The sequence below is a fragment of the Melanostigma gelatinosum genome, assembly GCF_949748355.1.
Source record: "Melanostigma gelatinosum genome assembly, contig: SUPER_1_unloc_1, whole genome shotgun sequence".
In the NCBI taxonomy this organism is placed as follows: domain Eukaryota; kingdom Metazoa; phylum Chordata; class Actinopteri; order Perciformes; family Zoarcidae; genus Melanostigma; species Melanostigma gelatinosum.
The window spans coordinates 1,013,869-1,085,957 of NW_027635330.1; positions in this window are offsets into that span (position 1 = coordinate 1,013,869).

A 72,089-nucleotide genomic window follows, 5' to 3' on the forward strand; every position below is an offset into this window, starting at 1 on the left:
TCAAGGTCTTAAGGCTTGTTTGACAACATTTGAGAGGGATCTGATTAATCTGTGAGGAGCAGGATGTCAAAGTACGCAGCGTACAACTTCCGGTTGCCACTAGGTGGCGCTATCACTATGATTCTAAATTATCATATAGATGTGTTCCGGGTCAGGATGTTATGACATATGAGAGATTTTGAGCAGATTCGACAATGTACAGCCGAGTTACAACAACTTCCTGTTTCGTGGCGAATGGTGTTTCTTTGACGCCACGCCACGGCCACATAGTTCGATAACTTTTTGATCTTTGAGTAACTTTTCACTGCCAAGGTCTCAAGAGCAGACTAGCCGAATCTGAAGTCAATCGGGTCAAATCTCTGGGAGGAGTTCGTTAAAGTATGACGCCTTGAAACGGTCAAAAAACGTCATAAAAGCAAAAATGGCCGACTTCCTGTTTGGTTTAGACAAAACTGCCAAGAGGATTTTTTGTGCGTCTCATCACGTTCCACATACCTACCAACTTTCATACAGCTGGGTGAATCCTGATGTTGGGGCTACTCAATAGGGGGCGCTAGCGAGCCAATATTTCATACCGCAGCTGGACACCCCAATCAGACTGCAATTTTCGCAAATTCTGGCTTGTGTGCCAAATTTCACAACATTCCCAATATCCCAAGCACCTCCTTTTTGCCATGAAAGCGGAAGAAGAAGAATAATAAGAATTAAAGCTGCGAGCAGCGATGAGCGGGCCCTCGCAATGTGCACGTCGGGGTGCATGCACGTCGGGGTGCCGGCGGGACTCCGGCCTGCGCGGCCGAGAACGTCCGCGACCGTCGGACGGCGCGAGGACTCTGGTTGATGCTGTCATTCAGTTCCGTGACCGTCAGACACTGCATGCAGGTTCAGAGCATGGCCCCAATATACTTTTATTTAAGTCCATATGTGATACATGTTCCTACCAAATTTCATACCTCTAGGTGAAACGTACTGCGAGGGCTGCTTCGTTGAAATTTTGTAGGGGGCGCTATTGAGCCGATTTGCCACTCTGAACCAATAAAATCATATTATACAACTACATTTTGGGCTTTAAATGTGTATGCCAAGTTTGCTGATGTTTCGAGCATTTTTAGCCTCTCAAAATGACCTTCGTTGTTAACGGCGAAGACTGCATCGCCACGGCAACGGCATTCAACGAAACATCAAAAGCTTCATGATCTGGCATTATGAACTTATTGTATTTGTGTGGAACAAATTTGATATTGATTTGATTTACCTACTAAGAGAAACAAGCCAAAGTATAAAGACTATAACTTCCTGTTACCAGTAGGTGGCGCTATGACTATGATTCTAAATTGGCCTGCAGATGTCTTCAGTCCTGGAGTCTAATCAAACACGTGAAATCTGGTAAAGATCTAATGATGTGGAGTCGAGTTACATCAGTTTATTCGTTCATGGCGAAGGATCGAAATTCCGTCGCCACGGCAACAGCTTTTCACGAAACAACAAGCTTTGAGTAACTTTTCATCACAAAGGTCTTTAGACTGTACCGACCAAATTTGAAGTTGATCTGATGAATTCCCTAGGAGGAGTTCGTTAAAGTGCAGCGGCTGGAAATGACAAAAACGACATGAGAAATTCATAAAAAATGCAAAATGGCTGACTTCCGGTTGTGTTTAGAGCATAGCCCCAAGAGACTTTTATTGAAGTCCATATGCGATACATGTTCCTACCACATTTCATACATCTAGGTCAAACGTACTGCGAGGGCTGCTTCGTCGAAATTTTGTAGGGGGCGCTATTGAGCCGATTTGGCACTCTGAACCAATAAAATCTGATTCTGTAACTACATTTCGGCCTTTTAATCTACTTGCCAAGTTTGCTTATGTTTCGAGCAATTTTAGCCTCTCAAAATGACCTTCGTTGTTCACGGCGAAGACTGCATCGCCACGGCAACGGCGTTCGACGAAACATCAAAATCTTCATGATCTGGCATTATGAACTTCTTGTATTTGTGTGGAAGAAATTTGATATTGATTTGATTTACCTACTAAGAGAAACAAGCCAAAGTATAAAGACTTTAACTTCCTGTTACCAGTAGGTGGCGCTATGACTATGATTCAAAATTGGCCTGCAGATGTCTTCAGGCCTGGAGTCTAATCAAGCATGTGCAATCTGGTAAAGATCTGATGATGTGGAGTCGAGATACATCAGTTTATTCGTTCATGGCGAAGGATCGAAATTCGCCGAGCCGCCACGTCGCCGCCCTTCAGTAACTTCTTGCAATCTTCACAACGAAGCATTATCAAGGTCTTAAGGCTTGTTTGACAACATTTGAGAGGGATCTGATTAATCTGTGAGGAGCAGGATGTCAAAGTACGCAGCGTACAACTTCCGGTTGCCACTAGGTGGCGCTATCACTATGATTCTAAATTATCATATAGATGTGTTCCGGGTCAGGATGTTATGACATATGAGAGATTTTGAGCAGATTCGACAATGTACAGCCGAGTTACAACAACTTCCTGTTTCGTGGCGAATGGTGTTTCTTTGACGCCACGCCACGGCCACATAGTTCGATAACTTTTTGATCTTTGAGTAACTTTTCACTGCCAAGGTCTCAAGAGCAGACTAGCCGAATCTGAAGTCAATCGGGTCAAATCTCTGGGAGGAGTTCGTTAAAGTATGACGCCTTGAAACGGTCAAAAAACGTCATAAAAGCAAAAATGGCCGACTTCCTGTTTGGTTTAGACAAAACGGCCAAGAGGATTTTTTGTGCGTCTCATCACGTTCCACATACCGACCAAATTTCATACAGCTGGGTGAATCCTGATGTTGGGGCTACTCAATAGGGGGCGCTAGCGAGCCAATATTTCATACCGCAGCTGGACACCCCAATCAGACTGCAATTTTCGCAAATTCTGGCTTGCGTGCCAAATTTCACAACATTCCCAATATCCCAAGCACCTCCTTTTTGCGACGAAACACTAAAAATAAGAATAATAAGAATTAAAGCTGCGAGCAGCGATGGGCGGGCCCTCGCCATATGCACGTCGGGGTGCCGGCGGGACTCCGGCCTGCGAGGCCGAGAACGTCCGCGACCGTCGGACGGCGCGAGGACTCTGGTTGATGCTGTCATTCAGTTCCGTGACCGTCAGACACTGCATGCAGGTTCAGAGCATGGCCCCAATATACTTTTATTTAAGTCCATATGTGATACATGTTCCTACCAAATTTCATACATCTCGGTGAAACGTACTGCGAGGGCTGCTTCGTTGAAATTTTGTAGGGGGCGCTATTGAGCCGATTTGCCACTCTGAACCAATAAAATCATATTATACAACTACATTTTGGGCTTTAAATGTGTATGCCAAGTTTGCTTATGTTTCGAGCATTTTTAGCCTCTCAAAATGACCTTCGTTGTTAACGGCGAAGACTGCATCGCCACGGCAACGGCGTTCGACGAAACATCAAAAGCTTCATGATCTGGCATTATGAACTATTTGTGTGGAACAAATTTGTTATTGATTTGATTTACCTACTAAGAGAAACAAGCCAAAGTATCAAGACTTTAACTTCCTGGTACCAGTAGGTGGCGCTATGACTATGATTCAAAATTGGCCTGCATATGTCTTCAGGCCTGGAGTCTAATCAAACACGTGAAATCTGGTAAAGATCTGATGATGTGGAGTCGAGTTACATCAGTTTATTCGTTCATGGTGAAGGATCGAAATTCCGTCGCCACGGCAACAGCTTTTCACGAAACAACAAGCTTTGAGTAACTTTTCATCACAAAGGTCTTTAGACTGTACCGACCAAATTTGAAGTTGATCTGATGAATTCCCTAGGAGGAGTTCGTTAAAGTGCAGCGCCTGGAAATGACAAAAACGACATGAGAAATTCATAAAAAATGCAAAATGGCTGACTTCCGGTTGGGTTTAGAGCATAGCCCCAAGAGACTTTTATTGAAGTCCATATGCGATACATGTTCCTACCACATTTCATACATCTAGGTCAAACGTACTGCGAGGGCTGCTTCGTCGAAATTTTGTAGGGGGCGCTATTGAGCCGATTTGCCACTCTGAACCAATAAAATCAGATTCTGTAACTACATTTCGGCCTTGTAATCTACTTGCCAAGTTTGCTTATGTTTCGAGCATTTTTAGCCTCTCAAAATGACCTTCGTTGTTCACGGCGAAGACTGCATCGCCACGGCAAAGGCGTTCGACGAAACATCAAAAGCTTCATGATCTGGCATTATGAACTTCTTGTATTTGTGTGGAACAAATTTGATATTGATTTGATTTACCTACTAAGAGAAACAAGCCAAAGTATAAAGACTTTAACTTCCTGTTACCAGTAGGTGGCGCTATGACTATGATTCGCAATTGGCCTGCAGATGTCTTCAGGCCTGGAGTCTAATCAAGCATGTGAAATCTGGTAAAGATCTGATGATGTGGAGTCGAGATACATCAGTTTATTCGTTCATGGCGAAGGATCGAAATTCGCCGAGCCGCCACGTCGCCGCCCTTCAGTAACTTCTTACAATTTTCACAATGAAGCATTATCAAGGTCTTAAGGCTTGTATGACAACATTTGAGAGGGATCTGATTAATCTGTTAGGAGCAGGATGTCAAAGTACGCAGCGTACAACTTCCGGTTGCCACTAGGTGGCGCTATCAGTTTGATTCAAAATTATCATATAGATGTGTTCCGGGTCAGGATGTTATGACATATGAGAGATTTGGAGCAGATTCGACAATGTACGGCCAAGTTACAACAACTTCCTGTTTCGTGGCGAATGGTGTTTCTTTGACGCCACGCCACGGCCACATAGTTCGATAACTTTTTGATCTTTGAGTAACTTTTCACTGTCAAGGTCTCAAGAGCAGACTCGCCGAATCTGAAGTCAATCGGGTCAAATCTCTGGGAGGAGTTCGTTAAAGTATGACGCCTTGAAACGGTCAAAAAACGTCATAAAAGCAAAAATGGCCGACTTCCTGTTTGGTTTAGAGAAAACGGCCAAGAGGATTTTTGGTGCGTCTCATCACGTTCCACATAACTACCAACTTTCATACAGCTGGGTGAATCCTGATGTCGGGGCTACTCAATAGGGGGCGCTAGCGAGCCAATATTTCATACTGCAGCTGGACACCCCAATCAGACTGCAATTTTCGCAAATTCTGGCTTGCGTGCCAAATTTCACAACATTCCCAATATCCCAAGCACCTCCTTTTTGCGACGAAACACTAAAAATAAGAATAAGAATAAGAATTAAAGCTGCGAGCAGCGATGGGCGGGCCCTCGCAATATGCACGTCGGGGTGCATGCACGTCGGGGTGCCGGCGGGACTCCGGCCTGCGCGGCCGAGTACGTCCGCGACCGTCGGACGGCGCGAGGACTCTGGTTGATGCTGTCATTCAGTTCCGTGACCGTCAGACACTGCATGCAGGTTCAGAGCATGGCCCCAATATACTTTTATTTAAGTCCATATGTGATACATGTTCCTACCAAATTTCATACATCTAGGTGAAACGTACTGCGAGGGCTGCTTCGTTGAAATTTTGTAGGGGGCGCTATTGAGCCGATTTGCCACTCTGAACCAATAAAATCATATTATACAACTACATTTCGGCCTTGTAATCTACTTGCCAAGTTTGCTTATGTTTCGAGCATTTTTAGCCTGTCAAAATGACCTTCGTTGTTAACGGCGAAGACTGCATCGCCACGGCAACGGCGTTCGATGAAACATCAAAAGCTTCATGATCTGGCATTATGAACTTCTTCTATTTGTGTGGAACAAATTTGATATTGATTTGATTTACCTACTAAGAGAAACAAGCCAAAGTATAAAGACTTTAACTTCCTGTTACCAGTAGGTGGCGCTATGACTATGATTCAAAATTGGCCTGCAGATGTCTTCAGGCCTGGAGTCTAATCAAGCATGTGCAATCTGGTAAAGATCTGATGATGTGGAGTCGAGATACATCAGTTTATTCGTTCATGGCGAAGGATCGAAATTCGCCGAGCCGCCACGTCGCCGCCCTTCAGTAACTTCTTGCAATCTTCACAACGAAGCATTATCAAGGTCTTAAGGCTTGTTTGACAACATTTGAGAGGGATCTGATTAATCTGTGAGGAGCAGGATGTCAAAGTACGCAGCGTACAACTTCCGGTTGCCACTAGGTGGCGCTATCACTATGATTCTAAATTATCATATAGATGTGTTCCGGGTCAGGATGTTATGACATATGAGAGATTTTGAGCAGATTCGACAATGTACAGCCGAGTTACAACAACTTCCTGTTTCGTGGCGAATGGTGTTTCTTTGACGCCACGCCACGGCCACATAGTTCGATAACTTTTTGATCTTTGAGTAACTTTTCACTGCCAAGGTCTCAAGAGCAGACTAGCCGAATCTGAAGTCAATCGGGTCAAATCTCTGGGAGGAGTTCGTTAAAGTATGACGCCTTGAAACGGTCAAAAAACGTCATAAAAGCAAAAATGGCCGACTTCCTGTTTGGTTTAGACAAAACGGCCAAGAGGATTTTTTGTGCGTCTCATCACGTTCCACATACCGACCAAATTTCATACAGCTGGGTGAATCCTGATGTTGGGGCTACTCAATAGGGGGCGCTAGCGAGCCAATATTTCATACCGCAGCTGGACACCCCAATCAGACTGCAATTTTCGCAAATTCTGGCTTGCGTGCCAAATTTCACAACATTCCCAATATCCCAAGCACCTCCTTTTTGCGACGAAACACTAAAAATAAGAATAATAAGAATAATAAACATTCGAAATTCAATAGGTCCTCCGCTCCGACTACGTCGGTGCTCGGGCCCTAATAATAAACATTCGAAATTCAATAGGTCCTCCGCTCCGACTACGTCGGTGCTCGGGCCCTAATTAAAGCTGCGAGCAGCGATGAGCGGGCCCTCGCAATATGCACGTCGGGGTGCCGGCGGGACTCCGGCCTGCGCGGCCGAGAACATCTGCGACCGTCGGACGGCGCGAGGACTCTGGCTGATGCTGCCATTTAGTTCTGTGACCGTCAGACACTGCATGCAGGTTTAGAGCATGGCCCCAATATACTTTTATTTAAGTCCATATGTGATACATGTTCCCACCAAATTTCATACATCTAGGTCAAACGTACTGCGAGGGCTGCTTCGTCGAAATTTTGTAGGGGGCGCTATTGAGCCGATTTGCCACTCTGAACCAATAAAATCATATTCCCTAACTACATTTCGGCCTTGTAATCTACTTGCCAAGTTTGCTTATGTTTCGAGCATTTTTAGCCTGTCAAAATGACCTTCGTTGTTAACGGCGAAGACTGCATCGCCACGGCAACGGCATTCGACGAAACATCAAAAACTTCATGATCTGGCATTATGAACTTCTTGTATTTGTGTGGAACAAATTTGATATTGATTTGATTTACCTACTGAGAGAAACAAGCCAAAGTATCAAGACTTTAACTTCCTGTTACCAGTAGGTGGCGCTATGACTATGATTCAAAATTGGCCTGCAGATGTCTTCAGGCCTGGAGTCTAATCAAGCATGTGAAATCTGGGAAAGATCTGATGATGTGGAGTCGAGATACATCAGTTTATTCGTTCATGGCGAAGGATCGAAATTCGCCGAGCCGCCACGTCGCCGCCCTTCAGTAACTTCTTACAATCTTCACAATGAAGCATTATCAAGGTCTTAAGGCTTGTTTGACAAGATTTGAGAGGGATCTGATTAATCTGTGAGGAGCAGGATGTCAAAGTACGCAGCGTACAACTTCCGGTTGCCACTAGGTGGCGCTATCACTATGATTCTAAATTATCATACAGATGTGTTCCGGGTCAGGATGTTATGACATATGAGAGATTTTGAGCAGATTCGACAATGTACGGCCGAGTTACAACAACTTCCTGTTTCGTGGCGAATGGTGTTTCTTTGACGCCACGCCACGGCCACATAGTTCGATAACTTTTTGATCTTTGAGTAACTTTTCACTGCCAAGGTCTCAAGAGCAGACTAGCCGAATCTGAAGTCAATCGGGTCAAATCTCTGGGAGGAGTTCGTTAAAGTATGACGCCTTGAAACGGTCAAAAAACGTCATAAAAGTAAAAATGGCCGACTTCCTGTTTGGTTTAGAGAAAACTTCCAAGAGGATTTTTGGTGCGTCTCATCACGGTCCACATAACTACCAACTTTCATACAGCTGGGTGAAACCTGATGTTGGGGCTACTCAATAGGGGGCGCTAGCGAGCCAATATTTCATACCGCAGCTGGACACCCCAATCAGACTGCAATTTTCGCAAATTCTGGCTTGCGTGCCAAATTTCACAGACTTCCCAATATCCCAAGCACCTCCTTTTTGCCATGAAAGCGGAAGAAGAATAATAATAATTAAAGCTGCGAGCAGCGATGAGCGGGCCCTCGCAATATGCACGTCGGGGTGCCGGCGGGACTCCGGCCTGCGCGGCCGAGAACGTCCGCGACCGTCGGACGCCGCGAGGACTCTGGCCGATGCTGCCATTCAGTACTGTGACCGTCAGACACTGCATGCAGGTTTAGAGCATGGCCCCAATATACTTTTATTTAAGTCCATATGTGATACATGTTCCTACCAAATTTCATACATCTAGGTGAAATGTACTGCGAGGGCTGCTTCGTTGAAATTTTGTAGGGGGCGCTATTGAGCCGATGTGCCACTCTGAACCAATAAAATCATATTCCATAACTACATTTCGGCCTTGTAATCTACTTGCCAAGTGTGCTTATGTTTCGAGCATTTTTAGCCTCTCAAAATGACCTTCGTTGTTAACGGCGAAGAATGCGTCGCCACGGCAACAGCTTTTCACGAAACAACAAGCTTTGAGTAACTTTTCATCACAAAGGTCTTTAGACTGTACCGACCAAATTTGAAGTTGATCTGATTAATTCCCTAGGAGGAGTTTGTTAAAGTGCAGCGCCTGGAAATGACAAAAACGACACTAGAAATACAGAAGAAATGCAAAGTAGCTGACTTCCGGTTGGGTTTAGAGCATAGCCCCAAGAGACTTTTATTGAAGTCCATATGTGATACATGTTCCTACCACATTTCATACATCTAGGTCAAACGTACTGCGAGGGCTGCTTCGTTGAAATTTTGTAGGGGGCGCTATTGAGCCGATTTGCCACTCTGAACCAATAAAATCATATTCCCTAACTACATTTCGGCCTTGTAATCTACTTGCCAAGTTTGCTTATGTTTCGAGCATTTTTAGCCTCTCAAAATGACCTTCGGTGTTCACGGCGAAGACTGCATCGCCACGGCAACGGCGTTCGACGAAACATCAAAAGCTTCATGATCTGGTATTATGAACTTCTTGTATTTGTGTGGAACAAATTTGATATTGATTTGATTTACCTACTAAGAGAAACAAGCCAAAGTATAAAGACTTTAACTTCCTGTTACCAGTAGGTGGCGATATGACTATGATTCAAAATTGGCCTGCAGATGTCGTCAGGCCTGGAGTCTAATCAAACACATGACATCTGGTAAAGATCTGATGATGTGGAGTCGAGTTACATCAGTTTATTCGTTCATGGCGAAGGATCGAAATTCGCCGAGCCGCCACGTCGCCGCCCTTCAGTAACTTCTTACAATCTTCACAACGAAGCATTATCAAGGTCTTAAGGCTTGTTTGACAACATTTGAGAGGGATCTGATTAATCTGTGAGGAGCAGGATGTCAAAGTACGCAGCGTACAACTTCCGGTTGCCACTAGGTGGCGCTATCACTATGATTCTAAATTATCATATAGATGTGTTCCGGGTCAGGATGTTATGACATATGAGAGATTTGGAGCAGATTCGACAATGTACGGCCAAGTTACAACAACTTCCTGTTTCGTGGCGAATGGTGTTTCTTTGACGCCACGCCACGGCCACATAGTTCGATAACTTTTTGATCTTTGAGTAACTTTTCACTGCCAAGGTCTCAAGAGCAGACTCGCCGAATCTGAAGTCAATCGGGTCAAATCTCTGGGAGGAGTTCGTTAAAGTATGACGCCTTGAAACGGTCAAAAAACGTCATAAAAGCAAAAATGGCCGACTTCCTGTTTGGTTTAGAGAAAACGGCCAAGAGGATTTTTTGTGCGTCTCATCACGTTCCACATACCTACCAAATTTCATACAGCTGGGTGAATCCTGATGTTGGGGCTACTCAATAGGGGGCGCTAGCGAGCCAATATTTCATACCGCAGCTGGACACCCCAATCAGACTGCAATTTTCGCAAATTCTGGCTTGCGTGCCAAATTTCACAGACTTCCCAATATCCCAAGCACCTCCTTTTTGCCATCAAACTGGTAAAATAATAATAATAATAATAATAAACATTACGGTTTCAATAGGTCCTCCGCTCCGACTACGTCGGTGCTCGGGCCCTAATTAAAGCTGCGAGCAGCGATGGGCGGGCCCTCGCAATATGCACGTCGGGGTGCATGCACGTCGGGGTGCCGGCGGGACTCCGGCCTGCGCGGCCGAGAACGTCAGCGACCGTCGGACGGCGCGAGGACTCTGGTTGATGCTGTCATTCAGTTCCGTGACCGTCAGACACTGCATGCAGGTTCAGAGCATGGCCCCAATATACTTTTATTTAAGTCCATATGTGATACATGTTCCTACCAAATTTCATACATCTAGGTGAAACGTACTGCGAGGGCTGCTTCGTTGAAATTTTGTAGGGGGCGCTATTGAGCCGATTTGGCACTCTGAACCAATAAAATCTGATTCTGTAACTACATTTCGGCCTTGTAATCTACTTGCCAAGTTTGCTTATGTTTCGAGCATTTTTAGCCTCTCAAAATGACCTTCGTTGTTAACGGCGAAGACTGCATCGCCACGGCAACGGCGTTCGACGAAACATCAAAAGCTTCATGATCTGGCATTATGAACTTCTTGTATTTGTGTGGATGAAATTTGATATTGATTTGATTTACCTACTAAGAGAAACAAGCCAAAGTATAAAGACTTTAACTTCCTGTTACCAGTAGGTGGCGCTATGACTATGATTCAAAATTGGCCTGGATATGTCTTCAGTCCTGGAGTCTAATCAAACACGTGAAATCTGGGAAAGATCTGATGATGTGGAGTCGAGATACATCAGTTTATTCGTTCATGGCGAAGGATCGAAATTCGCCGAGCCGCCACGTCGCCGCCCTTCAGTAACTTCTTACAATCTTCACAACGAAGCATTATCAAGGTCTTAAGGCTTGTATGACAACATTTGAGAGGGATCTGATTAATCTGTTAGGAGCAGGATGTCAAAGTACGCAGCGTACAACTTCCGGTTGCCACTAGGTGGCGCTATCAGTTTGATTCAAAATTATCATACAGATGTGTTCCGGGTCAGGATGTTATGACATATGAGAGACTTTGAGCAGATTCGACAATGTACGGCCGAGTTACAACAACTTCCTGTTTCGTGGCGAATGGTGTTTCTTTGACGCCACGCCACGGCCACATAGTTCGATAACTTTTTGATCTTTGAGTAACTTTTCACTGTCAAGGTCTCAAGAGCAGACTCGCCGAATCTGAAGTCAATCGGGTCAAATCTCTGGGAGGAGTTCGTTAAAGTATGACGCCTTGAAACGGTCAAAAAACGTCATAAAAGCAAAAATGGCCGACTTCCTGTTTGGTTTAGAGAAAACGGCCAAGAGGATTTTTGGTGCGTCTCATCACGTTCCACATAACTACCAACTTTCATACAGCTGGGTGAATCCTGATGTCGGGGCTACTCAATAGGGGGCGCTAGCGAGCCAATATTTCATACCGCAGCTGGACACCCCAATCAGACTGCAATTTTCGCAAATTCTGGCTTGCGTGCCAAATTTTACAGACTTCCCAATATCCCAAGCACCTCCTTTTTGCCATCAAACTGGTAAAATAATAATAAGAATAAGAATAATTAAAGCTGCGAGCAGCGATGGGCGGGCCCTCGCAATATGCACGTCGGGGTGCCGGCGGGTCTCCGGCCTGCGCGGCCGAGAACGTCCGCGACCGTCGGACGGCGCGAGGACTCTGGCTGATGCTGCCATTTAGTTCTGTGACCGTCAGACACTGCATGCAGGTTTAGAGCATGGCCCCAATATACTTTTATTTAAGTCCATATGTGATACATGTTCCCACCGAATTTCATACATCTAGGTCAAACGTACTGCGAGGGCTGCTTCGTCGAAATTTTGTAGGGGGCGCTATTGAGCCGATTTGCCACTCTGAACCAATAAAATCATATTCCCTAACTACATTTCGGCCTTGTAATCTGCTTGCCAAGTTTGCTTATGTTTCGAGCATTTTTAGCCTCTCAAAATGACCTTCATTGTTAACGGCGAAGACTGCATCGCCACGGCAACGGCGTTCGACGAAACATCAAAAGCTTCATGATCTGGCATTATCAACTATTTGTGTGGAAGAAATTTGATATTGATTTGATTTACCTACTAAGAGAAACAAGCCAAAGTATAAAGACTTTAACTTCCTGTTACCAGTAGGTGGCGCTATGACTATGATTCAAAATTGGCCTGCAGATGTCTTCAGGCCTGGAGTCTAATCAAACACGTGAAATCTGGGAAAGATCTGATGATGTGGAGTCGAGATACATCAGTTTATTCGTTCATGGCGAAGGATCGAAATTCGCCGAGCCGCCACGTCGCCGCCCTTCAGTAACTTCTTACAATCTTCACAACGAAGCATTATCAAGGTCTTAAGGCTTGTTTTACAACATTTGAGAGGGATCTGATTAATCTGTGCGGAGCAGGATGTCAAAGTACGCAGCCTACAACTTCCGGTTGCCACTAGGTGGCGCTATCACTATGATTCTAAATTATCATATAGATGTGTTCCGGGTCAGGATGTTATGACATATGAGAGATTTGGAGCAGATTCGACAATGTACGGCCAAGTTACAACAACTTCCTGTTTCGTGGCGAATGGTGTTTCTTTGACGCCACGCCACGGCCACATAGTTCGATAACTTTTTGATCTTTGAGTAACTTTTCACTGCCAAGGTCTCAAGAGCAGACTCGCCGAATCTGAAGTCAATCGGGTCAAATCTCTGGGAGGAGTTCGTTAAAGTATGACGCCTTGAAACGGTCAAAAAACGTCATAAAAGCAAAAATGGCCGACTTCCTGTTTGGTTTAGAGAAAACGGCCAAGAGGATTTTTTGTGCGTCTCATCACGTTCCACATACCTACCAAATTTCATACAGCTGGGTGAATCCTGATGTTGGGGCTACTCAATAGGGGGCGCTAGCGAGCCAATATTTCATACCGCAGCTGGACACCCCAATCAGACTGCAATTTTCGCAAATTCTGGCTTGCGTGCCAAATTTCACAGACTTCCCAATATCCCAAGCACCTCCTTTTTGCCATCAAACTGGTAAAATAATAATAATAATAAACATTACGGTTTCAATAGGTCCTCCGCTCCGACTACGTCGGTGCTCGGGCCCTAATAATAAACATTCGAAATTCAATAGGTCCTCCGCTCCGACTACGTCGGTGCTCGGGCCCTAATAAACATTACGGTTTCAATAGGTCCTCCGCTCCGACTACGTCGGTGCTCGGGCCCTAATTAAAGCTGCGAGCAGCGATGGGCGGGCCCTCGCAATATGCACGTCGGGGTGCCGGCGGGACTCCGGCCTGCGCGGCCGAGAACGTCCGCGACCGTCGGACGGCGCGAGGACTCTGGCTGATGCTGCCATTTAGTTCTGTGACCGTCAGACACTGCATGCAGGTTTAGAGCATGGCCCCAATATACTTTTATTTAAGTCCATATGTGATACATGTTCCTACCACATTTCATACATCTAGGTCAAACGTACTGCGAGGGCTGCTTCGTCGAAATTTTGTAGGGGGCGCTATTGAGCCGATTTGCCACTCTGAACCAATAAAATCATATTCCCTAACTACATTTCGGCCTTGTAATCTACTTGCCAAGTTTGCTTATGTTTCGAGCATGTTTAGCCTGTCAAAATGACCTTCGTTGTTAACGGCGAAGACTGCATCGCCACGGCAACGGCGTTCGACGTAACATCAAAAGCTCCGTGATCTGGCATTATGAACTTCTTGTATGTGTGTGGAAGAAATTTGATATTGATTTGATTGACCTACTAAGAGAAACAAGCCAAAGTATAAAGACTTTAACTTCCTGTTACCAGTAGGTGGCGCTATGACTATGATTCAAAATTGGCCTGCAGATGTCTTCAGGCCTGGAGTCTAATCAAACACGTGAAATCTGGTAAAGATCTGATGATGTGGAGTCGAGTTACATCAGTTTATTCGTTCATGGCGAAGGATCGAAATTCGCCGAGCCGCCACATCGCTGCCCTTCAGTAACTTCTTACAATCTTCACAACGAAGCATTATCAAGGTCTTAAGGCTTGTTTGACAACATTTGAGAGGGATCTGATTAATCTGTGAGGAGCAGGATGTCAAAGTACGCAGCGTACAACTTCCGGTTGCCACTAGGTGGCGCTATCACTATGATTCTAAATTATCATATAGATGTGTTCCGGGTCAGGATGTTATGACATATGAGAGATTTTGAGCAGATTCGACAATGTACGGCCGAGTTACAACAACTTCCTGTTTCGTGGCGAATGGTGTTTCTTTGACGCCACGCCACGGCCACATAGTTCGATAACTTTTTGATCTTTGAGTAACTTTTCACTGCCAAGGTCTCAAGAGCAGACTAGCCGAATCTGAAATCAATCGGGTCAAATCTCTGGGAGGAGTTCGTTAAAGTATGACGCCTTGAAACGGTCAAAAAACGTCATAAAAGCAAAAATGGCCGACTTCCTGTTTGGTTTAGACAAAACGGCCAAGAGGATTTTTTGTGCGTCTCATCACGTTCCACATACCGACCAAATTTCATACAGCTGGGTGAATCCTGATGTTGGGGCTACTCAATAGGGGGCGCTAGCGAGCCAATATTTCATACCGCAGCTGGACACCCCAATCAGACTGCAATTTTCGCAAATTCTGGCTTGCGTGCCAAATTTCACAACATTCCCAATATCCCAAGCACCTCCTTTTTGCGACGAAACACTTAGAATAATAAGAATAATTAAAGCTGCGAGCAGCGATGGGCGGGCCCTCGCAATATGCACGTCGGGGTGCCGGCGGGACTCCGGCCTGCGCGGCCGAGAACGTCCGCGACCGTCGGACGGCGCGAGGACTCTGGCTGATGCTGCCATTTAGTTCTGTGACCGTCAGACACTGCATGCAGGTTTAGAGCATGGCCCCAATATACTTTTATTTAAGTCCATATGTGATACATGTTCCCACCAAATTTCATACATCTAGGTCAAACGTACTGCGAGGGCTGCTTCGTCGAAATTTTGTAGGGGGCGCTATTGAGCCGATTTGCCACTCTGAACCAATAAAATCATATTCCCTAACTACATTTCGGCCTTGTAATCTACTTGCCAAGTTTGCTTATGTTTCGAGCATTTTTAGCCTGTCAAAATGACCTTCGTTGTTAACGGCGAAGACTGCATCGCCACGGCAACGGCGTTCGACGAAACATCAAAAACTTCATGATCTGGCATTATGAACTTCTTGTATTTGTGTGGAACAAATTTGATATTGATTTGATTTACCTACTAAGAGAAACAAGCCAAAGTATAAAGACTTTAACTTCCTGTTACCAGTAGGTGGCGCTATGACTATGATTCAAAATTGGCCTGCAGATGTCGTCAGGCCTGGAGTCTAATCAAACACATGACATCTGGTAAAGATCTGATGATGTGGAGTCGAGTTACATCAGTTTATTCGTTCATGGCGAAGGATCGAAATTCGCCGAGCCGCCACGTCGCCGCCCTTCAGTAACTTCTTACAATCTTCACAACGAAGCATTATCAAGGTCTTAAGGCTTGTTTGACAACATTTGAGAGGGATCTGATTAATCTGTGAGGAGCAGGATGTCAAAGTACGCAGCGTACAACTTCCGGTTGCCACTAGGTGGCGCTATCACTATGATTCTAAATTATCATATAGATGTGTTCCGGGTCAGGATGTTATGACATATGAGAGATTTTGAGCAGATTCGACAATGTACAGCCGAGTTACAACAACTTCCTGTTTCGTGGCAAATGGTGTTTCTTTGACGCCACGCCACGGCCACATAGTTCGATAACTTTTTGATCTTTGAGTAACTTTTCACTGCCAAGGTCTCAAGAGCAGACTAGCCGAATCTGAAGTCAATCGGGTCAAATCTCTGGGAGGAGTTCGTTAAAGTATGACGCCTTGAAACGGTCAAAAAACGTCATAAAAGCAAAAATGGCCGACTTCCTGTTTGGTTTAGAGAAAACGGCCAAGAGGATTTTTGGTGCGTCTCATCACGTTCCACATAACTACCAACTTTCATACAGCTGGGTGAATCCTGATGTCGGGGCTACTCAATAGGGGGCGCTAGCGAGCCAATATTTCATACTGCAGCTGGACACCCCAATCAGACTGCAATTTTCGCAAATTCTGGCTTGCGTGCCAAATTTCACAACATTCCCAATATCCCAAGCACCTCCTTTTTGCGACGAAACACATAAAATAATAATAATAAGAATAAGAATAAGAATAATAAACATTCGAAATTCAATAGGTCCTCCGCTCCGACTACGTCGGTGCTCGGGCCCTAATTAAAGCTGCGAGCAGCGATGGGCGGGCCCTCGCAATATGCACGTCGGGGTGCATGCACGTCGGGGTGGCGGCGGGACTCCGGCCTGCGCGGCCGAGAACGTCCGCGACCGTCGGACGGCGCGAGGACTCTGGTTGATGCTGTCATTCAGTTCCGTGACCGTCAGACACTGCATGCAGGTTCAGAGCATGGCCCCAATATACTTTTATTTAAGTCCATATGTGATACATGTTCCTACCAAATTTCATACATCTAGGTGAAACGTACTGCGAGGGCTGCTTCGTTGAAATTTTGTAGGGGGCGCTATTGAGCCGATTTGCCACTCTGAACCAATAACATCATATTATACAACTACATTTTGGGCTTTAAATGTGTATGCCAAGTTTGCTTATGTTTCGAGCATTTTTAGCCTCTCAAAATGACCTTCGTTGTTAACGGCGAAGACTGCATCGCCACGGCAACGGCGTTCGACGAAACATCAAAAGCTTCATGATCTGGCATTATGAACTATTTGTGTGGAACAAATTTGATATTGATTTGATTTACCTACTAAGAGAAACAAGCCAAAGTATCAAGACTTTAACTTCCTGTTACCAGTAGGTGGCGCTATGACTATGATTCAAAATTGGCCTGCATATGTCTTCAGGCCTGGAGTCTAATCAAACACGTGAAATCTGGTAAAGATCTGATGATGTGGAGTCGAGTTACATCAGTTTATTCGTTTATGGCGAAGGATCGAAATTCCGTCGCCACGGCAACAGCTTTTCACGAAACAACAAGCTTTGAGTAACTTTTCATCACAAAGGTCTTTAGACTGTACCGACCAAATTTGAAGTTGATCTGATGAATTCCCTAGGAGGAGTTCGTTAAAGTGCAGCGCCTGGAAATGACAAAAACGACATGAGAAATTCATAAAAAATGCAAAATGGCTGACTTCCGGTTGGGTTTAGAGCATAGCCCCAAGAGACTTTTATTGAAGTCCATATGCGATACATGTTCCTACCACATTTCATACATCTAGGTCAAACGTACTGCGAGGGCTGCTTCGTTGAAATTTTGTAGGGGGCGCTATTAAGCCGATTTGCCACTCTGAACCAATAAAATCATATTCTATAACTACATTTCGGCCTTGTAATCTACTTGCCAAGTTTGCTTATGTTTCGAGCATTTTTAGCCTCTCAAAATCACCTTCGTTGTTCACGGCGAAGACTGCATCGCCACGGCAACGGCGTTCGACGAAACATCAAAAGCTTCATGATCTGGTATTATGAACTTCTTGTATTTGTGTGGAACAAATTTGATATTGATTTGATTTACCTACTAAGAGAAACAAGCCAAAGTATAAAGACTTTAACTTCCTGTTACCAGTAGGTGGCGCTATGACTATGATTCAAAATTGGCCTGCAGATGTCGTCAGGCCTGGAGTCTAATCAAACACATGACATCTGGTAAAGATCTGATGATGTGGAGTCGAGTTACATCAGTTTATTCGTTCATGGCGAAGGATCGAAATTCGCCGAGCCGCCACGTCGCCGCCCTTCAGTAACTTCTTACAATCTTTACAACGAAGCATTATCAAGGTCTTAAGGCTTGTTTGACAACATTTGAGAGGGATCTGATTAATCTGTGAGGAGCAGGATGTCAAAGTACGCAGCGTACAACTTCCGGTTGCCACTAGGTGGCGCTATCACTATGATTCTAAATTATCATATAGATGTGTTCCGGGTCAGGATGTTATGACATATGAGAGATTTTGAGCAGATTCGACAATGTACGGCCGAGTTACAACAACTTCCTGTTTCGTGGCGAATGGTGTTTCTTTGACGCCACGCCACGGCCACATAGTTCGATAACTTTTTGATCTTTGAGGAGCTTTTCACTGCCAAGGTCTCAAGAGCAGACTAGCCGAATCTGAAGTCAATCGGGTCAAATCTCTGGGAGGAGTTCGTTAAAGTATGACGCCTTGAAACGGTCAAAAAACGTCATAAAAGCAAAAATGGCCGACTTCCTGTTTGGTTTAGAGAAAACGGCCAAGAGGATTTTTGGTGCGTCTCATCACGTTCCACATAACTACCAACTTTCATACAGCTGGGTGAATCCTGATGTTGGGGCTACTCAATAGGGGGCGCTAGCGAGCCAATATTTCATACCGCAGCTGGACACCCCAATCAGACTGCAATTTTCGCAAATTCTGGCTTGCTTGCCAAATTTCACAAACTTCCCAATATCCCAAGCACCTCCTTTTTGCGACGAAACACATAAAATAATAATAATAATAAGAATTAAAGCTGCGAGCAGCGATGAGCGGGCCCTCGCAATATGCATGTCGGGGTGCATGCACGTCGGGGTGCCGGCGGGACTCCGGCCTGCGCGGCCGAGAACGTCCGCGACCGTCGGACGCCGCGAGGACTCTGGTTGATGCTGTCATTCAGTTCCGTGACCGTCAGACACTGCATGCAGGTTCAGAGCATGGCCCCAATATACTTTTATTTAAGTCCATATGTGATACATGTTCCGACCAAATTTCATACATCTAGGTGAAACGTACTGCGAGGGCTGCTTCGTTGAAATTTTGTAGGGGGCGCTATTGAGCCGATTTGCCACTCTGAACCAATAAAATCATATTATACAACTACATTTTGGGCTTTAAATGTGTATGCCAAGTTTGCTTATGTTTCGAGCATTTGTAGCCTCTCAAAATGACCTTCGTTGTTAACGGCGAAGACTGCATCGCCACGGCAACGGCGTTCGACGAAACATCAAAAGCTTCATGATCTGGCATTATGAACTATTTGTGTGGAACAAATTTGATATTGATTTGATTTACCTACTAAGAGAAACAAGCCAAAGTATCAAGACTTTAACTTCCTGTTACCAGTAGGTGGCGCTATGACTATGATTCAAAATTGGCCTGCATATGTCTTCAGGCCTGGAGTCTAATCAAACACGTGAAATCTGGTAAAGATCTGATGATGTGGAGTCGAGTTACATCAGTTTATTCGTTCATGGCGAAGGATCGAAATTCCGTCGCCACGGCAACAGCTTTTCACGAAATAACAAGCTTTGAGTAACTTTTCATCACAAAGGTCTTTAGACTGTACCGACCAAATTTGAAGTTGATCTGATGAATTCCCTAGGAGGAGTTCGTTAAAGTGCAGCGCCTGGAAATGACAAAAACGACATGAGAAATTCATAAAAAATGCAAAATGGCTGACTTCCGGTTGGGTTTAGAGCATAGCCCCAAGAGACTTTTATTGAAGTCCATATGCGATACATGTTCCTACCACATTTCATACATCTAGGTCAAACGTACTGCGAGGGCTGCTTCGTCGAAATTTTGTAGGGGGCGCTATTGAGCCGATTTGCCACTCTGAACCAATAAAATCAGATTCTGTAACTACATTTCGGCCTTGTAATCTACTTGCCAAGTTTGCTTATGTTTCGAGCATTTTTAGCCTCTCAAAATGACCTTCGTTGTTCACGGCGAAGACTGCATCGCCACGGCAACGGCGTTCGACGAAACATCAAAAGCTTCATGATCTGGCATTATGAACTTCTTGTATTTGTGTGGAACAAATTTGATATTGATTTGATTTACCTACTAAGAGAAACAAGCCAAAGTATAAAGACTTTAACTTCCTGTTACCAGTAGGTGGCGCTATGACTATGATTCGAAATTGGCCTGCAGATGTCTTCATGCCTGGAGTCTAATCAAGCATGTGAAATCTGGTAAAGATCTGATGATGTGGAGTCGAGTTACATCAGTTTATTCGTTCATGGCGAAGGATCGGAATTCGCCGAGCCGCCACGTCGCCGCCCTTCAGTAACTTCTTACAATCTTCACAACGAAGCATTATCAAGGTCTTAAGGCGTGTTTGACAACATTTGAGAGGGATCTAATTAATCTGTGAGGAGCAGGATGTCAAAGTACGCAGCGTACAACTTCCGGTTGCCACTAGGTGGCGCTATCACTATGATTCTAAATTATCATATAGATGTGTTCCGGGTCAGGATGTTATGACATATGAGAGATTTGGAGCAGATTCGACAATGTACGGCCGAGTTACAACAACTTCCTGTTTCGTGGCGAATGGTGTTTCTTTGACGCCACGCCACGGCCACATAGTTCGATAACTTTTTGATCTTTGAGTACCTTTTCACTGCCAAGGTCTCAAGAGCAGACTCGCCGAATCTGAAGTCAATCGGGTCAAATCTCTGGGAGGAGTTCGTTAAAGTATGACGCCTTGAAACGGTCAAAAACCGTCATAAAAGTAAAAATGGCCGACTTCCTGTTTGGTTTTGAGAAAACTTCCAAGAGGATTTTTGGTGTGTCTCATCACGTTCCACATAACTACCAACTTTCATACAGCTGGGTGAAACCTGATGTTGGGGCTACTCAATAGGGGGCGCTAGCGAGCCAATATTTCATACCGCAGCTGGACACCCCAATCAGACTGCAATTTTCGCAAATTCTGGCTTGCATGCCAAATTTCACAAACGTCCCAATATCCCAAGCACCTCCTTTTTGCGACGAAACACTAAAAATAATAATAATAATAATAAGAAGAATAATAAACATTCGAAATTCAATAGGTCCTCCGCTCCGACTACGTCGGTGCTCGGGCCCTAATAAACATTACGGTTTCAATAGGTCCTCCGCTCCGACTACGTCGGTGCTCGGGCCCTAATAATAAACATTCGAAATTCAATAGGTCCTCCGCTCCGACTACGTCGGTGCTCGGGCCCTAATAATAAGAATAAACATTACGGTTTCAATAGGTCCTCCGCTCCGACTACGTCGGTGCTCGGGCCCTAATTAAAGCTGCGAGCAGCGATGGGCGGGCCCTCGCAATATGCACGTCGGGGTGCATGCACGTCGGGGTGCCGGCGGGACTCCGGCCTGCGCGGCCGAGAACGTCCGCGACCGTCGGACGCCGCCGAGGACTCTGGTTGATGCTGTCATTCAGTTCCGTGACCGTCAGACACTGCATGCAGGTTCAGAGCATGGCCCCAATATACTTTTATTTAAGTACATATGTGATACATGTTCCTACCAAATTTCATACATCTAGGTGAAACGTACTGCGTGGGCTGCTTCGTTGAAATTTTGTAGGGGGCGCTATTGAGCCGATTTGCCACTCTGAACCAATAAAATCATATTATACAACTACATTTTGGGCTTTAAATGTGTATGCCAAGTTTGCTTATGTTTCGAGCATTTTTAGCCTCTCAAAATGACCTTCGTTGTTAACGGCGAAGACTGCATCGCCACGGCAACGGCGTTCGACGAAACATCAAAAGCTTCATGATCTGGCATTATGAACTATTTGTGTGGAACAAATTTGATATTGATTTGATTTACCTACTAAGAGAAACAAGCCAAAGTATCAAGACTTTAACTTCCTGTTACCAGTAGGTGGCGCTATGACTATGATTCAAAATTGGCCTGCAGATGTCTTCAGGCCTGGAGTCTAATCAAACACGTGAAGTCTGGTAATGATCTGATGATGTGGAGTCGAGTTACATCAGTTTATTCGTTCATGGCGAAGGATCGAAATTCCGTCGCCACGGCAACAGCTTTTCACGAAACAACAAGCTTTGAGTAGCTTTTCATCACAAAGGTCTTTAGACTGTACCGATCTAATTTGAAGTTGATCTGATGAATTCCCTAGGAGGAGTTCGTTAAAGTGCAGCGCCTGGAAATGACAAAAACGACATGAGAAATTCATAAAAAATGCAAAATGGCTGACTTCCGGTTGGGTTTAGAGCATAGCCCCAAGCGACTTTTATTGAAGTCCATATGCGATACATGTTCCTACCACATTTCATACATCTAGGTCAAACGTACTGCGAGGGCTGCTTCGTCGAAATTTTGTAGGGGGCGCTATTGAACGATTTGGCACTCTGAACCAATAAAATCAGATTCTGTAACTACGTTTCGGCCTTGTAATCTACTTGCCAAGTTTGCTTATGTTTCGAGCATTTTTAGCCTCTCAAAATGACCTTCGTTGTTAACGGCGAAGACTGCATCGCCACGGCAACGGCGTTTGACGAAACATCAAAAGCTTCATGATCTGGAATTATGAACTTCTTGTATTTGTGTGGAACAAATTTGATATTGATTTGATTTATCTACTAAGAGAAACAAGCCAAAGTATAAAGACTTTAACTTCCTGTTACCAGTAGGTGGCGCTATGACTATGATTCAAAATTGGCCTGCAGTTGTCTTCAGGCCTGGAGTCTAATCAAGCATGTGAAATCTGGTAAAGATCTGATGATGTGGAGTCGAGATACATCAGTTTATTCGGTCATGGCGAAGGATCGAAATTCGCAGAGCCGCCACATCGCCGCCCTTCAGTAACTTCTTACAATCTTCACAACGAAGCATTATCAAGGTCTTAAGGCTTGTTTGACAATATTTGAGAGGGATCTGATTAATCTGTGAGGAGCAGGATGTCAAAGTACGCAGCGTACAACTTCCGGTTGCCACTAGGTGGCGCTATCACTATGATTCTAAATTATCATATAGATGTGTTCCGGGTCAGGATGTTATGACATATGAGAGATTTGGAGCAGATTCGACAATGTACGGCCGAGTTACAACAACTTCCTGTTTCGTGGCGAATGGTGTTTCTTTGACGCCACGCCACGGCCACATAGTTCGATAACTTTTTGATCTTTGAGTAACTTTTCACTGGCAAGGTCTCAAGAGCAGACTCGCCGAATCTGAAGTCAATCGGGTCAAATCTCTGGGAGGAGTTCGTTAAAGTATGACGCCTTGAAACGGTCAAAAAACGTCATAAAAGCAAAAATGGCCGACTTCCTGTTTGGTTTAGAGAAAACGGCCAAGAGGATTTTTTGTGCGTCTCATCACGTTCCACATACCTACCAACTTTCATACAGCTGGGTGAAACCTGATGTTGGGGCTACTCAATAGGGGGCGCTAGCGAGCCAATATTTCATACCGCAGCTGGGCACCCCAATCAGACTGCAATTTTCGCAAATTCTGGCTTGCTTGCCAAATTTCACAAACTTCCCAATATCCCAAGCACCTCCTTTTTGCGACGAAACACATAAAATAATAAGAATAAGAATAATTAAAGCTGCGAGCAGCGATGAGCGGGCCCTCGCAATATGCAAGTCGGGGTGCATGCACGTCGGGTTGCCGGCGGGACTCCGGCCTGCGCGGCCGAGAACGTCAGCGACCGTCGGACGGCGCGAGGACTCTGGTTGATGCTGTCATTCAGTTCCGTGACCGTCAGACACTGCATGCAGGTTCAGAGCATGGCACCAAGAGACTTTTATTTAAGTCCATATGTGATACATGTTCCTACCAAATTTCATACATCTAGGTGAAACGTACTGCGAGGGCTGCTTCGTTGAAATTTTGTAGGGGGCGCTATTGAGCCGATTTGCCACTCTGAACCAATAAAATCATATTATACAACTACATTTTGGGCTTTAAATGTGTATGCCAAGTTTGCTTATGTTTCGAGCATTTTTAGCCTCTCAAAATGACCTTCGTTGTTAACGGCGAAGACTGCATCGCCACGGCAACGGCGTTCGATGACACATCAAAAGCTTCATCATCTGGCATTATGAACTATTTGTGTGGAACAAATTTGATATTGATTTGATTTACCTACTAAGAGAAACAAGCCAAAGTATCAAGACTTTAACTTCCTGTTACCAGTAGGTGGCGCTATGACTATGATTCAAAATTGGCCTGCATATGTCTTCAGGCCTGGAGTCTAATCAAACACGTGAAATCTGGTAAAGATCTGATGATGTGGAGTCGAGTTACATCAGTTTATTCGTTCATGGCGAAGGATCGAAATTCCGTCGCCACGGCAACAGCTTTTCACGAAACAACAAGCTTTGAGTAACTTTTCATCACAAAGGTCTTTAGACTGTACCGACCAAATTTGAAGTTGATCTGATGAATTCCCTAGGAGGAGTTCGTTAAAGTGCAGCGCCTGGAAATGACAAAAACGACATGAGAAATTCATAAAAAATGCAAAATGGCTGACTTCCGGTTGGGTTTAGAGCATAGCCCCAAGAGACTTTTATTGAAGTCCATATGCGATACATGTTCCTACAACATTTCATACATCTAGGTCAAACGTACTGCGAGGGCTGCTTCGTCGAAATTTTGTAGGGGGCGCTATTGAGCCGATTTGCCACTCTGAACCAATAAAATCATATTCCCTAACTACATTTCGGCCTTGTAATCTACTTGCCAAGTTTGCTTATGTTTCGAGCATGTTTAGCCTGTCAAAATGACCTTCGTTGTTAACGGCGAAGACTGCATCGCCACGGCAACGGCGTTCGACGAAACATCAAAAACTTCATGATCTGGCATTATGAACTTCTTGTATTTGTGTGGAACAAATTTGATATTGATTTGATTTACCTACTGAGAGAAACAAGCCAAAGTATCAAGACTTTAACTTCCTGTTACCAGTAGGTGGCGCTATGACTATGATTCAAAATTGGCCTGCAGATGTCTTCAGGCCTGGAGTCTAATCAAACACGTGAAATCTGGGAAAGATCTGATGATGTGGAGTCGAGATACATCAGTTTATTCGTTCATGGCGAAGGATCGAAATTCGCCGAGCCGCCACGTCGCCGCCCTTCAGTAACTTCTTACAATCTTCACAACGAAGCATTATCAAGGTCCTAAGGCTTGTTTGACAACATTTGAGAGGGATCTGATTAATCTGTGAGGAGCAGGATGTCAAAGTACGCAGCCTACAACTTCCGGTTGCCACTAGGTGGCGCTATCACTATGATTCTAAATTATCATATAGATGTGTTCCGGGTCAGGATGTTATGACATATGAGAGATTTGGAGCAGATTCGACAATGTACGGCCAAGTTACAACAACTTCCTGTTTCGTGGCGAATGGTGTTTCTTTGACGCCACGCCACGGCCACATAGTTCGATAACTTTTTGATCTTTGAGTAACTTTTCACTGCCAAGGTCTCAAGAGCAGACTCGCCGAATCTGAAGTCAATCGGGTCAAATCTCTGGGAGGAGTTCGTTAAAGTATGACGCCTTGAAACGGTCAAAAAACGTCATAAAAGCAAAAATGGCCGACTTCCTGTTTGGTTTAGAGAAAACGGCCAAGAGGATTTTTGGTGCGTCTCATCACGTTCCACATAACTACCAACTTTCATACAGCTGGGTGAATCCTGATGTTGGGGCTACTCAATAGGGGGCGCTAGCGAGCCAATATTTCATACTGCAGCTGGACACCCCAATCAGACTGCAATTTTCGCAAATTCTGGCTTGCGTGCCAAATTTCACAACATTCCCAATATCCCAAGCACCTCCTTTTTGCGACGAAACACATAAAATAATAAGAATAATAATAATTAAAGCTGCGAGCAGCGATGGGCGGGCCCTCGCAATATGCACGTCGGGGTGCGGGCGGGACTCCGGCCTGCGCGGCCGAGAACGTCCGCGAGCGTCGGACGGCGCGAGGACTCTGGCTGATGCTGCCATTCAGTTCTGTGACCGTCAGACACTGCATGCAGGTTTAGAGCATGGCCCCAAGAGACTTTTATTGAAGTCCATATGTGATACATGTTCCTACCAAATTTCATACATCTAGGTGAAACGTACTGCGAGGGCTGCTTCGTTGAAATTTTGTAGGGGGCGCTATTGAGCCGATTTGCCACTCTGAACCAATAAAATCATATTCTGTAACTACATTTCGGCCTTGTAATCTACTTGCCAAGTTTGCTTATGTTTCGAGCATTTTTAGCCTCTCAAAATGACCTTCGTTGTTAACGGCGAAGACTGCATCGCCACGGCAACGGCGTTCGACGAAACATCAAAAGCTTCATGATCTGGCATTATGAACTATTTGTGTGGAACAAATTTGATATTGATTTGATTGACCTACTAAGAGAAACAAGCCAAAGTATCAAGACTTTAACTTCCTGTTACCAGTAGGTGGCGCTATGACTATGATTCAAAATTGGCCTACAGATGTCTTCAGGCCTGGAGTCTAATCAAACACGTGAAATCTGGTAAAGATCTGATGATGTGGAGTCGAGTTACATCAGTTTATTCGTTCATGGCGAAGGATCGAAATTCCGTCGCCACGGCAACAGCTTTTCACGAAACAACAAGCTTTGAGTAACTTTTCATCACAAAGGTCTTTAGACTGTACCGACCAAATTTGAAGTTGATCTGATGAATTCCCTAGGAGGAGTTCGTTAAAGTGCAGCGCCTGGAAATGACAAAAACGACATGAGAAATTCATAAAAAATGCAAAATGGCTGACTTCCGGTTGGGTTTAGAGCATGGCCCCAAGAGACTTTTATTGAAGTTCTTATGCGATACATGTTCCTACCACATTTCATACATCTAGGTCAAACGTACTGCGAGGGCTGCTTCGTTGAAATTTTGTAGGGGGCGCTATTGAGCCGATTTGCCACTCTGAACCAATAAAATCATATTCCATAACTACATTTCGGCCTTGTAATCTACTTGCCAAGTTTGCTTATGTTTCGAGCATTTTTAGCCTCTCAAAATGACCTTCGTTGTTCACGGCGAAGACTGCATCGCCACGGCAACGGCGTTCGACGAAACATCAAAAGCTTCATGATCTGGCATTATGAACTTCTTGTATTTGTGTGGAACAAATTTGATATTGATTTGATTTACCTACTAAGAGAAACAAGCCAAAGTATAAAGACTTTAACGTCCTGTTACCAGTAGGTGGCGCTATGACTATGATTCGAAATTGGCCTGCAGATGTCTTCAGGCCTGGAGTCTAATCAAGCATGTGAAATCTGGTAAAGATCTGATGATGTGGAGTCGAGATACATCAGTTTATTCGTTCATGGCGAAGGATCGAAATTCGCCGAGCCGCCACGTCGCCGCCCTTCAGTAACTTCTTACAATTTTCACAATGAATCATTATCAAGGTCTTAAGGCTTGTATGACAACATTTGAGAGGGATCTGATTAATCTGTTAGGAGCAGGATGTCAAAGTACGCAGCATACAACTTCCGGTTGCCACTAGGTGGCGCTATCAGTTTGATTCAAAATTATCATATAGATGTGTTCCGGGTCAGGATGTTATGACATATGAGAGACTTTGAGCAGATTCGACAATGTACGGCCGAGTTACAACAACTTCCTGTTTCGTGGCGAATGGTGTTTCTTTGACGCCACGCCACGGCCACATAGTTCGATAACTTTTTGATCTTTGAGTAACTTTTCACTGCCAAGGTCTCAAGAGCAGACTAGCCGAATCTGAAGTCAATCGGGTCAAATCTCTGGGAGGAGTTCGTTAAAGTATGACGCCTTGAAACGGTCCAAAAACGTCATAAATGCAAAAATGGCCGACTTCCTGTTTGGTTTAGAGAAAACTTCCAAGAGGATTTTTGGTGCGTCTCATCACGGTCCACATAACTACCAACTTTCATACAGCTGGGTGAAACCTGATGTTGGGGCTACTCAATAGGGGGCGCTAGCGAGCCAATATTTCATACCGCAGCTGGGCACCCCAATCAGACTGCAATTTTCGCAAATTCTGGCTTGCTTGCCAAATTTCACAAACGTCCCAATATCCCAAGCACCTCCTTTTTGCGACGAAACACATAAAATAATAATAATAAGAATAAGAATAATAATAAACATTCGAAATTCAATAGGTCCTCCGCTCCGACTACGTCGGTGCTCGGGCCCTAATAAACATTCGAAATTCAATAGGTCCTCCGCTCCGACTACGTCGGTGCTCGGGCCCTAATTAAAGCTGCGAGCAGCGATGGGCGGGCCCTCGCAATATGCACGTCGGGGTGCATGCATGTCGGGGTGGCGGCGGGACTCCGGCCTGCGCGGCCGAGAACGTCCGCGACCGTCGGACGGCGCGAGGACTCTGGTTGATGCTGTCATTCAGTTCCGTGACCGTCAGACACTGCATGCAGGTTCAGAGCATGGCCCCAATATACTTTTATTTAAGTCCATATGTGATACATGTTCCTACCAAATTTCATACATCTAGGTGAAACGTACTGCGAGGGCTGCTTCGTTGAAATTTTGTAGGGGGCGCTATTGAGCCGATTTGCCACTCTGAACCAATAAAATCATATTATACAACTACATTTTGGGCTTTAAATGTGTATGCCAAGTTTGCTTATGTTTCGAGCATTTTTATCCTCTCAAAATGACCTTCGTTGTTAATGGCGAAGAATGCGTCGCCACGACAACAGCTTTTCACGAAACAACAAGCTTTGAGTAACTTTCATCACAAAGGTCTTTAGACTGTACCGACCAAATTTGAAGTTGATCTGATGAATTCCCTAGGAGGAGTTCGTTAAAGTGCAGCGCCTGGAAATTACAAAAACGACATGAGAAATTCATAAAAAATGCGAAATGGCTGACTTCCGGTTGGGTTTAGAGCATAGCCCCAAGAGACTTTTATTGACGTCCATATGCGATACATGTTCCTACCACATTTCATACATCTAGGTGAAACGTACTGCGAGGGCTGCTTCGTTGAAATTTTGTAGGGGGCGCTATTGAGCCGATTTGCCACTCTGAACCAATACAATCATATTCCATAACTACATTTCGGCCTTGTAATCTACTTGCCAAGTTTGCTTATGTTTCGAGCATTTTTAGCCTCTCAAAATGACCTTCGTTGTTAACGGCGAAGACTGCATCGCCACGGCAACGGCGTTCGACGAAACATCAAAAGCTTCATGATCTGGCATTATGAACTTCTTGTATTGGTGTGGAAGAAATTTGATATTGATTTGATTTACCTACTAAGAGAAACAAGCCAAAGTATAAAGACTTTAACTTCCTGTTACCAGTAGGTGGCGCTATGACTATGATTCAAAATTGGCCTGCAGATGTCTTCAGGCCTGGAGTCTAATCAAACAGGTGAAATCTGGTAAAGATCTGATGATGTGGAGTCGAGTTACATCAGTTTATTCGTTCATGGCGAAGGATCGAAATTCGCCGAGCCGCCACGTCGCCGCCCTTCAGTAACTTCTTACAATCTTCACAATGAAGCATTATCAAGGTCTTAAGGCTTGTTTGACAACATTTGAGAGGGATCTGATTAATCTGTGAGGAGCAGGATGTCAAAGTATGCAGCGTACAACTTCCGGTTGCCACTAGGTGGCGCTATCACTATGATTCTAAATGATCATATAGATGTGTTACGGGTCACGATGTTATGACATATGAGAGATTTGGAGCAGATTCGACAATGTACGACCGAGTTACAACAACTTCCTGTTTCGTGGCGAATGGTGTTTCTTTGACGCCACGCCACGGCCACATAGTTCGATAACTTTTTGATCTTTGAGTAACTTTTCACTGCCAATGTCTCAAGAGCAGACTAGCCGAATCTGAAGTCAATCGGGTCAAATCTCTGGGAGGAGTTCATTAAAGTATGACGCCTTGAAACGGTCAAAAAACGTCATACAAGTAAAAATGGCCGACTTCCTGTTTGGTTTAGAGAAAACTTCCAAGAGGATTTTTTGTGCGTCTCATCACGTTCCACATACCGACCAAATTTCATACAGCTGGGTGAAACCTGATGTTGGGGCTACTCAATAGGGGGCGCTAGCGAGCCAATATTTCATACCGCAGCTGGACACCCCAATCAGACTGCAATTTTCGCAAATTCTGGCTTGCGCGCCAAATTTCACAACATTCCCAATATCCCAAGCACCTCCTTTTTGCGACGAAAGACTAAGAATAAGAATAATAATAAACATTACGGTTTCAATAGGTCCTCCGCTCCGACTACGTCGGTGCTCGGGCCCTAATAATAAACATTCGAAATTCAATAGGTCCTCCGCTCCGACTACGTCGGTGCTCGGGCCCTAATTAAAGCTGCGAGCAGCGATGGGCGGGCCCTCGCCATATGCACGTCGGGGTGCCGGCGGGTCTCCGGCCTGCGCGGCCGAGAACGTCCGCGACCGTCGGACGGCGCGAGGACTCTGGCTGATGCTGCCATTTAGTTCTGTGACCGTCAGACACTGCATGCAGGTTTAGAGCATGGCCCCAATATACTTTTATTTAAGTCCATATGTGATACATGTTCCCACCAAATGTCATACATCTAGGTCAAACGTACTGCGAGGGCTCCTTCGTCGCAATTTTGTAGGGGGCGCTATTGAGCCGATTTGCCACTCTGAACCAATAAAATCATATTATACACCTACATTTTGGGCTTTAAATGTGTATGCCAAGTTTGCTTATGTTTCGAGCATTTTTAGCCTCCCAAAATGACCTTCGTTGTTAACGGCGAAGACTGCATCGCCACGGCAACGGCGTTCGACGAAACATCAAAGCTTCATGATCTGGCATTATGAACTATTTGTGTGGAACAAATTTGATATTGATTTGATTTACCTACTAAGAGAAACAAGCCAAAGTATCAAGACTTTAACTTCCTGTTACCAGTAGGTGGCGCTATGACTATGATTCAAAATTGGCCTGCATATGTCTTCAGGCCTGGAGTCTAATCAAACACGTGAAATCTGGTAAAGATCTGATGATGTGGAGTCGAGTTACATCAGTTTATTCGTTCATGGCGAAGGATCGAAATTCCGTCGCCACGGCAACAGCTTTTCACGAAACAACAAGCTTTGAGTAACTTTTCATCACAAAGGTCTTTAGACTGTACCGACCAAATTTGAAGTTGATCTGATGAATTCCCTAGGAGGAGTTCGTTAAAGTGCAGCGGCTGGAAATGACAAAAACGACATGAGAAATTCATAAAAAATGCAAAATGGCTGACTTCCGGTTGGGTTTAGAGCATAGCCCCAAGAGACTTTTATTGAAGTCCATATGCGATACATGTTCCTACCACATTTCATACATCTAGGTCAAACGTACTGCGAGGGCTGCTTCGTCGAAATTTTGTAGGGGGCGCTATTGAGCCGATTTGGCACTCTGAACCAATAAAATCAGATTCTGTAACTACATTTCGGCCTTGTAATCTACTTGCCAAGTTTGCTTATGTTTCGAGCATTTTTAGCCTCTCAAAATGACCTTCGTTGTTAACGGCGAAGACTGCATCGCCACGGCAACGGCGTTCGACGAAACATCAAAAGCTTCCTGATCTGGCATTATGAACTTCTTGTATTTGTGTGGAACAAATTTGATATTGATTTGATTTACCTACTAAGAGAAACAAGCCAAAGTATAAAGACTTTAACTTCCTGTTACCAGTAGGTGGCGCTATGACTATGATTCAAAATTGGCCTGCAGATGTCTTCAGGCCTGGAGTCTAATCAAGCATGTGAAATCTGGTAAAGATCTGATGATGTGGAGTCGACATACATCAGTTTATTCGTTCATGGCGAAGGATCGAAATTCGCCGAGCCGCCACGTCGCCGCCCTTCAGTAACTTCTTACAATCTTCACAACGAAGCATTATCAAGGTCTTAAGACTTCTCTCACAACATTTGAGAGGGATCTGATTAATCTGTGAGGAGCAGGATGTCAAAGTACGCAGCGTACAACTTCCGGTTGCCACTAGGTGGCGCTATCACTATGATTCTAAATTATCATATAGATGTGTTCCGGGTCAGGATGTTATGACATATGAGAGATTTTGAGCAGATTCGACAATGTACGGCCGAGTTACAACAACTTCCTGTTTCGTGGCGAATGGTGTTTCTTTGACGCCACGCCACGGCCACATAGTTTGATAACTTTTTGATCTTTGAGTAACTTTTCACTGCCAAGGTCTCAAGAGCAGACTAGCCGAATCTGAAGTCAATCGGGTCAAATCTCTGGGAGGAGTTCGTTAAAGTATGACGCCTTGAAACGGTCAAAAAACGTCATAAAAGCAAAAATGGCCGACTTCCTGTTTGGTTTAGAGAAAACGGCCAAGAGGATTTTTTGTGCGTCTCATCACGTTCCACATACCTACCAAATTTCATACAGCTGGGTGAATCCTGATGTTGGGGCTACTCAATAGGGGGCGCTAGCGAGCCAATATTTCATACCGCAGCTGGACACCCCAATCAGACTGCAATTTTCGCAAATTCTGGCTTGCGCGCCAAATTTCACAACATTCCCAATATCCCAAGCACCTCCTTTTTGCCATGAAAGTGGAAGAATAAGAATAAGAAGAATAATTAAAGCTGCGAGCAGCGATGGGCGGGCCCTCGCAATATGCACGTCGGGGTGCCGGCGGGACTCCGGCCTGCGCGGCCGAGAACGTCCGTGACCGTCGGACCGCGCGAGGACTCTGGCTGATGCTGCCATTTAGTTCTGTGACCGTCAGACACTGCATGCAGGTTTAGAGCATGGCCCCAATATACTTTTATTTAAGTCCATATGTGATACATGTTCCCACCAAATTTCATACATCTAGGTCAAACGTACTGCGAGGGCTCCTTCGTCGAAATTTTGTAGGGGGCGCTATTGAGCCGATTTGCCACTCTGAACCAATAAAATCATATTCCCTAACTACATTTCGGCCTTGTAATCTACTTGCCAAGTTTGCTTATGTTTCGAGCATGTTTAGCCTGTCAAAATGACCTTCGTTGTTAACGGCGAAGACTGCATCGCCACGGCAACGGCGTTCGACGAAACATCAAAAGCTTCATGATCTGGCATTATGAACTATTTGTGTGGAACAAATTTGATATTGATTTGATTTACCTACTAAGAGAAACAAGCCAAAGTATCAAGACTTTAACTTCCTGTTACCAGTAGGTGGCGCTATGACTATGATTCAAAATTGGCCTGCATATGTCTTCAGGCCTGGAGTCTAATCAAACAAGTGAAATCTGGTAAAGATCTGATGATGTGGAGTCGAGTTACATCAGTTTATTCGTTTATGGCGAAGGAGCGAAATTCCGTCGCCACGGCAACAGCTTTTCACGAAACAACAAGCTTTGAGTAACTTTTCATCACAAAGGTCTTTAGACTGTACCGACCAAATTTGAAGTTGATCTGATGAATTCCCTAGGAGGAGTTCGTTAAAGTGCAGCGCCTGGAAATGACAAAAACGACATGAGAAATGCATAAAAAATGCAAAATGGCTGACTTCCGGTTGGGTTTAGAGCATAGCCCCAAGAGACTTTTATTGAAGTCCATATGCGATACATGTTCCTACCACATTTCATACATCTAGGTCAAACGTACTGCGAGGGCTGCTTCGTTGAAATTTTGTAGGGGGCGCTATTAAGCCGATTTGCCACTCTGAACCAATAAAATCATATTCTATAACTACATTTCGGCCTTGTAATCTACTTGCAAAGTTTGCTTATGTTTCGAGCATTTTTAGCCTCTCAAAATGACCTTCGTTGTTCACGGCGAAGACTGCATCGCCACGGCAACGGCGTTCGACGAAACATCAAAAGCTTCATGATCTGGTATTATGAACTTCTTGTATTTGTGTGGAACAAATTTGATATTGATTTGATTTACCTACTAAGAGAAACAAGCCAAAGTATAAAGACTTTAACTTCCTGTTACCAGTAGGTGGCGCTATGACTATGATTCAAAATTGGCCTGCAGATGTCGTCAGGCCTGGAGTCTAATCAAACACGTGAAATCTGGTAAAGATCTGATGATGTGGAGTCGAGTTACATCAGTTTATTCGTTCATGGCGAAGGATCGAAATTCGCCGAGCCGCCACGTCGCCGCCCTTCAGTAACTTCTTACAATCTTCACAATGAAGCATTATCAAGGTCTTAAGGCTTGTTTGACAACATTTGAGAGGGATCTGATTAATCTGTGAGGAGCAGGATGTCAAAGTACGCAGCGTACAACTTCCGGTTGCCACTAGGTGGCGCTATCACTATGATTCTAAATTATCATATAGATGTGTTCCGGGTCAGGATCTTATGACATATGAGAGATTTGGAGCAGATTCGACAATGTACGGCCAAGTTACAACAACTTCCTGTTTCGTGGCGAATGGTGTTTCTTTGACGCCACGCCACGGCCACATAGTTCGATAACTTTTTGATCTTTGAGTAACTTTTCACTGTCAAGGTCTCAAGAGCAGACTCGCCGAATCTGAAGTCAATCGGGTCAAATCTCTGGGAGGAGTTCGTTAAAGTATGACGCCTTGAAACGGTCAAAAAACGTCATAAACGCAAAAATGGCCGACTTCCTGTTTGGTTTAGAGAAAACGGCCAAGAGGATTTTTGGTGCGTCTCATCACGTTCCACATAACTACCAACTTTCATACAGCTGGGTGAATCCTGATGTCGGGGCTACTCAATAGGGGGCGCTAGCGAGCCAATATTTCATACTGCAGCTGGACACCCCAATCAGACTGCAATTTTCGCAAATTCTGGCTTGCGTGCCAAATTTCACAACATTCCCAATATCCCAAGCACCTCCTTTTTGCGACGAAACACATAAAATAATAATAATAATAATAATTAAAGCTGCGAGCAGCGATGAGCGGGCCCTCGCAATATGCACGTCGGGGTGCATGCACGTCGGGGTGCCGGCGGGACTCCGGCCTGCGCGGCCGAGAACGTCCGCGACCGTCGGACGGCGCGAGGACTCTGGTTGATGCTGTCATTCAGTTCCGTGACCGTCAGACACTGCATGCAGGTTCAGAGCATGGCCCCAATATACTTTTATTTAAGTCCATATGTGATACATGTTCCTACCCAATTTCATACATCTAGGTGAAACGTACTGCGAGGGCTGCTTCGTTGAAATTTTGTAGGGGGCGCTATTGAGCCGATTTGACACTCTGAACCAATAAAATCATATTATACAACTACATTTTGGGCTTTAAATGTGTATGCCAAGTTTGCTTATGTTTCGAGCATTTTTAGCATCTCAAAATGACCTTCGTTGTTAACGGCGAAGACTGCATCGCCACGGCAACGGCGTTCGACGAAACATCAAAAGCTTCATGATCTGGCATTATGAACTATTTGTGTGGAACAAATTTGATATTGATTTGATTTACCTACTAAGAGAAACAAGCCAAAGTATCAAGACTTTAACTTCCTGTTACCAGTAGGTGGCGCTATGACTATTATTCAAAATTGGCCTGCATATGTCTTCAGGCCTGGAGTCTAATCAAACACGTGAAATCTGGTAAAGATCTGATGATGTGGAGTCGAGTTACATAAGTTTATTCGTTCATGGCGAAGGATCGAAATTCCGTTGCCACGGCAACAGCTTTTCACGAAACAACAAGCTTTGAGTAACTTTTCATCACAAAGGTCTTTAGACTGTACCGACCAAATTTTAAGTTGATCTGATTAATTCCCTAGGAGGAGTTCGTTAAAGTGCAGCGCCTGGAAATGACAAAAACGACACTAGAAATTCATAAAAAATGCAAAATGGCTGACTTCCGGTTGGGTTTAGAGCATAACCCCAAGAGACTTTTATTGAAGTCCATATGTGATACATATTCCTACCACATTTCATACATCTAGGTCAAACGTACTGCGAGGGCTGCTTCGTAGAAATTTTGTAGGGGGCGCTATTGAGCCGATGTGGCACTCTGAACCAATAAAATCAGATTCCGTAACTACATTTCGGCCTTGTAATCTACTTGCCAAGTTTGCTTATGTTTCGAGCATTTTTAGCCTGTCAAAATGACCTTCGTTGTTAACGGCGAAGACTGCATCGCCACGGCAACGGCGTTCGACGAAACATCAAAAGCTTCATGATCTGGCATTATGAACTTCTTGTATTTGTGTGGAAGAAATTTGATATTGATTTGATTTACCTACTAAGAGAAACAAGCCAAAGTATAAAGACTTTAACTTCCTGTTACCAGTAGGTGGCGCTATGACTATGATTCAAAATTGGCCTGGATATGTCTTCAGGCCTGGAGTCTAATCAAACACGTGAAATCTGGCAAAGATCTGATGATGTGGAGTCGAGTTACATCAGTTTATTCGTTCATGGCGAAGGATCGAAATTCGCCGAGCCGCCACGTCGCCGCCCTTCAGTAACTTCTTACAATCTTCACAACGAAGCATTATCAAGGTCTTAAGGCTTGTTTGACAACATTTGAGAGGGATCTGATTAATCTGTGAGGAGCAGGATGTCAGAGTACGCAGCGTACAACTTCCGGTTGCCACTAGGTGGCGCTATCACTATGATTCTAAATGATCATATAGATGTGTTCCGGGTCAGGATGTTATGACATATGAGAGATTTTGAGCAGATTCGACAATGTACGGCCGAGTTACAACAACTTCCTGTTTCGTGGCGAATGGTGTTTCTTTGACGCCACGCCACGGCCACATAGTTCGATAACTTTTTGATCTTTGAGTAACTTTTCACTGCCAAGGTCTCAAGAGCAGACTAGCCGAATCTGAAGTCAATCGGGTCAAATCTCTGGGAGGAGTTCGTTAAAGTATGACGCCTTGAAACGGTCAAAAAACGTCATAAAAGTAAAAATGGCCGACTTCCTGTTTGGTTTAGAGAAAACGTCCAAGAGGATTTTTTGTGCGTCTCATCACGTTCCACATACCTACCAACTTTCATACAGCTGGGTGAAACCTGATGTCGGGGCTACTCAATAGGGGGCGCTAGCGAGCCAATATTTCATACCGCAGCTGGACACCCCAATCAGACTGCAATTTTCGCAAATTCTGGCTTGCGTGCCAAATTTCACAAACTTCCCAATATCCCAAGCACCTCCTTTTTGCGACGAAACACATAAAATAATAAGAATAATAATAATAATAATAAACATAGCGGTTTCAATAGGTCCTCCGCTCCGACTACGTCGGTGCTCGGGCCCTAATAAGAATAATAAACATTCGAAATTCAATAGGTCCTCCGCTCCGACTACGTCGGTGCTCGGGCCCTAATAATAAACATTCGAAATTCAATAGGTCCTCCGCTCCGACTACGTCGGTGCTCGGGCCCTAATAAACATTCGAAATTCAATAGGTCCTCCGCTCCGACTACGTCGGTGCTCGGGCCCTAATTAAAGCTGCGAGCAGCGATGAGCGGGCCCTCGCTATATGCACGTCGGGGTGCATGCACGTCGGGGTGCCGGCGGGACTCCGGCCTGCGCGGCCGAGAACGTCCGCGACCGTCGGACGGCGCGAGGACTCTGGTTGATGCTGCCATTCAGTTCTGTGACCGTCAGACACTGCATGCAGGTTCGGAGCATGGCCCCAATATACTTTTATTTAAGTCCATATGTGATACATGTTCCTACCAAATTTCATACATCTAGGTGAAACGTACTGCGAGGGCTGCTTCGTTGAAATTTTGTAGGGGGCGCTATTGAGCCGATTTGGCACTCTGAACCAATAAAATCTGATTCTGTAACTACATTTCGGCCTTGTAATCTACTTGCCAAGTTTGCTTATGTTTCGAGCATTTTTAGCCTCTCAAAATGACCTTCGTTGTTAACGGCGAAGACTGCATCGCCACGGCAACGGCATTCTACGAAACATCAAAAGCTTCATGATCTGGCATTATGAACTTCTTGTATTTGTGTGGAAGAAATTTGATATTGATTTGATTTACCTACTAAGAGAAACAAGCCAAAGTATAAAGACTTTAACTTCCTGTTACCAGTAGGTGGCGCTATGACTATGATTCAAAATTGGCCTGCAGATGTCTTCAGGCCTGGAGTCTAATCAAACACGTGAAATCTGGCAAAGATCTGATGATGTGGAGTCGAGTTACATCAGTTTATTCGTTCATGGCGAAGGATCGAAATTCGCCGAGCCGCCACGTCGCCGCCCTTCAGTAACTTCTTACAATCTTCACAACGAAGCATTATCAAGGTGTTAAGGCTTGTTTGACAACATTTGAAAGGGATCTGATTAATCTGTGAGGAGCAGGATGTCAAAGTATGCAGCGTACAACTTCCGGTTGCCACTAGGTGGCGCTATCACTATGATTCTAAATTATCATATAGATGTGTTCCGGGTCAGGATGTTATGACATATGAGAGATTTGGAGCAGATTCGACAATGTACGGCCGAGTTACAACAACTTCCTGTTTCGTGGCGAATGGTGTTTCTTTGACGCCACGCCACGGCCACATAGTTCGATAACTTTTTGATCTTTGAGTAACTTTTCACTGCCAAGGTCTCAAGAGCAGACTCGCCGAATCTGAAGTCAATCGGGTCAAATCTCTGGGAGGAGTTCGTTAAAGTATGACGCCTTGAAACGGTCAAAAAACGTAATAAATGCAAAAATGGCCGACTTCCTGTTTGGTTTAGAGAAAACGGCCAAGAGGATTTTTTGTGCGTCTCATCACGTTCCACATACCTACCAACTTTCATACAGCTGGGTGAAACCTGATGTTGGGGCTACTCAATAGGGGGCGCTAGCGAGCCAATATTTCATACCGCAGCTGGGCACCCCAATCAGACTGCAATTTTCGCAAATTCTGGCTTGCTTGCCAAATTTCACAAACTTCCCAATATCCCAAGCACCTCCTTTTTGCCATCAAACTGGTAAAATAATAATAATAATTAAAGCTGCGAGCAGCGATGGGCGGGCCCTCGCAATATGCACGTCGGGGTGCATGCACGTCGGGGTGCCGGCGGGACTCCGGCCTGCGCGGCCGAGAACGTCCGCGACCGTCGGACGGCGTGAGGACTCTGGTTGATGCTGTCATTCAGTTCCGTGACCGTCAGACACTGCATGCAGGTTCAGAGCATGGCCCCAATATACTTTTATTTAAGTCCATATGTGATACATGTTCCTACCAAATTCCATACATCTAGGTGAAACGTACTGCGAGGGCTGCTTCGTTGAAATTTTGTAGGGGGCGCTATTGAGCCGATTTGCCACTCTGAACCAATAAAATCATATTATACAACTACATTTTGGGCTTTAAATGTGTATGCCAAGTTTGCTTATGTTTCGAGCATTTTTAGCCTCTCAAAATGACCTTCGTTGTTAACGGCGAAGACTGCATCGCCACGGCAATGGCGTTCGACGAAACATCAAAAGCTTCATGATCTGGCATTATGAACTATTTGTGTGGAACAAATTTGATATTGATTTGATTTACCTACTAAGAGAAACAAGCCAAAGTATCAAGACTTTAACTTCCTGTTACCAGTAGGTGGCGCTATGACTATGATTCAAAATTGGCCTGCAGATGTCTTCAGGCCTGGAGTCTAATCAAACACGTGAAATCTGGTAAAGATCTGATGATGTGGAGTCGAGTTACATCAGTTTATTCGTTCATGGCGAAGGATCGAAATTCCGTCGCCACGGCAACAGCTTTTCACGAAACAACAAGCTTTGAGTAACTTTTCATCACAAAGGTCTTTAGACTGTACCGACCAAATTTGAAGTTGATCTGATGAATTCCCTAGGAGGAGTTCGTTAAAGTGCAGCGGCTGGAAATGACAAAAACGACATGAGAAATTCATAAAAAATGCAAAATGGCTGACTTCCGGTTGGGTTTAGAGCATAGCCCCAAGAGACTTTTATTGAAGTCCATATGCGATACATGTTCCTACCACATTTCATACATCTAGGTCAAACGTACTGCGAGGGCTGCTTCGTCGAAACTTTGTAGGGGGCGCTATTGAGCCGATTTGGCACTCTGAACCAATAAAATCTGATTCTGTAACTACATTTCGGCCTTTTAATCTACTTGCCAAGTTTGCTTATGTTTCGAGCATTTTTAGCCTCTCAAAATGACCTTCGTTGTTAACGGCGAAGACTGCATCGCCACGGCAACGGCGTTTGACGAAACATCAAAAGCTTCATGATCTGGCATTATGAACTTCTTGTATTTGTGTGGAACAAATTTGATATTGATTTGATTTACCTACTAAGAGAAACAAGCCAAAGTATAAAGACTTTAACTTCCTGTTACCAGTAGGTGGCGCTATGACTATGATTCAAAATTGGCCTGCAGATGTCTTCAGGCCTGGAGTCTAATCAAGCATGTGAAATCTGGTAAAGATCTGATGATGTGGAGTCGAGATACATCAGTTTATTCGTTCATGGCGAAGGATCGAAATTCGCCGAGCCGCCACGTCGCCGCCCTTCAGTAACTTCTTACAATTTTCACAATGAAGCATTATCAAGGTCTTAAGGCTTGTATGACAACATTTGAGAGGGATCTGATTAATCTGTTAGGAGCAGGATGTCAAAGTACGCAGCGTACAACTTCCGGTTGCCACTAGGTGGCGCTATCAGTTTGATTCAAAATTATCATACAGATGTGTTCCGGGTCAGGATGTTATGACATATGAGAGACTTTGAGCAGATTCGACAATGTACGGCCGAGTTACAACAACTTCCTGTTTCGTGGCGAATGGTGTTTCTTTGACGCCACGCCACGGCCACATAGTTCGATAACTTTTTGATCTTTGAGTAACTTTTCACTGTCAAGGTCTCAAGAGCAGACTCGCCGAATCTGAAGTCAATCGGGTCAAATCTCTGGGAGGAGTTCGTTAAAGTATGACGCCTTGAAATGGTCAAAAAACGTCATAAAAGCAAAAATGGCCGACTTCCTGTTTGGTTTAGAGAAAACGGCCAAGAGGATTTTTGGTGCGTCTCATCACGTTCCACATAACTACCAACTTTCATACAGCTGGGTGAATCCTGATGTCGGGGCTACTCAATAGGGGGCGCTAGCGAGCCAATATTTCATACTGCAGCTGGACACCCCAATCAGACTGCAATTTTCGCAAATTCTGGCTTGCGTGCCAAATTTCACAACATTCCCAATATCCCAAGCACCTCCTTTTTGCGACGAAACACATAAAATAATAAGAATAATAATAATAAACATTCGAAATTCAATAGGTCCTCCGCTCCGACTACGTCGGTGCTCGGGCCCTAATAAACATTACGGTTTCAATAGGTCCTCCGCTCCGACTACGTCGGTGCTCGGGCCCTAATAAGAATAAGAATAATAATTAAAGCTGCGAGCAGCGATGGGCGGGCCCTCGCAATATGCACGTCGGGGTGCATGCACGTCGGGGTGGCGGCGGAACTCCGGCCTGCGCGGCCGAGAACGTCCGCGACCGTCGGACGGCGCGAGGACTCTGGTTGATGCTGTCATTCAGTTCCGTGACCGTCAGACACTGCATGCAGGTTCAGAGCATGGCCCCAATATACTTTTATTTAAGTCCATATGTGATACATGTTCCTACCAAATTTCATACATCTAGGTGAAACGTACTGCGAGGGCTGCTTCGTTGAAATTTTGTAGGGGGCGCTATTGAGCCGATTTGCCACTCTGAACCAATAACATCATATTATACAACTACATTTTGGGCTTTAAATGTGTATGCCAAGTTTGTTTATGTTTCGAGCATTTTTAGCCTCTCAAAATGACCTTCGTTGTTAACGGCGAAGACTGCATCGCCACGGCAACGGCGTTCGACGAAACATCAAAAGCTTCATGATCTGGCATTATGAACTATTTGTGTGGAACAAATTTGATATTGATTTGATTTACCTACTAAGAGAAACAAGCCAAAGTATCAAGACTTTAACTTCCTGTTACCAGTAGGTGGCGCTATGACTATGATTCAAAATTGGCCTGCATATGTCTTCAGGCCTGGAGTCTAATCAAACACGTGAAATCTGGTAAAGATCTGATGATGTGGAGTCGAGTTACATCAGTTTATTCATTTATGGCGAAGGATCGAAATTCCGTCGCCACGGCAACAGCTTTTCACGAAACAACAAGCTTTGAGTAACTTTTCATCACAAAGGTCTTTAGACTGTACCGACCAAATTTGAAGTTGATCTGATGAATTCCCTAGGAGGAGTTCGTTAAAGTGCAGCGCCTGGAAATGACAAAAACGACATGAGAAATTCATAAAAAATGCAAAATGGCTGACTTCCGGTTGGGTTTAGAGCATAGCCCCAAGAGACTTTTATTGAAGTCCATATGCGATACATGTTCCTACCACATTTCATACATCTAGGTCAAACGTACTGCGAGGGCTGCTTCGTTGAAATTTTGTAGGGGGCGCTATTGAGCCGATTTGCCACTCTGAACCAATAAAATCATATTCTATAACTACATTTCGGCCTTGTAATCTACTTGCCAAGTTTGCTTATGTTTCGAGCATTTTTAGCCTCTCAAAATGACCTTCGTTGTTCACGGCGAAGACTGCATCGCCACGGCAACGGCGTTCGACGAAACATCAAAAGCTTCATGATCTGGTATTATGAACTTCTTATATTTGTGTGGAACAAATTTGATATTGATTTGATTTACCTACTAAGAGAAACAAGCCAAAGTATAAAGACTTTAACTTCCTGTTACCAGTAGGTGGCGCTATGACTATGATTCGAAATTGGCCTGCAGATATCTTCAGGCCTGGAGTCTAATCAAGCATGTGAAATCTGGTAAAGATCTGATGATGTGGAGTCGAGATACATCAGTTTATTCGTTCATGGCGAAGGATCGAAATTCGCCGAGCCGCCACGTCGCCGCCCTTCAGTAACTTCTTACAATCTTCACAACGAAGCATTATCAAGGTCTTAAGACTTCTCTCACAACATTTGAGAGGGATCTGATTAATCTGTGAGGAGCAGGATGTCAAAGTACGCAGCGTACAACTTCCGGTTGCCACTAGGTGGCGCTATCACTATGATTCAAAATTATCATATAGATGTGTTCCGGGTCAGGATGTTATGACATATGAGAGATTTTGAGCAGATTCGACAATGTACGGCCGAGTTACAACAACTTCCTGTTTCGTGGCGAATGGTGTTTCTTTGACGCCACGCCACGGCCACATAGTTCGATAACTTTTTGATCTTTGAGTAACTTTTCACTGCCAAGGTCTCAAGAGCAGACTAGCCGAATCTGAAGTCAATCGGGTCAAATCTCTGGGAGGAGTTCGTTAAAGTATGACGCCTTGAAACGGTCAAAAAACGTCATAAAAGCAAAAATGGCTGACTTCCTGTTTGGTTTAGACAAAACGGCCAAGAGGATTTTTTGTGCGTCTCATCACGTTCCACATACCGACCAAATTTCATACAGCTGGGTGAATCCTGATGTTGGGGCTACTCAATAGGCGGCGCTAGCGAGCCAATATTTCATACCGTAGCTGGACACCCCAATCAGACTACAATTTTCGCAAATTCTGGCTTGCGTGCCAAATTTCACAGACTTCCCAATATCCCAAGCACCTCCTTTTTGCCATCAAACTGGTAAAATAATAATAATTAAAGCTGCGAGCAGCGATGGGCGGGCCCTCGCTATATGCACGTCGGGGTGCATGCACGTCGGGGTGCCGGCGGGACTCCGGCCTGCGCGGCCGAGAACGTCCGCGACCGTCGGACGGCGCGAGGACTCTGGTTGATGCTGCCATTCAGTTCTGTGACCGTCAGACACTGCATGCAGGTTCAGAGCATGGCCCCAATATACTTTTATTTAAGTCCATATGTGATACATGTTCCTACCAAATTTCATACATCTAGGTGAAACGTACTGCGAGGGCTGCTTCGTTGAAATGTTGTAGGGGGCGCTATTGAGCCGATTTGCCACTCTGAACCAATAAAATCATATTATGCAACTACATTTTGGGCTTTAAATGTGTATGCCAAGTTTGCTTATGTTTCGAGCATTTTTAGCCTCTCAAAATGACCTTCGTTGTTAACGGCGAAGACTGCATCGCCACGGCAACGGCGTTCGACGAAACATCAAAAGCTTCATGATCTGGCATTATGAACTTCTTCTATTTGTGTGGAGCAAATTTGATATTGATTTGATTTACCTACTAAGAGAAACAAGCCAAAGTATAAAGACTTTAACTTCCTGTTACCAGTAGGTGGCGCTATGACTATGATTCAAAATTGGCCTGCAGATGTCTTCAGGCCTGGAGTCTAATCAAGCACGTGAAATCTGGTAAAGATTTGATGATGTGGAGTCGAGATACATCAGTTTATTCGTTCATGGCGAAGGATCGAAATTCGCCGAGCCGCCACGTCGCCGCCCTTCAGTAACTTCTTACAATCATCACAATGAAGCATTATCAAGGTCTTAAGGCTTGTATGACAACATTTGAGAGGGATCTGATTAATCTGTGAGGAGCAGGATGTCAAAGTACGCAGCGTACAACTTCCGGTTGCCACTAGGTGGCGCTATCACTTTGATTCAAAATTATCATATAGATGTGTTCCGGGTCAGGATGGTATGACATCTGAGAGATTTTGAGCAGATTCGACAATGTACGGCCGAGTTACAACAACTTCCTGTTTCGTGGCGAATGGTGTTTCTTTGACGCCACGCCACGGCCACATAGTTCGATAACTTTTTGATCTTTGAGTAACTTTTCACTGCCAAGGTCTCAAGAGCAGACTAGCCGAATCTGAAGTCAATCGGGTCAAATCTCTGGGAGGAGTTCGTTAAAGTATGACGCCTTGAAACGGTCAAAAAACGTCATAAATGCAAAAATGGCCGACTTCCTGTTTGGTTTAGAGAAAACTTCCAAGAGGAGTTTTTGTGCGTCTCATCACGTTCCACATACCGACCAAATTTCATACAGCTGGGTGAATCCTGATGTCGGGGCTACTCAATAGGGGGCGCTAGCGAGCCAATATTTCATACCGCAGCTGAGCACCCCAATCAGACTGCAATTTTCGCAAATTCTGGCTTGCGTGCCAAATTTCACAACATTCCCAATATCCCAAGCACCTCCTTTTTGCGACGAAACACTTAGAATAAGAAGAATAATAATAAACATTCGAAATTCAATAGGTCCTCCGCTCCGACTACGTCGGTGCTCGGGCCCTAATTAAAGCTGCGAGCAGCGATGAGCGGGCCCTCGCAATATGCACGTCGGGGTGCCGGCGGGACTCCGGCCTGCGCGGACGAGAACGTCCGCGAGCGTCGGACGGCGCGAGGACTCTGGCTGATGCTGCCATTCAGTTCTGTGACCGTCAGACACTGCATGCAGGTTTAGAGCATGGCCCCAAGAGACTTTTATTGAAGTCCATATGTGATACATGTTCCTACCAAATTTCATACATCTAGGTGAAACGTACTGCGAGGGCTGCTTCGTTGAAATTTTGTAGGGGGCGCTATTGAGCCGATTTGCCACTCTGAACCAATAAAATCATGTTCCATAACTACATTTCGGCCTTGTAATCTACTTGCCAAGTTTGCTTATGTTTCGAGCATTTTTAGCCTCTCAAAATGACCTTCGTTGTTAACGGCGAAGACTGCATCGCCACGGCAACGGCGTTTGACGAAACATCAAAAGCTTCATGATCTGGCATTATGAACTATTTGTGTGGAACAAATTTGATATTGATTTGATTTACCTACTAAGAGAAACAAGCCAAAGTATCAAGACTTTAACTTCCTGTTACCAGTAGGTGGCGCTATGACTATGATTCAAAATTGGCCTGCAGATGTCTTCAGGCCTGGAGTCTAATCAAACACGTGAAATCTGGTAAAGATCTGATGATGTGGAGTCGAGTTACATCAGTTTATTCGTTCATGGCGAAGGATCGAAATTCCGTCGCCACGGCAACAGCTTTTCAAGAAACAACAAGCTTTGAGTAACTTTTCATCACAAAGGTCTTTAGACTGTACCGACCAAATTTGAAGTTGATCTGATTAATTCCCTAGGAGGAGTTCGTTGAAGTGCAGCGCCTGGAAATGACAAAAACGACATGAGAAATTCATAAAAAATGCAAAATGTCTGACTTCCGGTTGGGTTTAGAGCATGGCCCCAAGAGACTTTTATTGAAGTCCATATGTGATACATGTTCCTACCAAATTTCATACATCTAGGTCAAACGTACTGCGAGGGCTGCTTCGTCGAAATTTTGTAGGGGGCGCTATTGAGCCGATTTGCCACTCTGAACCAATAAAATCATATTCCATAACTACATTTCGGCCTTGTAATCTACTTGGCAAGTTTGCTTATGTTTCGAGCATTTTTAGCCTCTCAAAATGACCTTCGTTGTTAACGGCGAAGACTGCATCGCCACGGCATCAGCGTTCGACGAAACATCAAAAGCTTCATGATCTGGCATTATGAACTTCTTGTATTTGTGTGTAACAAATTTGATATTGATTTGATTTACCTACTAAGAGAAACAAGCCAAAGTATAAAGACTTTAACTTCCTGTTACCAGTAGGTGGCGCTATGACTATGATTCAAAATTGGCCTGCAGATGTCTTCAGGCCTGGAGTCTAATCAAACACGTGAAATCTGGTAAAGATCTGATGATGTGGAGTCGAGATACATCAGTTTATTCGTTCATGGCGAAGGATCGAAATTCGCCGAGCCGCCACGTCGCCGCCCTTCAGTAACTTCTTACAATCTTCACAACGAAGCATTATCAAGGTCTTAAGGCTTGTTTGACAACATTTGAGAGGGATCTGATTCATCTGTGAGGAGCAGGATGTCAAAGTACGCAGCGTACAACTTCCGGTTGCCACTAGGTGGCGCTATCAGTTTGATTCAAAATTATCATATAGATGTGTTCCGGGTCAGGATGTTATGACATATGAGAGATTTTGAGCAGATTCGACAATGTACGGCCGAGTTACAACAACTTCCTGTTTCGTGGCGAATGGTGTTTCTTTGACGCCACGCCACGGCCACATAGTTCGATAACTTTTTGATCTTTGAGTAACTTTTCACTGCCAAGGTCTCAAGAGCAGACTAGCTGAATCTGAAGTCAATCGGGTCAAATCTCTGGGAGGAGTTCGTTAAAGTATGACGCCTTGAAACGGTCAAAAAACGTCATAAAAGCAAAAATGGCCGACTTCCTGTTTGGTTTAGACAAAACGGCCAAGAGGATTTTTTGTGCGTCTCATCAAGTTCCACATACCGACCAAATTTCATACAGCTGGGTGAATCCTGATGTTGGGGCTACTCAATAGGGGGCGCTAGCGAGCCAATATTTCATACCGCAGCTGGACACCCCAATCAGACTGCAATTTTCGCAAATTCTGGCTTGCGTGCCAAATTTCACAACATTCCCAATATGCCAAGCACCTCCTTTTTGCCATGAAAGCGGAAGAAGAAGAATAATAATAATTAAAGCTGCGAGCAGCGATGAGCGGGCCCTCGCAATATGCACGTCGGGGTGCATGCACGTCGGGGTGCCGGCGGGACTCCGGCCTGCGCGGCCGAGAACGTCCGCGACCGTCGGACGCCGCGAGGACTCTGGCCGATGCTGCCATTCAGTTCTGTGACCGTCAGACACTGCATGCAGGTTTAGAGCATGGCCCCAATATACTTTTATTTCAGTCCATATGTGATACATGTTCCTACCAAATTTCATACATCTAGGTGAAACATACTGCGAGGGCTGCTTCGTTGAAATTTTGTAGGGGGCGCTATTGAGCCGATTTGCCACTCTGAACCAATACAATCATATTCCCTAACTACATTTCGGCCTTGTAATCGACTTGCCAAGTTTGCTTATGTTTCGAGCATTTTTAGCCTCTCAAAATGACCTTCGTTGTTAACGGCGAATAATGCGTAGCCACGGCAACAGCTTTTCACGAAACAACAAGCTTTGAGTAACTTTTCATCACAAAGGTCTTTAGACTGTACCGACCAAATTTGAAGTTGATCTGATGAATTCCCTAGGAGGAGTTCGTTAAAGTGCAGCGACTGGAAATGACAAAAACGACATGAGAAATTCATAAAAAATGCAAAATGGCTGACTTCCGGTTGGGTTTAGAGCATAGCCCCAAGAGACTTTTATTGAAGTCCATATGCGATACATGTTCCTACCACATTTCATACATCTAGGTCAAACGTACTGCGAGGGCTGCTTCGTCGAAATTTTGTAGGGGGCGCTATTGAGCCGATTTGCCACTCTGAACCAATAAAATCAGATTATGTAACTACATTTCGGACTTGTAATCTACTTGCCAAGTTTGCTTATGTTTCGAGCATTTTTAGCCTCTCAAAATGACCTTCGTTGTTAACGGCGAAGACTGCATCGCCACGGCAACGGCGTTCGACGAAACATCAAAAGCTTCATGATCTGGCATTATGAACTTCTTGTATTTGTGTGTAAGAAATTTGATATTGATTTGATTTACCTACTAAGAGAAACAAGCCAAAGTATAAAGACTTGAACTTCCTGTTACCAGTAGGTGGCGCTATGACTATGATTCAAAATTGGCCTGCAGATGTCTTCAGGCCTGGAGTCTAATCAAACACGTGAAATCTGGTAAAGATCTGATGATGTGGAGTCGAGTTACATCAGTTTATTCGTTCATGGCGAAGGATCGAAATTCGCCGAGCCGCCACGTCGCCGTCCTTCAGTAACTTCTTACAATCTTCACAATGAAGCATTATCAAGGTCTTAAGGCTTGTTTGACAACATTTGAGAGGGATCTGATTAATCTGTGAGGAGCAGGATGTCAAAGTACGCAGCGTACAACTTCCGGTTGCCACTAGGTGGCGCTATCACTATGATTCTAAATTAGCATATAGATGTGTTCCGGGTCAGGATGTTATGACATATGAGAGATTTTGAGCAGATTCGACAATGTACAGCCGAGTTACAACAACTTCCTGTTTCGTGGCGAATGGTGTTTCTTTGACGCCACGCCACGGCCACATAGTTCAATAACTTTTTGATCTTTGAGTAACTTTTCACTGCCAAGGTCTCAAGAGCAGACTAGCCGAATCTGAAGTCAATCGGGTCAAATCTCTGGGAGGAGTTCGTTAAAGTATGACGCCTTGAAACGGTCAAAAAACGTCATAAAAGCAAAAATGGCCGACTTCCTGTTTGGTTTAGAGAAAACGGCCAAGAGGATTTTTTGTGCGTCTCATCACGTTCCACATAACTACCAACTTTCATACAGCTGGGTGAATCCTGATGTCGGGGCTACTCAATAGGGGGCGCTAGCGAGCCAATATTTCATACTGCAGCTGGACACCCCAATCAGACTGCAATTTTCGCAAATTCTGGCTTGCGTGCCAAATTTCACAACATTCCCAATATCCCAAGCACCTCCTTTTTGCGACGAAACACATAAAATAATAATAATAAGAATAAGAATAATAATAAACATTCGAAATTCAATAGGTCCTCCGCTCCGACTACGTCGGTGCTCGGGCCCTAATAAGAATAAACATTACGGTTTCAATAGGTCCTCCGCTCCGACTACGTCGGTGCTCGGGCCCTAATTAAAGCTGCGAGCAGCGATGAGCGGGCCCTCGCAATATGCACGTCGGGGTGCCGGCGGGACTCCGGCCTGCGCGGCCGAGAACGTCAGCGACCGTCGGACGGCGCGAGGACTCTGGTTGATGCTGTCATTCAGTTCCGTGACCATCAGACACTGCATGCAGGTTCAGAGCATGGCACCAAGATACTTTTATTTAAGTCCATATGTGATACATGTTCCTACCAAATTTCATACATCTAGGTGAAACGTACTGCGAGGGCTGCTTCGTTGAAATTTTGTAGGGGGCGCTATTGAGCCGATTTGCCACTCTGAACCAATAAAATCATATTCCATAACTACATTTCGGCCTTGTAATCTACTTGCCAAGTTTGGTTATGTTTCGAGCATTTTTAGCCTCTCAAAATGACCTTCGTTGTTAACGGCGAAGGATGCGTCGCCACGGCAACAGATTTTCACGAAACAACAAGCTTTGAGTAACTTTCATCACAAAGGTCTTTAGACTGTACCGACCAAATTTGAAGTTGATCTGATGAATTCCCTAGGAGGAGTTCGTTAAAGTGCAGCGCCTGGAAATGACAAAAACGACATGAGAAATTCATAAAAAATGCAAAATGGCTGACTTCCGGTTGGGTTTAGAGCATAGCCCCAAGAGACTTTTATTGAAGTCCATATGCGATACATGTTCCTACCACATTTCATACATCTAGGTCAAACGTACTGCGAGGGCTGCTTCGTTGAAATTTTGTAGGGGGCGCTATTGAGCCGATTTGCCACTCTGAACCAATAAAATCATATTCTATAACTACATTTCGGCCTTGTAATCTACTTGCCAAGTTTGCTTATGTTTCGAGCATTTTTAGCCTCTCAAAATGACCTTCGTTGTTCACGGCGAAGACTGCATCGCCACGGCAACGGCGTTCGACGAAACATCAAAAGCTTCATGATCTGGTATTATGAACTTCTTATATTTGTGTGGAACAAATTTGATATTGATTTGATTTACCTACTAAGAGAAACAAGCCAAAGTATAAAGACTTTAACTTCCTGTTACCAGTAGGTGGCGCTATGACTATGATTCGAAATTGGCCTGCAGATATCTTCAGGCCTGGAGTCTAATCAAGCATGTGAAATCTGGTAAAGATCTGATGATGTGGAGTCGAGATACATCAGTTTATTCGTTCATGGCGAAGGATCGAAATTCGCCGAGCCGCCACGTCGCCGCCCTTCAGTAACTTCTTACAATCTTCACAACGAAGCATTATCAAGGTCTTAAGACTTCTCTCACAACATTTGAGAGGGATCTGATTAATCTGTGAGGAGCAGGATGTCAAAGTACGCAGCGTACAACTTCCGGTTGCCACTAGGTGGCGCTATCACTATGATTCTAAATTATCATATAGATGTGTTCCGGGTCAGGATGTTATGACATATGAGAGATTTTGAGCAGATTCGACAATGTACGGCCGAGTTACAACAACTTCCTGTTTCGTGGCGAATGGTGTTTCTTTGACGCCACGCCACGGCCACATAGTTCGATAACTTTTTGATCTTTGAGTAACTTTTCACTGCCAAGGTCTCAAGAGCAGACTAGCCGAATCTGAAGTCATTCGGGTCAAATGTCTGGGAGGAGTTCGTTAAAGTATGACGCCTTGAAACGGTCAAAAAACGTCATAAAAGCAAAAATGGCTGACTTCCTGTTTGGTTTAGACAAAACGGCCAAGAGGATTTTTTGTGCGTCTCATCACGTTCCACATACCGACCAAATTTCATACAGCTGGGTGAATCCTGATGTTGGGGCTACTCAATAGGCGGCGCTAGCGAGCCAATATTTCATACCGTAGCTGGACACCCCAATCAGACTACAATTTTCGCAAATTCTGGCTTGCGTGCCAAATTTCACAGACTTCCCAATATCCCAAGCACCTCCTTTTTGCCATCAAACTGGTAAAATAATAATAATTAAAGCTGCGAGCAGCGATGAGCGGGCCCTCGCAATATGCACGTCGGGGTGCCGGCGGGACTCCGGCCTGCGCGGACGAGAACGTCCGCGAGCGTCGGACGGCGCGAGGACTCTGGCTGATGCTGCCATTCAGTTCTGTGACCGTCAGACACTGCATGCAGGTTTAGAGCATGGCCCCAAGAGACTTTTATTGAAGTCCATATGTGATACATGTTCCTACCAAATTTCATACATCTAGGTGAAACGTACTGCGAGGGCTGCTTCGTTGAAATTTTGTAGGGGGCGCTATTGAGCCGATTTGCCACTCTGAACCAATAAAATCATGTTCCATAACTACATTTCGGCCTTGTAATCTACTTGCCAAGTTTGCTTATGTTTCGAGCATTTTTAGCCTCTCAAAATGACCTTCGTTGTTAACGGCGAAGACTGCATCGCCACGGCAACGGCGTTTGACGAAACATCAAAAGCTTCATGATCTGGCATTATGAACTATTTGTGTGGAACAAATTTGATATTGATTTGATTTACCTACTAAGAGAAACAAGCCAAAGTATCAAGACTTTAACTTCCTGTTACCAGTAGGTGGCGCTATGACTATGATTCAAAATTGGCCTGCAGATGTCTTCAGGCCTGGAGTCTAATCAAACACGTGAAATCTGGTAAAGATCTGATGATGTGGAGTCGAGTTACATCAGTTTATTCGTTCATGGCGAAGGATCGAAATTCCGTCGCCACGGCAACAGCTTTTCAAGAAACAACAAGCTTTGAGTAACTTTTCATCACAAAGGTCTTTAGACTGTACCGACCAAATTTGAAGTTGATCTGATTAATTCCCTAGGAGGAGTTCGTTGAAGTGCAGCGCCTGGAAATGACAAAAACGACATGAGAAATTCATAAAAAATGCAAAATGTCTGACTTCCGGTTGGGTTTAGAGCATGGCCCCAAGAGACTTTTATTGAAGTCCATATGTGATACATGTTCCTACCAAATTTCATACATCTAGGTCAAACGTACTGCGAGGGCTGCTTCGTCGAAATTTTGTAGGGGGCGCTATTGAGCCGATTTGCCACTCTGAACCAATAAAATCATATTCCATAACTACATTTCGGCCTTGTAATCTACTTGGCAAGTTTGCTTATGTTTCGAGCATTTTTAGCCTCTCAAAATGACCTTCGTTGTTAACGGCGAAGACTGCATCGCCACGGCATCAGCGTTCGACGAAACATCAAAAGCTTCATGATCTGGCATTATGAACTTCTTGTATTTGTGTGTAACAAATTTGATATTGATTTGATTTACCTACTAAGAGAAACAAGCCAAAGTATAAAGACTTTAACTTCCTGTTACCAGTAGGTGGCGCTATGACTATGATTCAAAATTGGCCTGCAGATGTCTTCAGGCCTGGAGTCTAATCAAACACGTGAAATCTGGTAAAGATCTGATGATGTGGAGTCGAGATACATCAGTTTATTCGTTCATGGCGAAGGATCGAAATTCGCCGAGCCGCCACGTCGCCGCCCTTCAGTAACTTCTTACAATCTTCACAACGAAGCATTATCAAGGTCTTAAGGCTTGTTTGACAACATTTGAGAGGGATCTGATTCATCTGTGAGGAGCAGGATGTCAAAGTACGCAGCGTACAACTTCCGGTTGCCACTAGGTGGCGCTATCAGTTTGATTCAAAATTATCATATAGATGTGTTCCGGGTCAGGATGTTATGACATATGAGAGATTTTGAGCAGATTCGACAATGTACGGCCGAGTTACAACAACTTCCTGTTTCGTGGCGAATGGTGTTTCTTTGACGCCACGCCACGGCCACATAGTTCGATAACTTTTTGATCTTTGAGTAACTTTTCACTGCCAAGGTCTCAAGAGCAGACTAGCTGAATCTGAAGTCAATCGGGTCAAATCTCTGGGAGGAGTTCGTTAAAGTATGACGCCTTGAAACGGTCAAAAAACGTCATAAAAGCAAAAATGGCCGACTTCCTGTTTGGTTTAGACAAAACGGCCAAGAGGATTTTTTGTGCGTCTCATCAAGTTCCACATACCGACCAAATTTCATACAGCTGGGTGAATCCTGATGTTGGGGCTACTCAATAGGGGGCGCTAGCGAGCCAATATTTCATACCGCAGCTGGACACCCCAATCAGACTGCAATTTTCGCAAATTCTGGCTTGCGTGCCAAATTTCACAACATTCCCAATATGCCAAGCACCTCCTTTTTGCCATGAAAGCGGAAGAAGAAGAATAATAATTAAAGCTGCGAGCAGCGATGGGCGGGCCCTCGCAATATGCACGTCGGGGTGCCGGCGGGACTCCGGCCTGCGCGGCCGAGAACGTCCGCGACCATCGGACGGCGCGAGGACTCTGGCTGATGCTGCCATTTAGTTCTGTGACCGTCAGACACTGCATGCAGGTTTAGAGCATGGCCCCAATATACTTTTATTTAAGTCCATATGTGATACATGTTCCCACCAAATTTCATACATCTAGGTCAAACGTACTGCGAGGGCTGCTTCGTCGAAATTTTGTAGGGGGCGCTATTGAGCCGATTTGCCACTCTGAACCAATAAAATCATATTCCATGACTCCATTTCAGCCTTGTAATCTACTTGCCAAGTTTGCTTATGTTTCGAGCATTTTTAGCCTCTCAAAATGACCTTCGTTGTTAACGGCGAAGAATGGGTCGCCACGGCAACAGCTTTTCACGAAACAACAAGCTTTGAGTAACTTTTCATCACAAAGGTCTTTAGACTGTACCGACCAAATTTGAAGTTGATCTGATTAATTCCCTAGGAGGAGTTCGTTAAAGTGCAGCGCCTGGAAATGACAAAAACGACACTAGAAATTCATAAGAAATGCAAAATGGCTGACTTCCGGTTGGGTTTAGAGCATAACTCCAAGAGACTTTTATTGAAGTCCATATGCGATACATGTTCCTACCACATTTCATACATCTAGGTCAAACGTACTGCGAGGGCTGCTTCGTCGAAATTTTGTAGGGGGCGCTATTGAGCCGATTTGCCACTCTGAACCAATAAAATCATATTCTGTAACTACATTTCGGCCTTGTAATCTACTTGCCAAGTTTGCTTATGTTTCGAGCATTTTTAGCCTCTCAAAATGACCTTAGTTGTTAACGGCGAAGACTGCATCGCCACGGCAACGGCGTTCGACGAAACGTCAAAAGCTTCATGATCTGGCATTATGAACTTCTTGTATTTCTGTGGAACAAATTTGATATTGATTTGATTTACCTACTAAGAGAAACAAGCCAAAGTATAACGACTTTAACTTCCTGTTACCAGTAGGTGGCGCTATGACTATGATTCAAAATTGGCCTGCAGATGTCTTCAGGCCTGTAGTCTAATCAAACACGTGAAATCTGGTAAACATCTGATGATGTGGAGTCGAGTTACATCAATTTCTTCGTTCATGGCGAAGGATCGAAATTCGCCGAGCCGCCACGTCGCCGCCCTTCAGTAACTTCTTACAATCTTCACAATGAAGCATTATCAAGGTCTTAAGGCTTGTTTGACAACATTTGAGAGGGATCTGATTAATCTGTGAGGAGCAGGATGTCAAAGTACGCAGCGTACAACTTCCGGTTGCCACTAGGTGGCGCTATCACTATGATTCTAAATTATCATACAGATGTGTTCCGGGTCAGGATGTTATGACATATGAGAGATTTGGAGCAGATTCGACAATGTACGGCCGAGTTACAACAACTTCCTGTTTCGTGGCGAATGGTGTTTCTTTGACGCCACGCCACGGCCACATAGTTCGATAACTTTTTGATCTTTGAGTAACTTTTCACTGCCAAGGTCTCAAGAGCAGACTAGCCGAATCTGAAGTCAATCGGGTCAAATCTCTGGGAGGAGTTCGTTAAAGTATGACGCCTTGAAACGGTCAAAAAACGTCATAAAAGCAAAAATGGCCGACTTCCTGTTTGGTTTAGAGAAAACGGCCAAGAGGATTTTTTGTGCGTCTCATCACGTTCCACATACCTACCAACTTTCATACAGCTGGGTGAAACCTGATGTTGGGGCTACTCAATAGGGGGCGCTAGCGAGCCAATATTTCATACCGCAGCTGGGCACCCCAATCAGACTGCAATTTTCGCAAATTCTGGCTTGCTTGCCAAATTTCACAAACTTCCCAATATCCCAAGCACCTCCTTTTTGCGACGAAACACATAAAATAATAATAAGAATAATAATAATAATAATTAAAGCTGCGAGCAGCGATGGGCGGGCCCTCGCAATATGCACGTCGGGGTGCCGGCGGGAATCCGGCCTGCGCGGCCGAGAATGTCCGCGACCGTCGGACGGCGCGAGGACTCTGGTTGATGCTGTCATTCAGTTCCGTGACCGTCAGACACTGCATGCAGGTTCAGAGCATGGCCCCAATATACTTTTATGTAAGTCCATATGTGATACATGTTCCTACCAAATTTCATACATCTAGGTGAAACGTACTGCGAGGGATGCTTCGTTGAAATTTTGTAGGGGGCGCTATTGAGCCGATTTGCCACTCTGAACCAATAAAATCATATTATACAACTACATTTTGGGCTTTAAATGTGTACGCCAAGTTTGCTTATGTTTCGAGCATTTTTAGCCTCTCAAAATGACCTTCGTTGTTAACGGCGAAGACTGCATCGCCACGGCAACGGCGTTCGACGAAACATCAAAAGCTTCATGATCTGGCATTATGAACTATTTGTGTGGAACAAATTTGATATTGATTTGATTTACCTACTAAGAGAAACAAGCCAAAGTATCAAGACTTTAACTTCCTGTTACCAGTAGGTGGCGCTATGACTATGATTCAAAATTGGCCTGCATATGTCTTCAGGCCTGGAGTCTAATCAAACACGTGAAATCTGGTAAAGATCTGATGATGTGGAGTCGAGTTACATCAGTTTATTCATTTATGGCGAAGGATCGAAATTCCGTCGCCACGGCAACAGCTTTTCACGAAACAACAAGCTTTGAGTAACTTTTCATCACAAAGGTCTTTAGACTGTACCGACCAAATTTGAAGTTGATCTGATGAATTCCCTAGGAGGAGTTCGTTAAAGTGCAGCGCCTGGAAATGACAAAAACGACATGAGAAATTCATAAAAAATGCAAAATGGCTGACTTCCGGTTGGGTTTAGAGCATAGCCCCAAGAGACTTTTATTGAAGTCCATATGCGATACATGTTCCTACCACATTTCATACATCTAGGTCAAACGTACTGCGAGGGCTGCTTCGTTGAAATTTTGTAGGGGGCGCTATTGAGCCGATTTGCCACTCTGAACCAATAAAATCATATTCTATAACTACATTTCGGCCTTGTAATCTACTTGCCAAGTTTGCTTATGTTTCGAGCATTTTTAGCCTCTCAAAATGACCTTCGTTGTTCACGGCGAAGACTGCATCGCCACGGCAACGGCGTTCGACGAAACATCAAAAGCTTCATGATCTGGTATTATGAACTTCTTATATTTGTGTGGAACAAATTTGATATTGATTTGATTTACCTACTAAGAGAAACAAGCCAAAGTATAAAGACTTTAACTTCCTGTTACCAGTAGGTGGCGCTATGACTATGATTCGAAATTGGCCTGCAGATGTCTTCAGGCCTGGAGTCTAATCAAGCATGTGAAATCTGGTAAAGATCTGATGATGTGGAGTCGAGATACATCAGTTTATTCGTTCATGGCGAAGGATCGAAATTCGCCGAGCCGCCACGTCGCCGCCCTTCAGTAACTTCTTACAATCTTCACAACGAAGCATTATCAAGGTCTTAAGACTTCTCTCACAACATTTGAGAGGGATCTGATTAATCTGTGAGGAGCAGGATGTCAAAGTACGCAGCGTATAACTTCCGGTTGCCACTAGGTGGCGCTATCACTATGATTCTAAATTATCAAATAGATGTGTTCCGGGTCAGGATGTTATGACATATGAGAGATTTTGAGCAGATTCGACAATGTACGGCCGAGTTACAACAACTTCCTGTTTCGTGGCGAATGGTGTTTCTTTGACGCCACGCCACGGCCACATAGTTTGATAACTTTTTGATCTTTGAGTAACTTTTCACTGTCAAGGTCTCAAGAGCAGACTAGCCGAATCTGAAGTCAATCGGGTCAAATCTCTGGGAGGAGTTCGTTAAAGTATGACGCCTTGAAACGGTCAAAAAACGTCATAAAAGCAAAAATGGCCGACTTCCTGTTTGGTTTAGAGAAAACGGCCAAGAGGATTTTTTGTGCGTCTCATCACGTTCCACACACCTACCAACTTTCATACAGCTGGGTGAAACCTGATGTTGGGGCTACTCAATAGGGGGCGCTAGCGAGCCAATATTTCATACCGCAGCTGGGCACCCCAATCAGACTGCAATTTTCGCAAATTCTGGCTTGCTTGCCAAATTTCACAAACTTCCCAATATCCCAAGCACCTCCTTTTTGCGACGAAACACATAAAATAATAATAATAATAAACATAGCGGTTTCAATAGGTCCTCCGCTCCGACTACGTCGGTGCTCGGGCCCTAATAATTAAAGCTGCGAGCAGCGATGGGCGGGCCCTCGCAATATGCACGTCGGGGTGCCGGCGGGACTCCGGCCTGCGCGGCCGAGAACGTCCGCGACCGTCGGACGGCGCGAGGACTCTGGCTGATGCTGCCATTTAGTTCTGTGACCGTCAGACACTGCATGCAGGTTTAGAGCATGGCCCCAATATACTTTTATTTAAGTCAATATGTGATACATGTTCCTACCAAATTTCATACATCTAGGTGAAACGTACTGCGAGGGCTGCTTCGTTGAAATTTTGTAGGGGGCGCTATTGAGCCGATTTGCCACTCTGAACCAATAAAATCATATTCCATGACTCCATTTCAGCCTTGTAATCTACTTGCCAAGTTTGCTTATGTTTCGAGCATTTTTAGCCTCTCAAAATGACCTTCGTTGTTAACGGCGAAGAATGGGTCGCCACGGCAACAGCTTTTCACGAAACAACAAGCTTTGAGTAACTTTTCATCACAAAGGTCTTTAGACTGTACCGACCAAATTTGAAGTTGATCTGATTAATTCCCTAGGAGGAGTTCGTTAAAGTGCAGCGCCTGGAAATGACAAAAACGACACTAGAAATTCATAAGAAATGCAAAATGGCTGACTTCCGGTTGGGTTTAGAGCATAACTCCAAGAGACTTTTATTGAAGTCCATATGTGATACATGTTCCTACCACATTTTAATACATCTAGGTCAAACGTACTGCGAGGGCTGCTTCGTCGAAATTTTGTAGGGGGCGCTATTGAGCCGATTTGCCACTCTGAACCAATAAAATCATATTCTGTAACTACATTTCGGCCTTGTAATCTACTTGCCAAGTTTGCTTATGTTTCGAGCATTTTTAGCCTCTCAAAATGACCTTCGTTGTTAACTTCGAAGACTTCATCGCCACGGCAACGGCGTTCGACGAAACATCAAAAGCTTCATGATCTGGCATTATGAACTTCTTCTATTTGTGTGGAACAAATTTGATATTGATTTGATTTACCTACTAAGAGAAACAAGCCAAAGTATAAAGACTTTAACTTCCTGTTACCAGTAGGTGGCGCTATGACTATGATTCAACATTGGCCTGCAGTTGTCTTCAGGCCTGGAGTCTAATCAAGCATGTGAAATCTGGTAAAGATCTGATGATGTGGAGTCGAGATACATCAGTTTATTCGTTCATGGTGAAGGATCGAAATTCGCCGAGCCGCCACGTCGCCGCCCTTCAGTAACTTCTTACAATCTTCACAATGAAGCATTATCAAGGTCTTAAGGCTTGTATGACAACATTTGAGAGGGATCTGATTCATCTGTGAGGAGCAGGATGTCAAAGTACGCAGCGTACAACTTCCGGTTGCCACTAGGTGGCGCTATCACTATGATTCTAAATTATCATATAGATGTGTTCCGGGTCAGGATGTTATGACATATGAGAGATTTCGAGCAGATTCGACAATGTACGGCCGAGTTACAACAACTTCCTGTTTTGTGGCGAATGGTGTTTCTTTGACGCCACGCCACGGCCACATAGTTCGATAACTTTTTGATCTTTGAGTAACTTTTCACTGCCAAGGTCTCCAGAGCAGACTCGCCGAATCTGAAGTCAATCGGGTCAAATCTCTGGGAGGAGTTCGTTAAAGTATGACGCCTTGAAACGGTCAAAAAACGTCATAAAAGCAAAAATGGCCGACTTCCTGTTTGGGTTAGAGAAAACGGCCAAGAGGATTTTTTGTGCGTCTCATCACGTTCCACATACCTACCAACTTTCATACAGCTGGGTGAATCCTGATGTTGGGGCTACTCAATAGGGGGCGCTAGCGAGCCAATATTTCATACTGCAGCTGGACACCCCAATCAGACTGCAATTTTCGCAAATTCTGGCTTGCGTGCCAAATTTCACAACATTCCCAATATCCCAAGCACCTCCTTTTTGCCATGAAAGCGGAAGAAGAAGAAGAATAATAAACATTCGAAATTCAATAGGTCCTCCGCTCCGACTACGTCGGTGCTCGGGCCCTAATAAACATTACGGTTTCAATAGGTCCTCCGCTCCGACTACGTCGGTGCTCGGGCCCTAATAATTAAAGCTGCGAGCAGCGATGGGCGGGCCCTCGCAATATGCACGTCGGGGTGCATGCACGTCGGGGTGGCGGCGGGACTCCGGCCTGCGCGGCCGAGAACGTCCGCGACCGTCGGACGGCGCGAGGACTCTGGTTGATGCTGTCATTCAGTTCCGTGACCGTCAGACACTGCATGCAGGTTCAGAGCATGGCCCCAATATACTTTTATTTAAGTCCATATGTGATACATGTTCCTACCAAATTTCATACATCTAGGTGAAACGTACTGCGAGGGCTGCTTCGTTGAAATTTTGTAGGGGGCGCTATTGAGCCGATTTGCCACTCTGAACCAATAACATCATATTATACAACTACATTTTGGGCTTTAAATGTGTATGCCAAGTTTGCTTATGTTTCGAGCATTTTTAGCCTCTCAAAATGACCTTCGTTGTTAACGGCGAAGACTGCATCGCCACGGCAACGGCGTTCGACGAAACATCAAAAGCGTCATGATCTGGCATTATGAACTATTTGTGTGGAACAAATTTGATATTGATTTGATTTACCTACTAAGAGAAACAAGCCAAAGTATCAAGACTTTAACTTCCTGTTACCAGTAGGTGGCGCTATGACTATGATTCAAAATTGGCCTGCATATGTCTTCAGGCCTGGAGTCTAATCAAACACGTGAAATCTGGTAAAGATCTGATGATGTGGAGTCGAGTTACATCAGTTTATTCATTTATGGCGAAGGATCGAAATTCCGTCGCCACGGCAACAGCTTTTCACGAAACAACAAGCTTTGAGTAACTTTTCATCACAAAGGTCTTTAGACTGTACCGACCAAATTTGAAGTTGATCTGATGAATTCCCTAGGAGGAGTTCGTTAAAGTGCAGCGCCTGGAAATGACAAAAACGACATGAGAAATTCATAAAAAATGCAAAATGGCTGACTTCCGGTTGGGTTTAGAGCATAGCCCCAAGAGACTTTTATTGAAGTCCATATGCGATACATGTTCCTACCACATTTCATACATCTAGGTCAAACGTACTGCGAGGGCTGCTTCGTTGAAATTTTGTAGGGGGCGCTATTGAGCCGATTTGCCACTCTGAACCAATAAAATCATATTCTATAACTACATTTCGGCCTTGTAATCTACTTGCCAAGTTTGCTTATGTTTCGAGCATTTTTAGCCTCTCAAAATGACCTTCGTTGTTCACGGCGAAGACTGCATCGCCACGGCAACGGCGTTCGACGAAACATCAAAAGCTTCATGATCTGGTATTATGAACTTCTTATATTTGTGTGGAACAAATTTGATATTGATTTGATTTACCTACTAAGAGAAACAAGCCAAAGTATAAAGACTTTAACTTCCTGTTACCAGTAGGTGGCGCTATGACTATGATTCGAAATTGGCCTGCAGATGTCTTCAGGCCTGGAGTCTAATCAAGCATGTGAAATCTGGTAAAGATCTGATGATGTGGAGTCGAGATACATCAGTTTATTCGTTCATGGCGAAGGATCGAAATTCGCCGAGCCGCCACGTCGCCGCCCTTCAGTAACTTCTTACAATCTTCACAACGAAGCATTATCAAGGTCTTAAGACTTCTCTCACAACATTTGAGAGGGATCTGATTAATCTGTGAGGAGCAGGATGTCAAAGTACGCAGCGTACAACTTCCGGTTGCCACTAGGTGGCGCTATCACTATGATTCTAAATTATCATATAGATGTGTTCCGGGTCAGGATGTTATGACATATGAGAGATTTTGAGCAGATTCGACAATGTACGGCCGAGTTACAACAACTTCCTCTTTCGTGGCGAATGGTGTTTCTTTGACGCCACGCCACGGCCACATCGTTCGATAACTTTTTGATCTTTGAGTAACTTTTCACTGCCAAGGTCTCAAGAGCAGACTAGCCGAATCTGAAGTCAATCGGGTCAAATCTCTGGGAGGAGTTCGTTAAAGTATGACGCCTTGAAACGGTCAAAAAACGTCATAAAAGCAAAAATGGCCGACTTCCTGTTTGGTTTAGACAAAACGGCCAAGAGGATTTTTTGTGCGTCTCATCACGTTCCACATACCGACCAAATTTCATACAGCTGGGTGAATCCTGATGTTGGGGCTACTCAATAGGGGGCGCTAGCGAGCCAATATTTCATACCGTAGCTGGACACCCCAATCAGACTGCAATTTTCGCAAATTCTGGCTTGCATGAAAAATTTCACAGACTTCCCAATATCCCAAGCACCTCCTTTTTGCGACGAAACACTAAAAATAAGAATAATTAAAGCTGCGAGCAGCGATGGGCGGGCCCTCGCAATATGCACGTCGGGGTGCCGGCGGGACTCCGGCCTGCGCGGCCGAGAACGTCCGCGACCGTCGGACAGCGCGAGGACTCTGGCTGATGCTGCCATTTAGTTCTGTGACCGTCAGACACTGCATGCAGGTTTAGAGCATGGCCCCAATATACTTTTATTTAAGTCCATATGTGATACATGTTCCCACCAAATTTCATACATCTAGGTCAAACGTACTGCGAGGGCTGCTTCGTCGAAATTTTGTAGGGGGCGCTATTGAGCCGATTTGCCACTCTGAACCAATAAAATCATATTCCCTAACTACATTTCGGCCTTGTAATCTACTTGCCAAGTTTGCTTATGTTTCGAGCATTTTTAGCCTGTCAAAATGACCTTCGTTGTTAACGGCGAAGACTGCATCGCCACGGCAACGGCGTTCGACGAAACATCAAAAACTTCATGATCTGGCATTATGAACTTCTTGTATTTGTGTGGAACAAATTTGATATTGATTTGATTTACCTACTGAGAGAAACAAGCCAAAGTATCAAGACTTTAACTTCCTCTTACCAGTAGGTGGCGCTATGACTATGATTCAAAATTGGCCTGCAGATGTCTTCAGGCCTGGAGTCTAATCAAGCATGTGAAATCTGGTAAAGATCTGATGATGTGGAGTCGAGATACATCAGTTTATTCGTTCATGGCGAAGGATCGAAATTCGCCGAGCCGCCACGTCGCCGTCCTTCAGTAACTTCTTACAATCTTCACAATGAAGCATTATCAAGGTCTTAAGGCTTGTTTGACAACATTTGAGAGGGATCTGATTAATCTGTGAGGAGCAGGATGTCAAAGTACGCAGCGTACAACTTCCGGTTGCCACTAGGTGGCGCTATCAGTTTGATTCAAAATTATCATACAGATGTGTTCCGGGTCAGGATGTTATGACATATGAGAGATTTTGAGCAGATTCGACAATGTACGGCCGAGTTACAACAACTTCCTGTTTCGTGGCGAATGGTGTTTCTTTGACGCCACGCCACGGCCACATAGTTCGATAACTTTTTGATCTTTGAGTAACTTTTCACTGCCAAGGTCTCAAGAGCAGACTAGCCGAATCTGAAGTCAATCGGGTCAAATCTCTGGGAGGAGTTCTTTAAAGTATGACGCCTTGAAACGGTAAAAAAACGTCATAAAAGCGAAAATGGCCGACTTCCTGTTTGGTTTAGAGAAAACGGCCAAGAGGATTTTTTGTGCGTCTCATCACGTTCCACATACCTACCAACTTTCATACAGCTGGGTGAAACCTGATGTTGGGGCTACTCAATAGGGGGCGCTAGCGAGCCAATATTTCATACCGCAGCTGGGCACCCCAATCAGACTGCAATTTTCGCAAATTCTGGCTTGCGTGCCAAATTTCACAACATTCCCAATATCCCAAGCACCTCCTTTTTGCGACGAAACACTAAAAATAATAATAATAATAATAATAATAATAAACATTCGAAATTCAATAGGTCCTCCGCTCCGACTACGTCGGTGCTCGGGCCCTAATTAAAGCTGCGAGCAGCGATGGGCGGGCCCTCGCAATATGCACGTCGGGGTGCCGGCGGGACTCCGGCCTGCGCGGCCGAGAACGTCCGCGACCGTCGGACGGCGCGAGGACTCTGGCTGATGCTGCCATTTAGTTCTGTGACCGTCAGACACTGCATGCAGGTTTAGAGCATGGCCCCAATATACTTTTATTTAAGTCCATATGTGATACATGTTCCCACCAAATTTCATACAGCTAGGTCAAACGTACTGCGAGGGCTCCTTCGTCGAAATTCTGTAGGGGGCGCTATTGAGCCGATTTGCCACTCTGAACCAATAAAATCATATTCCCTAACTACATTTCGGCCTTGTAATCTACTTGCCAAGTTTGCTTATGTTTCGAGCATGTTTAGCCTGTCAAAATGACCTTCGTTGTTAACGGCGAAGACTGCATCGCCACGGCAACGGCGTTCGACGAAACATCAAAAACTTCATGATCTGGCATTATGAACTTCTTGTATTTGTGGGGAACAAATTTGATATTGATTTGATTTACCTACTGAGAGAAACAAGCCAAAGTATCAAGACTTTAACTTCCTGTTACCAGTAGGTGGCGCTATGACTATGATTCAAAATTGGCCTGCAGATGTCTTCAGGCCTGGAGTCTAATCAAGCATGTGAAATCTGGTAAAGATCTGATGATGTGGAGTCGAGATACATCAGTTTATTCGTTCATGGCGAAGGATCGAAATTCGCCGAGCCGCCACGTCGCCGCCCTTCAGTAACTTCTTACAATCTTCACAATGAAGCATTATCAAGGTCTTAAGGCTTGTTTGACAACATTTGAGAGGGATCTGATTAATCTGTGAGGAGCAGGATGTCAAAGTACGCAGCGTACAACTTCCGGTTGCCACTAGGTGGCGCTATCACTATGATTCTAAATTAGCATATAGATGTGTTCCGGGTCAGGATGTTATGACATATGAGAGATTTGGAGCAGATTCGACAATGTACGGCCGAGTTACAACAACTTCCTGTTTCGTGGCGAATGGTGTTTCTTTGACGCCACGCCACGGCCACATAGTTCGATAACTTTTTGATCTTTGAGTAACTTTTCACTGCCAAGGTCTCAAGAGCAGACTAGCCGAATCTGAAGTCAATCGGGTCAAATCTCTGGGAGGAGTTCGTTAAAGTATGACGCCTTGAAACGGTCAAAAAACGTCATAAAAGTAAAAATGGCCGACTTCCTGTTTGGTTTAGAGAAAACGGCCAAGAGGATTTTTTGTGCGTCTCATCACGTTCCACATACCTACCAACTTTCATACAGCTGGGTGAATCCTGATGTTGGGGCTACTCAATAGGGGGCGCTAGCGAGCCAATATTTCATACCGCAGCTGGACACCCCAATCAGACTGCAATTTTCGCAAATTCTGGCTTGCGTGCCAAATTTCACAGACTTCCCAATATCCCAAGCACCTCCTTTTTGCGACGAAAGACTAAGAATAATAAGAAGAAGAATAAACATTACAGTTTCAATAGGTCCTCCGCTCCGACTACGTCGGTGCTCGGGCCCTAATAATAAGAAGAAGAATAAACATTCGAAATTCAATAGGTCCTCCGCTCCGACTACGTCGGTGCTCGGGCCCTAATAAGAATAAACATTACGGTTTCAATAGGTCCTCCGCTCCGACTACGTCGGTGCTCGGGCCCTAATTAAAGCTGCGAGCAGCGATGGGCGGGCCCTTGCAATATGCACGTCGGGGTGCCGGCGGGACTCCGGCCTGCGCGGCCGAGAACGTCCGCGACCGTCGGACGGCGCGAGGACTCTGGCTGATGCTGCCATTTAGTTCTGTGACCGTCAGACACTGCATGCAGCTTTAGAGCATAGCCCCAAGAGACTTTTATTGAAGTCCATATGTGATACATGTTCCTACCACATTTCATACATCTAGGTCAAACGTACTGCGAGGGCTGCTTCGTCGAAATTTTGTAGGGGGCGCTATTGAGCCGATTTGCCATTCTGAACCAATAAAATCATATTCCCTAACTACATTTCGGCCTTGTAATCTACTTGCCAAGTTTGCTTATGTTTCGAGCATTTTTAGCCTGTCAAAATGACCTTCGTTGTTAACGGCGAAGACTGCATCGCCACGGCAACGGCATTCGACGAAACATCAAAAGCTTCATGATCTGGCATTATGAACTTCTTGTATTTGTGTGGAACAAATTTGATATTGATTTGATTTACCTACTAAGAGAAACAAGCCAAAGTATAAAGACTTTAACTTCCTGTTACCAGTAGGTGGCGCTATGACTATGATTCAAAATTGGCCTGCAGATGTCTTCAGGCCTGGAGTCTAATCAAACACGTGAAATCTGGTAAGGATCTGATGATGTGGAGTCGAGTTACATCAGTTCATTCGTTCATGGCGAAGGATCGAAATTTGCCGAGCCGCCACGTCGCCGCCCTTCAGTAACTTCTTACAATCTTCACAATGAAGCATTATCAAGGTCTTAAGGCTTGTTTGACAAGATTTGAGAGGGATCTGATTAATCTGTGAGGAGCAGGATGTCAAAGTACGCAGCGTACAACTTCCGGTTGCCACTAGGTGGCGCTATCACTATGATTCTAAATTATCATATAGATGTGTTCCGGGTCAGGATGTTATGACATATGAGAGATTTGGAGCAGATTCGACAATGTACGGCCGAGTTACAACAACTTCCTGTTTCGTGGCGAATGGTGTTTCTTTGACGCCACGCCGCGGCCACATCGTTCGATAACTTTTTGATCTTTGAGTAACTTTTCACTGCCAAGGTCTCAAGAGCAGACTAGCCGAATCTGAAGTCAATCGGGTCAAATCTCTGGGAGGAGTTCGTTAAAGTATGACGCCTTGAAACGGTCAAAAAACGTCATAAAAGTAAAAATGGCCGACTTCCTGTTTGGTTTAAAGAAAACGTCCAAGAGGATTTTTTGTGCGTCTCATCACGTTCCACATACCTACCAACTTTCATACAGCTGGGTGAAACCTGATGTTGGGGCTACTCAATAGGGGGCGCTAGCGAGCCAATATTTCATACTGCAGCTGGACACCCCAATCAGACTGCAATTTTCGCAAATTCTGGCTTGCGTGCCAAATTTCACAGACTTCCCAATATCCCAAGCACCTCCTTTTTGCGACGAAAGACTAAGAATAATAATAAGAATTAAAGCTGCGAGCAGCGATGAGCGGGCCCTCGCAATATGCACGTCGGGGTGCCGGCGGGACTCCGGCCTGCGCGGCCGAGAACATCTGCGACCGTCGGACGGCGCGAGGACTCTGGCTGATGCTGCCATTTAGTTCTGTGACCGTCAGACACTGCATGCAGGTTTAGAGCATGGCCCCATATACTTTTATTTAAGTCCATATGTGATACATGTTCCCACCAAATTTCATACATCTAGGTCAAACGTACTGCGAGGGCTGCTTCGTCGAAATTTTGTAGGGGGCGCTATTGAGCCGATTTGGCACTCTGAACCAATAAAATCATATTCCGTAACTACATTTCGGCCTTGTAATCTACTTGCCAAGTTTGCTTATGTTTCGAGCATTTTTAGCCTCTCAAAATGACCTTCGTTGTTAAAGGCGAAGACTGCATCGCCACGGCAACGGCGTTCGACGAAACATCAAAAGCTTCATGATCTGGCATTATGAACTTCTTCTATTTGTGTGGAACAAATTTGATATTGATTTGATTTACCTACTAAGAGAAACAAGCCAAAGTATAAAGACTTTAACTTCCTGTTACCAGTAGGTGGCGCTATGACTATGATTCAAAATTGGCCTGCAGATGTCTTCAGGCCTGGAGTCTAATCAAGCACGTGCAATCTGGTAAAGATCTGATGATGTGGAGTCGAGATACATCAGTTTATTCGTTCATGGCGAAGGATCGAAATTCGCCGAGCCGCCACGTCGCCGCCCTTCAGTAACTTCTTGCAATCTTCACAACGAAGCATTATCAAGGTCTTAAGGCTTGTTTGATAACATTTGAGAGGGATCTAATTAATCTGTGAGGAGCAGGATGTCAAAGTACGCAGCGTACAACTTCCGGTTGCCACTAGGTGGCGCTATCACTATGATTCTAAATTATCATATAGATGTGTTCCGGGTCAGGATGTTATGACATATGAGAGATTTTGAGCAGATTCGACAATGTACAGCCGAGTTACAACAACTTCCTGTTTCGTGGCAAATGGTGTTTCTTTGACGCCACGCCACGGCCACATAGTTCGATAACTTTTTGATCTTTGAGTAACTTTTCACTGCCAAGGTCTCAAGAGCAGACTAGCCGAATCTGAAGTCAATCGGGTCAAATCTCTGGGAGGAGTTCGTTAAAGTATGACGCCTTGAAACGGTCAAAAAACGTCATAAAAGCAAAAATGGCCGACTTCCTGTTTGGTTTAGACAAAACGGCCAAGAGGATTTTTTGTGCGTCTCATCAAGTTCCACATACCGACCAAATTTCATACAGCTGGGTGAATCCTGATGTTGGGGCTACTCAATAGGGGGCGCTAGCGAGCCAATATTTAATACCGCAGCTGGACACCCCAATCAGACTGCAATTTTCGCAAATTCTGGCTTGCGTGCCAAATTTCACAACATTCCCAATATGCCAAGCACCTCCTTTTTGCCATGAAAGCGGAAGAAGAAGAATAATAATAATAATTAAAGCTGCGAGCAGCGATGAGCGGGCCCTCGCTATATGCACGTCGGGGTGCATGCACGTCGGAGTGCCGGCGGGACTCCGGCCTGCGCGGCCGAGAACGTCCGCGACCGTCGGACGGCGCGAGGACTCTGGTTGATGCTGCCATTCAGTTCTGTGACCGTCAGACACTGCATGCAGGTTCAGAGCATGGCCCCAATATACTTTTATTTAAGTCCATATGTGATACATGTTCCTACCAAATTTCATACATCTAGGTGAAACGTACTGCGAGGGCTGCTTCGTTGAAATTTTGTAGGGGGCGCTATTGAGCCGATTTGCCACTCTGAACCAATAAAATCATATTATACAACTACATTTTGGGCTTTAAATGTGTATGCCAAGTTTGCTTATGTTTCGAGCATTTTTAGCCTCTCAAAATGACCTTCGTTGTTAACGGCGAAGACTGCATCGCCACGGCAACGGCGTTCGACGAAACATCAAAAACTTCATGATCTGGCATTATGAACTTCTTGTATTTGTGTGGGACAAATTTGATATTGATTTGATTTACCTACTGAGAGAAACAAGCCAAAGTATCAAGACTTTAACTTCCTGTTACCAGTAGGTGGCGCTATGACTATGATTCAAAATTGGCCTGCAGATGTCTTCAGGCCTGGAGTCTAATCAAGCATGTGAAATCTGGGAAAGATCTGATGATGTGGAGTCGAGATACATCAGTTTATTCGTTCATGGCGAAGGATCGAAATTCGCCGAGCCGCCACGTCGCCACCCTTCAGTAACTTCTTACAATCTTCACAATGAAGCATTATCAAGGTCTTAAGGCTTGTTTGACAACATTTGAGAGGGATCTGATTAATCTGTGAGGAGCAGGATGTCAAAGTACGCAGCGTACAACTTCCGGTTGCCACTAGGTGGCGCTATCACTATGATTCTAAATTATCATACAGATGTGTTCCGGGTCAGGATGTTATGACATATGAGAGATTTGGAGCAGATTCGACAATGTACGGCCGAGTTACAACAACTTCCTGTTTCGTGGCGAATGGTGTTTCTTTGACGCCACGCCACGGCCACATAGTTCGATAACTTTTTGATCTTTGAGTAATTTTTCACTGCCAAGGTCTCAAGAGCAGACTCGCCGAATCTGAAGTCAATCGGGTCAAATCTCTGGGAGGAGTTCGTTAAAGTATGACGCCTTGAAACGGTCAAAAAACGTCATAAAAGCAAAAATGGCCGACTTCCTGTTTGGTTTAAAGAAAACGTCCAAGAGGATTTTTTGTGCGTCTCATCACGTTGCACATAACTCCCAAATTTCATACAGCTGGGTGAAACCTGATGTTGGGGCTACTCAATAGGGGGCGCTAGCGAGCCAATATTTCATACCGCAGCTGGACACCCCAATCAGACTGCAATTTTCGCAAATTCTGGCTTGCGTGCCAAATTTCACAACATTCCCAATATCCCAAGCACCTCCTTTTTGCTATCAAACTGGTAAAATAATAATAATAATAATAATAATAATAATAATAAACATTACGGTTTCAATAGGTCCTCCGCTCCGACTACGTCGGTGCTCGGGCCCTAATTAAAGCTGCGAGCAGCGATGGGCGGGCCCTCGCAATATGCACGTCGGGGTGCATGCACGTCGGGGTGCCGGCGGGACTCTGGCCTGCGCGGCCGAGAACGTCCGCGACCGTCGGACGGCGCGAGGACTCTGGTTGATGCTGTCATTCAGTTCCGTGACCGTCAGACACTGCATGCAGGTTCAGAGCATGGCCCCAATATACTTTTATTTAAGTCCATATGTGATACATGTTCCTACCAAATTTTATACATCTAGGTGAAACGTACTGCGAGGGCTGCTTCGTTGAAATTTTGAAGGGGGCGCTATTGAGCCGATTTGCCACTCTGAACCAATAAAATCATATTATACAACTACATTTTGGGCTTTAAATGTGTATGCCAAGTTTGCTTATGTTTCGAGCATTTTTAGCCTCTCAAAATTACCTTCGTTGTTAACGGCGAAGACTACATCGCCACGGCAACGGCGTTCGGCGAAACATCAAAAGCTTCATGATCTGGCATTATGAACTATTTGTGTGGAACAAATTTGATATTGATTTGATTTACCTACTAAGAGAAACAAGCCAAAGTATCAAGACTTTAACTTCCTGTTACCAGTAGGTGGCGCTATGACTATGATTCAAAATTGGCCTGCATATGTCTTCAGGCCTGGAGTCTAATCAAACACGTGAAATCTGGTAAAGATCTGATGATGTGGAGTCGAGTTACATCAGTTTATTCGTTCATGGCGAAGGATCGAAATTCCGTCGCCACGGCAACAGCTTTTCACGAAACAACAAGCTTTGAGTAACTTTTCATCACAAAGGTCTTTAGACTGTACCGACCAAATTTGAAGTTGATCTGATGAATTCCCTAGGAGGAGTTCGTTAAAGTGCAGCGGCTGGAAATGACAAAAACGACATGAGAAATTCATAGAAAATGCAAAATGGCTGACTTCCGGTTGGGTTTAGAGCATAGCCCCAAGAGACTTTTATTGAAGTCCATATGCGATACATGTTCCTACCACATTTCATACATCTAGGTCAAACGTACTGCGAGGGCTGCTTCGTCGAAATTTTGTAGGGGGCGCTATTGAGCCGATTTGCCACTCTGAACCAATAAAATCATATTCCCTAACTACATTTCGGCCTTGTAATCTACTTGCCAAGTTTGCTTATGTTTCGAGCATTTTTAGCCTGTCAAAATGACCTTCGTTGTTAACGGCGAAGACTGCATCGCCACGGCAACGGCGTTCGACGAAACATCAAAAACTTCATGATCTGGCATTATGAACTTCTTGTATTTGTGTGGAACAAATTTGATATTGATTTGATTTACCTACTGAGAGAAACAAGCCAAAGTATCAAGACTTTAACTTCCTGTTACCAGTAGGTGGCGCTATGACTATGATTCAAAATTGGCCTGCAGATGTCTTCAGGCCTGGAGTCTAATCAAGCATGTGAAATCTGGTAAAGATCTGATGATGTGGAGTCGAGATACATCAGTTTATTCGTTCATGGCGAAGGATCGAAATTCGCCGAGCCGCCACGTCGCCGCCCTTCAGTAACTTCTTACAATCTTCACAACGAAGCATTATCAAGGTCCTAAGGCTTGTTTGACAACATTTGAGAGGGATCTGATTAATCTGTGAGGAGCAGGATGTCAAAGTACGCAGCCTACAACT